Genomic DNA, 56,271 nt, shown 5'->3' with positions numbered 1-56,271 from the left:
CATGAAAAGGTATAGGTATTATAAGGGTAAATTTGGAAAAGTAAGAAAAATTGAATTCAAAAGTACAATTGAAATTTTTTGCGTTTAAATCAAATTCGTCCTTGTACACGTGTACAAGACAACAAGCCATGCAAGACGACAACTCAGCACCACTAACAGAGCATTTGAACGGAAGGACTAATTTGATTGGCGTTTGTTAAATTCAGGGACTAAGCGTGCATTTCGACTAATTGGGGGATATTTTTGGCCGATTCGTAATCAATTTAGGACGAATTTGGATATTCACTCTAATTTTATACTTTGATGCAAAGTTGAAATGTTTATCTTTATAATTAAGTAATGTTTTACATCATGTATATAATAAATTTTATATAATTTTAAATAAATTCGTTTAAAAAAAATCAAGTAAATTCGTACAATTTAAGTTCACCTAGCTAAAAACAAGTTGAGGGAAAGTTCCAAAAACAAAAAAAAAAAAAGTTGAGGTAAAGTAAAACCTTGGCTGTTTTGTCCACCAAACACAAGTGGTTCCACAAGTGAGCGTGCAATAAGCCCATTTTTCATTTCTCCCTTACTCCAACAATTCGACTCTGTTTTCTTCAAACTTGACAATCCATAATTCTGCACCCAGTGCTTCACTTCCTCTATCAAATCAATGCTCACAAGAAGAAAATTCCTCACTATATTCTCATCACGCAATTGCAGGTCTCTTACGGTGGGAGGTGAGAAAAAACCTGCAATTGCAGGTTACCACTAGTTTTAATAGTTTTATATTATTTTTGCTATTTATACTTTTGACCCATTTAAGTTAATTATAAATATTCCACTCGAGTTTTTTTATTTACGAAATTGACATGTCCCTTTTTTTTTGTTATTATTATTTAAAAAACAAAATAAGTTACTACTTTTGATTATTCTTTTCTTTCTTCTTTATTCTCTCCTTGTTCTGATTTCCCTGCATCTCTTTCCAACACCATCATCACAACAATAGTGCTCATGGCACGGGTAAAAACTATTTTTTTCTGATATTCATCCTTGTTACTACATGACCAACATCACCATCCCACAAGTTACTACCACCACCATCATCGGTATCATCAATATTCATTAACCAACAACAACCATCACAACAAGTCAATTTTTTTATTTAAATAACCATTTATAAATTAAAAGAGCTTTATTTTCCATGACTGAGGTTGGGTATTCTGTTGGAAAACAAAAATATTTCAGTTTTGAGTGTTTAAAGATACATAAAATTGCTTGAAATCACAAGGAATTGTTATTTGATTCATGATTTTAGGTTAAAATTGAGTTTTCTAAAATGGCATGTTATAGTTTTTCTATTCCGGATCGCGAGGATTTTCGACTGGGTCGTTTTGACCCGTCTGGAGGTTGAAGATGCAGTAGTAAAAACAAATAAAAAAAAAAAACTCATACAACGCAGGCGATGGGTATTGAACTAGCGACAATTTTTTCATCAAAAGACACTAATCAAACCAACTGTACCACCAATTCTATTGTATATGTACGGAATTTGATTATTATTAACTGTAAAAGGTTAAGCAATAAAAGATTCATATGATTAATTCAATATATTAATTAAGCAATAAAAGAGTTCTATGATTAATGCAATATATTACATCAAATGCTCGCAGTTATATACACCCTCCGATAACTATTATAAGCAAAAATTCATATTTTAGGTTCATTTAATAATTGTTGTATGTGGTATTTAATAAAGACCATATACATTATTTATTAAATTAAATAAATTTAAAATGTAAAATTTTGCTTATAATAGTGACCTAAGGGTGTGTGTGATATTAAAAATTTATATAAAAGATTTCGACCAAGTTGACTACTTTTCTGAAGGAATAATTTGTCGGATTAACTTATATGAAATATTTCAATTGTCGAAATTTTAATTCTTACTTCGTTCTTAATTCATTTAGATCATATCAAACTGATCTTTAGTCAATTAAGTCTGTCTTGGTCGTCGGAGGAATGTTATTTTTGACTAGGTTTCTAAATTGAAAGTTTGTTAGATTGACTTATGCCAAAAGGAAAAAAATTACAAAAATAAGCTTTTTATCAAACTTGAACGTGTGACATTTTTTCCTCACATAAACACCGACTTTATCTTGCAAATACGCAATAATATACAAATATTGCAAAGGCTTTTTTTTTTTTTTTTACAAACTAATATTGCAAATGCTAACATCTATAGTGCACATGCTGGTTTAGTATTTTTTTTTTTTATGATAATTTAATCAACATTCAATTCATGGTTATTATATTATATATTATATACAGTATTACATTATAATGTTATAAAATATTTTTTATTCTTTTTAAGGAAAATGCTTATAGCATTTCATTTAAAAAAAACTATTAATACAATTTGCAAATTTTTATTTAGTACAAAAAAAAAATGTAGTTTCTACACTTAGTGATCCACATAAGTTTGTTCAAGACCAAAAATGTGAAAATAACCGAAAATCGTGACAGAGAATTTTTTATGGACCAAAAATTGATGAAAAACTTTACAATGACTAAAAGTTGAAATTTGAAAATTTTATAAGGATCAAAAACTTATTTAACCCCAGTAAATCCCCTGTCATAGGATATAATCTAATTGTGCTAAGGACGAAGTAGGAACTGGAATTTCGGCGATCAGGATTTTCGGTATAAGTCAATCTGACAAACTATCCCTTTAGAAACCTAGCCAAAATGGAAGGATATTTATACGACGATCAAATTGGACCCAACCAACAAACGATATCAAGTAAAACAATTTCGACCATTGTATGCGACCTAATTGAGCTGAGGAAGAAGTAAGAACTAGAATTTCAGCAATCGTAATTTTTGTTATAAGTCAATATTGTAACACCCCAACTTCCCAACAATTATATTAATAATAAAATCAGAGTTAAATCATCAACGGAGTGTTACACTGCCTTTCAAAATTTCTTAAATAGAATATAAAACTATTTAATAAAACATCCTTCATAAACGACAATAATTCGCAGCGGAAAATATCTTTCAATGTTAAAACAACTCCCAATAACACCTTGGCACATAGCCTCAACAAAATATCTTTAAAGATTAAATCAACATCGACAGGTTCATAATGATACATAAGGAATGAAAACATGACAACAATTTCCCATCCCGTACGTATCAGAGCCCTAAGACACTTGAGCCACCACGTCTAAAATACTTCAATACCTGCAAGTTACTCATACGAAGGGCAACAATTCCAAGCTGAAGGGGTGAGATTCACAAACAATAATAATAGATATATAAGTCATCAACTTAATTAAATAACATAATTAAACAACATATATCTAATAATAATATTCATGCTTCTTCAATTTTAACAACTCTTACTAAATCAACCAACGACGACAACAACGACTCAATATCTCCATCAACAACAACGACAACAACACGATCAACAACAACATCAACGACTACATCAACGACAACAACATCAACACGATCCACAAGAACATCAACGACAACATCATCAACACGATCCACAGCAACATCAACGACAACTACGACGTGGTACTATTTCCAACACGTTGAATGACTAAGCATTCCGGGGCATAAGCCCCCAACAATTTGAATGACAAGGCATTCCAGGGCATGAGCCCTCAACGGTTGAATGACAAAGCATTCCAGGGCATGAGCCCTCAACAGTTTGAATGATTAACATTCCCACATAATCTAAGTAATGCGTATGCAATTATATCATATTAAAAATAACCTCAATTCATCACAGTCAGCTTCACACGTCATCCTTAATATCCTATACAACTTTCATTGCTATCCCAAAGTTCAACTCACAACATGGATTAAATACTCGTAAACACCTTAATTGAACTCATAGTACTTCTAGTTTTGAGCCTTGGAATTATCCCATAAGTTTTGGATTAACTTAGAAACGGTTATGCTGAATTTTCATGAGATTTCACTAAGACCTCCTTGGAGTATTTTCATCATATCTCAAAAATTAAAAATCATTTTCAAGTCAAACCAACGCCATTGGAAAGCTAACAAAATTATCTACAACTTTCATGTTTACACCAAGATCCAGTTCAAAACGGAAAGGGGTGAAAATAGTGAAATAAGAAGGATCTGATTCACATAAATCGTGTCACGATTTTAGAAACTCGTGCCACGTTTTTGTGCCCAGATTCATTGAATTTTCGGCCAACAAAATCGTGCCACGCTTGCTAAATTGTGACACGTTTTAACAGCATCAGGTCCATAAATCTGCTTCTCAAAAAGTGCGATTTTCACCATTTCGCGCGTAAAATTTCAATCGTTAATCGGATTTTGGTGCTGTTTTCGCCTCCACGCTCCTGACACTTGGCTCTATCTTAATCTACAGCAATTTCAAGTCTCAACCATCCCAAGAATCATTTTCCCCAAACCTCACATAGTCTCTTATTTGCAAAACGTTTAGACACCGACTTTTCAAGGGAAAATCCCAATTTTCATTAACCTAATCCCAAAACTGATTACAACAATGTTATATGACCAACCTATGATCAGAACACCAAAAGACTATAACCACAAGGGTTTTCTTACTCAATTCTAAATAATTTCAACAATTCAACCCTAATTCCCAAATTCCCAAATCAAGAACAACTACCTGTTACATCCAATTTCAGAATTATAAACTTAAGATTACTGAATGATAGTCCCACCCTTACCTTAGATTGATGAACAAAGCTCTACACGATCTCTTGGCTCCCTCTTGGTTTTTCTCCCAAAAACTGCTTCCACGTGAAAATGTTTATGACTGACAGTTTCCAACTTCCCCCTATTCTTAACTTCCCTCAATTATAACACTTAACTCCTACTTAATTCCTTTAATTAAAATATAACCCCCAAAACTCCAATTATTATAAATTCCCACTTATTCTATTAAATAGTAACATAACTTATTTAATAAAATATAACACACCACATAATAATATAAAATCATATAATTACATAAAATTGGGGCATTACAAATATGACCGACTATCCATTCAGAAACCAAGTCAATATCGAAGGATATTCCTCTGACGAAGACACCATATGAAGACATAGAGCGTCCGAGGAACTATCATAAGCAGACGCCATAAAGCGTACAAAGAACTGTCAAAAGCTGGAGTTAATCAGAGTCTGAATATCATTCCATTTTGACTAGGTTTATAAAGGGATATTATATCAGATTGAATTATAACAAAAATCTTCGTCGAAATTTGCCATATAAGTAAATCTGACAAAATATCAAATAAAACCATTTCGACTGTTGGATATGATATGACCTAATTGAACTAAGAACGAAGTAAGAACCGGAATTTCGACGATCGAAATTTGCCATATAAGTAAATTCGACAAACTATCAACATGATGTAAATTTCGGTTTAAATTTTTAATTTCACATATATAATTACAAACATTTAATCATAATATAATGTATAAATCAATTGAACTTTTATTGCTTAGTAGCATACACCCTCCGATCACTATTATAAGCAAAACTTTGAATTTTAGATTCATTCAATTAATGGTGTATATAACTTCAATGTCTTTTTATTAATTTTTTTTACCTGCATCTTCAACCTCCAGACGGGTCGAAACGACCTGGTTTATGACCCGAAAGAGAAAACCATAACTTCCATTTTAACACCAAAAACTCAATTTTAACCTAGACTCACGAACCAAATACTATTTCTTTGTGATTTCAAGCAATTTTCTGCATCTTTAAACACTCAAAATTGAAATAATTTTGATTAGTTTCAACAAAACCCAACTTCAGTTATGGATAAAAACCCTCTTGATTTAAAAATGGTTCTGAAAATAAAAAATTGATTTATTGACAATGTTGTTGTTGTTGTTCAATGAATACTAGATATCAGAAAAATGTTTTTTAAGTTGTTGTTGTTCTTCAATGAATACTAGATATCAACAAAATATTTTTTAATGGTGCCATGAACATTGGTGTTGGGTGTAGAACTCATGATGCTGGACATGTTGGTAGTAAGGATGGATGGTAGTGGGAAGGAAACCAGAAAAAGGAGAGGATAAAGAAGAAAGAAAAGAGTGGTCAAGAGAAATTGTGTGTGAAAAGATTACCATGACCATTGATCATGTCTACGTTATATTTTGTTAAGTCTGATTTTTTTTTTTTTGAAGTTGTTAAATAAATTTATCTGTAAAATAAAGGTTATAAATAATAAAAAAAAAGAGTTATATCATGTTTACTATAAATATTTAAGACCGGAGGTATTTATAAATATTCTATCAATTAGGGCAAGTTGTGTAATTCTCAAATTTTAATTATGGATAAAATCACATGCAAAAGTACAATTTGCAATTCACCTACTAGGTACTGTAGCAACAGGTCCCTGGTAAGCAATCTGGACCGCATGTTGGTTTTGAGGCACATCCAACGGTTTAAACGCGGTCACTCACGGTGAGAGACCTGATTTGGTCTCCCACGCTAGAAGCCGCCATGTTTCTAAGCTAATTTCACACCAATTATATCCAAATGCACTTCCACATCCAATCCAAAACCCTTTTCCCCCGAATTTCAAACAATTTTAGGGTTTTATTCTTCAATCTCTATGGAACCCAAGATTCCAAATTTCCTGAATACGAGATGCCTACTGTTACATGGGGTGTGATTCAAGGTCGCAAAGAGAAACTCGTTTCGAGGGTCATCATCTTCGATTATCTCAAGGGTTTGGGAATTATTCCTGATGAATTGCAGGATTTGGAGCTTCCTTCAACCGTTGAAGTCATGAGGGAACGTGTTGAGTTTATTCAGAAATTAGGGTTAACGATTGATGATATAAATCAGTATCCTTTAATTTTGGGTTGTAGTGTGAGAAAAAACATGATTCGTATTTTAGGGTATTTATAAAAAATTGGATTTCTAGGTCTAAACTTGGTGAATTTATTAAGAATTATCCACAGGTTTTGCATGCTAGTGTTATTGTTGAGCTTGCTCCTGTTATTAAGTTCCTTAGAGGGCTTGATGTGGAGAAAGATGATATTGGATTTGTGTTACAAAAATATCCTGAACTTTTAGGGTTTAAGCTTGAAGGTACTATGAGTACTTCAGTAGCCTATCTTGTTAGTATTGGTGTTAATCCTAGGGATATTGGTCCAATGGTTGCACAATATCCTTATTTTTTAGGGATGAGAGTTGGTACTATGATAAAGCCTTTTGTTGATTACTTGGTTAATTTAGGGTTGCCTAAGAAGATTCTAGCTAGGATGTTGGAGAAAAGAGCTTATTTACTTGGCTATGTTCTTGAAGAGACTATGAAACCTAATGTTGATTGTTTGATTAGTTTTGGTTTGAGGAAGGAATGTTTGCCTTCGGTTATTGCTCAGTATCCACAGATTATTGGGTTGCCTCTTACGGCGAAATTGTCTTTGCAACAATATTTTTACAGTTTGAAGCTTAAGATTGATTCGGAAGGGTTTGCAAAGGTGGTGGAGAAGATGCCCCAGGTGGTTAGTCTTCATCAGAATGTGATCATGAAACCAGTTGAGTTCTTACTCGGTAGGGCAATACCGTTGCAGGATGTGGCTAGTATGGTGATCAAGTGTCCTCAATTGATTGCGCTGCGAGTTGAGCTCATGAAGAACAATTATTACTTCTTCAAACGTGAGATGGGGAGGCCCGTAAAAGAGCTTGTGGAGTTTCCAGAATACTTCACTTATAGTTTGGAATTGAGGATTAAACCTGGATACTAGAGGCTTAAGAGCAAGGGGAGAAAGTGTTCATTGAATTGGATGCTGAATTGTAGTGGCCAGAGATTCGAAGAGAGATTGCAGGGCAATTATATCAAAACCGAAAGTATATGTCCTTCGTTTTGTATTGGTGGGAAATTAAAGCTACCCGGGAATGACATTGTTTTAAATGAGGAAGAGGAGAGTGATGATGAAATGCTATACAGAAGAACTGTTTCTCTTTAGCACAACAATGTATTTTTATATTTTTTTTTTATTTTGCTTGATGAAACAACTATAGAGCATAACTGTCATGTTATCAAATGAAGGACAAAGATTCATCTCTATTTCCATTTTATGTTATTATTATTACTGCATCTGAGATTTCAAGTTGTCTATCTATTAATGATCCATGTAACCAAAAATATATTCATATCTTTTAGGTGAAGGGAGGTATGAAACCAATGATAGCATGTGGTACAGTACAGTTAGTTATATTCTCCTTAACTTCCATGCATTTTGTGTCTGTTTGGATTTAGTGTCTCGGTCGTCTGAGCATTCACAATTAAAATTGGATTAGTATCATCAAGAAAGAAACAAGTGGGTGATGTTTGAAACCCCTTGCGAGTTGAGCTCATGAAGAACAGTTATTACTTCTTCAAAAGTGAGATTGGGAGGCCCGTAAAAGAGCTTGTGGAGTTTCCAGAATACTTCACTTATAGTTTGGAATCAAGGATTAAAACCAAAGGCTTAAGAAGCAAAGGGATGAAGTGTTCGTTGAATTGGATGCTGAGTTGTAGTGACCAAAGATTTGAAGAGAGGTTGCATGGCAATTATATCAAAATGGAAAGTACATGTCCTTCATTCCGTATTGGTGGGAAACTAGAGCTACCAGGGAACGACATAGTTTCAGATGAGGAAGAGGAGAGTGATGATGAAATGCTATATAGAAGAACTGTTTCTCTTAGCACAGCAATGTATCTTCATTTTTGTTTTTATATTTGCTTGATGGAAAAACAAGAGTATAACTATCATGTCATCAAATGAAGGACAGAGATTCATCTATATTATAATTATTACTGCATTTGTCAACTATCTTTTAGGTGAAGTGAGGTATTAAACCAATGATAACATGTGGCACAGTACATGTTAGTTATCTTGCCCTAAGCTTCCATGCATTTTGTGTCTGTTTGTATTTGGTGTCTTGGTTGTCTTAGCTTTCACAATTGAAGTTGGACTAGTAGTATCTGTATCATCAAGAAAGAAAGAAAAAAAAAAATCATATTCACTACGATTTTAGTGCCTTATTATAATCCGTTTTATGCAAAATAATTCTCACGATTTTATAGCAGTTTTCGGGAGTTGAGATCCTCTCCATTTCCTCCATTTGGATATAGACACAAAAAATCTTGAAAAGTGTATACAATAATTAATGATTGTGGAACCCATTTTTTGAAAACATTACTACATTTTTTGTGTGCCTATCTCTTTCCAAATTATATACTCCATTTATTTTGATAAATGGAGGAGATCCTTACTCGTTTTTAGGAGCTTGTAACGTTTCTTATAAACCAAAATTTATTCGAGTTTATGGTTATATTACTTCTTTGGTTCTTATTCCTTGGGTTTTTTAGATTTTTTTAATTTGTCTCAAAACGTTGTGTCTTTTAAGAAACAAAAATACAATTAATTAATGATTTTTCATTTTGTACCCTTACAAAAACCAAAATCATACATATGAATTTTACTTTCATTATTCCCTACGTTCTAAAAATGTGGGTCGTGTGAGGTTGTTCACATATTAAGAAAAACAATATATGAATGTATACATGTAACAATTTTACAAAACTATTTTTTCAGTCTCAAATTATGAGTTTTGGATAAGTTTTATAGTGCCATTCCCTAATTATTTTTTAATCATTTAACTTACATGACTTTAGGAATATTTCTCAATATGTCTGTCCAAATTTAAAAGAACTAAAGATTAGAGATCGATGGAGTAAATGAAAGGATAAGAGTCTAAATTATTTGCAATGTATTGGATTTTATTTGTTTATATATGCGTAGAGGTTTTTTTTTTTGTCACTCCTACATAGTAATTCTATAAAATATATTTGTTTATCATATATGCAAAATTCCGTTAAATCATTGTTCCGTCCTCTTTGCGTATTTTGATTTCCCTAGAAGTGGAACCACAAATACACTTAATGACCCGATACAAACATTCCTTGTCACAAAGTATAATGAAAAGTGACTTAGGACTTGATATTGGAATCACATGTTTATTCATTCAAGTTGCTTACAAGACATTCTACCCAAAAAAATAAAATAAAACAAAACATATATGCTTACATCTAAGTTATACTAACAAATTCCAGTTTAATTTTTTAAATTGAATAACTTGGTATCAGTATATCACATGCCAAACAAAAGGCATTACATTAGTCTAATAACATTTTTGTAATAGGTACACGTAAGTAAAATAGTGGCAAGAGCTTGGTATTAGTATATCCCATGCCAAACAAAAAGCATTACACTAGTCTAATAGTGGAAAGAGATTAGTAGACCACCAAATTGGTGTTACAAGCATATACATGCTTCAGAAACAGAGTGTGTCCAGATCAATGATCGGAACCCATATCTCAGATTCTATTCCAAAACAGTTTTGACCACGCACTATCTTTATATGACCACCATCACCAAAATTAGTGCCCCAGGTGTTTCTCACAATCCAGTACCGAGTTTTGTTATGCACTCCACATCCTACTAGAAGCACAGTGTGATTTGTAAGGTGGAATGGGACTGGAGGTCCCCAGTACACCTGCAAAAGGTAAAAAACAGAAAAATATCAATCACAATCTTTATTTTTTTTTTGAAGAGCAAAGACAAATTTTATTGAATTGAAACACAACACAAGTACAAGTGTACAAGGTATACTTTGTGTGTGAAAATAGATACAGGAAGTGCCACACAAGTAAAACAATACAAGTAGCAACAGGAACCAACAGCATACCAAACACCCGATAACAAAAGCACTGACCAAAAGATAACTAAACAATCAAAGCCACTCCCTATGCAAACAGCAAACCAAAAATAAACCACCACCACAAATATGACAGACAAACAAAAAAATATATCACAATGGCTCCATAAGCGATGCTCCGACCTGTACTCAAACCCAATCTGACAAAAAAATGAATAGCTGAACTGCAAATTAAAACTTAGGAACCACAGTTTAAATCACAACCAACAACAAAGGTGCCTCATGAAAACAAAATCCGAAGATCCCCCAAAATAAAGTAAACACAAACAAGAGACAGACGCCTATAATTCTGCTCAAACAGAAACGGATCAGAATCACTAAGACAACATCACTGAAAATTCAAGTCTTCATATCACCTAGACAACCCTCGGATTCAGACACCAATTAAAGACATAAATTAAAAGTTATATTTAATGGTTTACCTTGTCTTCCACTCATTTGCATAAGAAACCACAGGTAGTCCAGTATATTTGAAGGCCTTTTCAGTCGGAATGCCACTATCTCTTATAGTACGAAGTACTTCCTCGCAAGTAAAGCCACCAACCACATCCTCAATGCACTCAATGTGTATATTACCTTCACTCATTTTACACATTCCCTCCAACCGTTGACGTGCAAAACGGTTTACTACGTATTGTGTAGAAAGCTCAATTGGATCTTCAGGCCTAAGGGCGCAATTGATCACGCTTTCAACACAAGAAACAACACCAAAAATAGAACAGACCCCTGTTAAAAAAAATGGTCATAAGCAACAATAGCAAGCTAGAACAGGTTTAATTCAACTAAACACCAAGTCTAGTAAATAACATACATGCATCATTCTATAATAATAACAACAATAATAATAAGAATTAATCCTATCAAAATTATTTATAGAGATAGTAATGTGGGGTGTTACATCCCCGGTCCCCCCCCCCTTAAATAATTTTGTCCTCAAAATTGACCTAATCTTAAATTAAATATATTTTCCAAACAACTACATTAAGAACAATGGGTCCCAAATACTCATACCCTTAGATTAAATACAGAATGTAACTAGGTTCAAGGAATATATGATAATAATTTTTTTTACACCTATTAAAACAATTGAGAATACTCTGGTATTCTTTAAAGGACACTTAGCCAGCAAATTTTTATATACTTCAGAATCATAAAAAGAATACAAATTAGCGTTATGCATATATCAGTCATTTCCATTAGTAGAAGATGATGTGCAATGGCATAGACAACAAAGTCACATAATCACATAACTCATCTAAGGAAAGACAGACATGAAAGTTCAAAGGGTCTTTGATTTCTACTTACTAAGCATTCATATATTAAAATGAGATTTTGAAATATTGGACGAAATTGAAAAAGAACTTGGACATGTATGTGCTACACTTTCCTTCAAAAAAAAAAATGTATGTGCTACACTCAAAATTCAAGGATACGGTCCCAAAAACTTCAGGTTTGGTATTTAGATAAGAGTTTAATACCTATTATTCATTTATAGCGTAAAATTTTACATCGTCAACTATCAAAACCAATCAAAGGAATTATGAATAAAGTCGGTTTTTTTTTTTTACAAGGGCACATTAACAACCAACAAGTATTCATTTTAAAATTTGCATACACATTTACTCAACAATCATTCATACAAATAAAGCATGCATGGGTATGGTCATGTTTAAAAGATCACACAACACAAGATGTACCTTAGTTACCATTAAAATTTCTTAGTTTTGCAAAAAGAATTATCTAAAAGTAATTTCATCATCGCTGCACACTTTGATCTCAACCACATCTCTTAATTTTTTGAAACAACATAATATATACTCATACCCGACACAAGATGTGCTAAACGGGAAGGCAAAGATACAAAAAAAAACAGGCTGAAACAGAACTGCAATAACAGCACACAACTGCTGTCACATAGCCTGCTGCCACGCCCAAAACAGCCCTAAAACAGACACTTAAAAAGGCCCTAAAACCATCCCAGCCGAGGCAGAAACAAAACAAGTAGAAAGCAGTCTAGAAGGACTAATCTCAGCTGCTGTATTGAAATTACATCTATTAATTTATATGTATTGAAATTATAGTTGAAGATAATGTAATTTATAACAGCCATTTGTTTCAACGGAAGTAAATATACTTTATAAGGCAAGAAATATTTTATTTTTAAATAAAAAAATAAATACATCAGAATATCACTCCAAAGCTAGACATATTGTAAAACCATTCATGTTTTCATATAAGAACTTAAACTCTTAAAAGACTTCATTATGGCATGAGAACAGACCCTAAAGAATGAATAGTCAAGATCAGTTCAATGAATGTCACCCCATTCTTCAACAAGTGTTAATAACGAGGCTAAGAACAACGGCACTTATAAAAATATAACTTCAATGGAAAGGAAAAGTAACCTGACAGACAAAACAATTATCACATAATGATGTGGCACACAGATTAAAAGTACCAAAGATAGTTGAATACAATTTGGTTTCTCTATGTCGTGCTTTCGTGTTGAAGTATCAAGTTTAGATCAAACAAGTAATTTCAACTACCAACGATATTATGATAGAAAATCGTGTATTCATTTGAAGATTATCATACATGTATAAGAATTAGATTTCAATTTCTTATATCTTCAATTACTTGACAATCAGAAAAGTCTAAAGTTCTAATAAGATTATCATACATGTATAAGAATTAGATTTCAATTTCAATTGTGTCAAAGGCACTACAAACCATCTTTCTTCAAACAAAAAAAAAAAAAAACTTTTTTGTTTCCAATTCAAAACAACCATTCATAAATGAAATTTAACATAAACAACAACCATTGCTTAATTCACAAACACAACTTCACACATGTCACATATTTCTAAAAGATACTGCTATCAACCAATTTAGAATTTTTCATACTTTTAACATTTTCTAATTCAATTAAGGGACTAAATTAGAATTTTTGAACTCATCCAATTACAATTTACAACAAAAATTTAGACCATATAGTTTGTTTCCAAACCAAATACAGAATTTTCATCCAAGAAATAGGACCCTTTGTTGACCGTCTAATCAATAAACTCGTTATAGAATCAATTTTTGATTGTTGGCTAAAAATGATAAATACGAATGAAAGGAAAGAAATTTTATTCGATAAATGATTTAAGATATGAGAGACTTCTACTCCAGTTGTTTTCTATCTCTGCAAAGGATTACTCCATTACTAAAAATTTGAACAATTATATTTCAAAACAAAAGCAAAGAGCATAACTATTCATGAACTTTTCAGGATATTTGTTTAAAGAATCATCCAATAATTCTAAAATAGAATTGAAATTAATCACAAACAAAAGAGTAGATAACTCTAATATATACTCAATCATCATTCTTTAATGAATTTAAAGCGGTCATAGCCATATATTTCTTTTTCTTTTCTGATTCTTCATATAGTTGTATGATAAGGCAAGCCACATCACTGTTAAACATTAATCTGATAGAGTCCACCTTTTTATAAGAATGATAATTATAAAGCTTCCCACAATCAAAAGAGATTTAAAAATTTAAATATGTGACTCCATTAAGGACATTTCCTATAAACAAAACAATTTGAGAAATGTGCCACGAATGTTGTTTCATTTAATAGAAGTCTAACAACATGATAATCTAATGAGTAAAAGTAACTAGCTAAGTAACGGAAATAGTTTTAAAATATTGAAGTAGAATGTAATCATTAGTAGATTAGTATGTTCACTCTAATCTACAAACCTAAGAAAATTGTAACCCTTTGTCCAACTAGTAAAGGTAGATAACATCATATAGATAAAATATATTCAACAAGTCATCACAAAAGTTTTGGAGTAGAAAACAGAGTTCAATACGATCTTCATTGAAGTTGATACTGTTGAAAGGAAATTCACATTATGACTTATTAACAAGGAAATCAAACATACAAAGACATTTGAAATAGTATTCCATAGTTCTCTATTCTTTAAGAATGGACTATCATTACAAAATAACTAAAAAGGTGAACAATCCTTCATATGATTTAAAACTAGAATAGTGCACTAGTAATAATAAGAAAGTGGCTAGATCCACCATTTTGAAGAGTTAAGAAAAAGTTTCAAATCAGAATTTTCAGTATAACATCCGCCAATTAAAATCATGAATGGCATCTGAAATGAATTCAAATAATTTTGTAGATTTTTCTAGGAATAGCCAGTTCATAATCAAAGACAATGCAATTGGTCCCAAATCAAAATTCAAAGTAATCAATTCACGAAAAATCCGACAGTCAGACTGATCAACGTAGGACTATTGCAGAACTACAGTCAATACAAACTATAAAAGGACAGTCATATAACGTCTGAAATTTTTGTATATTTTACTGAAGGAAGTCAACTTAAATATGAACATGATGCAATTGGTCCCATGTTAAAATTCAAAGCTAATAAATTTTAAAAATTCACGCATCAGAACTGTTTTAAAGAGTAGCTTTCAGCATCTCTAGTTCTTCTTCAAAAATTTCCTTCTCTCAATTAAAACATATAAAAACTTCATACCTTCAACTAATTCCAGGTTTAATTTAATGAATTATGAAATTGAGGAAATAACTCATACCTATCAATATCAAACCCAAAATATACATGCAATTTTGAAATACTCTTTTTATATGCAACAAATGACAACCAACAATCAATCAATTCAAAATCACTATCTAAAACTTAAATCTTTCAATCATCACGATCCAATCAATTCTAAGCACACCCTAGAGAGGTTTTTAAGTGGGGAAATTCTATGTTACCTCAACAATTATGAGTTCCATGAAATTCTTACTAATATAACACAATTCTACGATAAAGCTCTTATTGTTTCACATGTTTAAGGAACCAAATTCATAAAAACTCATTTTGAAAGGAATTTAAATAAAAATAGAATTTGAAACCCCTTTAGCATTAGGGTAAAACCCACCTCATATATATAATACTTTATAATTTAATTTTTTTTCTAGCAATAAGCTTATCAGGCTTCCTCAATTATGCATACGCATACAGTCAATTCTTGTTTTGGCAAGGTGGAGGATTATTATTATTAACTCCTATAAGTGGCTGTTCTCACTTACCCTTCTTGCACGTCCCGCTAATGAACAGAGCGGAGAGTCCGACTAGCTAGCAAGGACCCTAATATTCTCAATTAAAATCATATTCTACTTATAAGTATAATATAAGTAGTATCTACTAATAATTCGTAAACAACAATATTATGGTTTGAATTCTTTAGACTTACAATAACCATCAAATGATAACTAAATCTTAACTTCACACTAAATAACTCCCCATTAAGTATAATTCCACTTAGTTTTACCTCCATACAAAGATCATTCATCTATGCTGAATAGTATATTTTCTTAACATTCAAATCAGATGCTACAAGAAACAATACATAAATCATGACAGAAATCACAAAATAATTCATTGGAACAAAATAAAGTAAGCACTACGGCTACAGCCGTGGTGAGCTTAGGGGCAGAGATAACATCAATTTCCTATTCTTAACATGATCAATTGCACTCAAATCTCAACATTCAGTCCATTACATGTTCATTTATCATTTTAATTTGGAATTAAACTTTCAATTTAAGAACTTATTTATCAGTAATAAATCATCCACCCAATTGAAGATCAACACAAGAGATTTCCCTTCAAAATCATATAACACAGTAGAATCAAAAGAGGTATATATGTTCATATAATTTTACTCTCACTGATCTTATTACTCAATCTCATTAAAAACCTAACATTCCTTTTTCCCAAATAAAACCCTAAATGTCAATTCATGAAATTTCTAGATGCATGAAGGAAAGGGATAGGGAAACCACCTCTAGTTTGATGATTTTCTGAATTTGAAGTAGTGAGGATAATGATGATGATTAATGGTGATGATTTTCCCGTACTCCTCTTTTCTTTCTATTTCTTTACTTTCTTCTTTCTTAATTGTGATATCCTCCTAATTGATCTTTTCTTTTTCCTCACTCCACCGTATTCCATCTCTCTCTCTCTTTTTCGTTTTCTCTCCCTCTCTCTCTAACTTTCTTTTCTTTTTTTGAAAATTGCTTCTACGATGAAAACTTCATATTGACACAAATAAAATACGTAAATGCTTCCGGCGGTGGTTAACAACCGTTCACACGAAGATTTAATTATAAAAAAACAATTTTCTCTTTTATTTTCTTCTTCTAGTAAGATAATGAAATGGGTGTTTTCTGATTTTTGTATCTAAATGTGAAGATGAGTTATGGCGGGCTTGAGTCTAATGAACCTGATTACTAGATGTACTCTCCAGCCTCTCATACACCCCCATTCTTATTTCTATAATTCAACTAAACACCAAGTCTAGTAAATAACATATATGTATCATTCTATAATAATAACAACAATAATAATAAGAATTAATCCTATCAAAGTTATTTATAGAGATAGTAATGTGGGATATTACAAAGGCTGTAAGGATTGTTTATAAAAATTGCCACGTACCTAATTTTCCTTGATTTTTTTATTGGAGTTAGGACATTTTGTCCTCTCCAATCTATATGCTGTGGAGTGAAAATTGAACCTCCTTTTTTTGTATGTTGAGAAAGCTTGAGATAGGACCTTTTGCTGTCCAGAGTGATGAGGAAGTAAAATTGACCATTTTTGGTGTGTTGAGAAAGCTTGAGTAGAGTTACATATGTTTTAAGAAATATTGATTAATTAGGAGTTATAGACATTATTATTGATTATATTATGTTTAACTTTTTTATAGTAGATATAACCTTTTCTAATGAAATAAATTGCTCGTTAAATGTTTATGGGCGGTGTTAACTTGTACCTTTAAGGTACATGTTAAGAAATTAAAAAAAAAAAAAAATCCCTTAAACTTAAAGATTAAATCTAATGTACGAATTCCAATACATTATTTCTACATTTGACTTCTAAACTCGTGTCTTAAAGCACAAGTTACTCCCTCCGTTTCAAAGGGAGAAGTTATTATGCATAAGTCAGTTCCATATGCACCCTGTAGAAACACTTCACAAAACCATTAGACAATTATTTTGATTTCTCATAGAAGACTATCAAAACCATTAAACCATAATTATGGTTTCAATAATAATTTCAGTGTATAACATCTTAATCATTATTTATAACTAAAAGGTGAAAATCACACCTTGAGGTATGAGTTGCTAAAAGACACCTTCATGGGTGGCTTCCAGCAAATGTCTTTTATATGTGAAAATGGTAGGATTAGTTATCGACCGTTAGATCAAAAATCAAGGACTCCAATATAAAACATCATTTAAACACACCACCTCACACTATCATTCTCTCTCCTTTCTCACCTTCTTGTTTCCTTCACTATGTCTTTTATATGTGAAAATGGTAGGATTAGTTATCGACCGTTAGATCAAAAATCAAGGACTCCAATATAAAACATCATTTAAACACACCACATCACACTATCATTCTCTCTCCTTTCTCACCTTCTTGTTTCCTTCACTTTCTTTTAATAAATTAATATTTATGACACTTTCTATATATATATATATATATATATATATATATATATATATATATATATATACATGCATGTGTTTGTATGAATCTTCACTTTCTTTCAATAAATTAACATTTATGTAGCGGTGTCTGTGTCCTATATTTTTTAGATTAACGGTGTCGACATATCTGTGTCAGATGTCTTTGTGAGAGTACATGCTTCATAGCTAAAGACAGGGAAAAATGCGTTAAAAAATTTCATAATTTCATTTCAAATATATCAACTTTCAGTCCTTTAAATATAACAGTTCTTATCCTCTAAAAATTTCTTTCAATTTTCTGTCTTTACAAAAAATTTCATATTTGACTTTGACTTTTCAACATTGATGTTCAAAAACATATTGTTTGTGAGTTACATGCGTTAGCGCAGTAGAAAGAGCGGACAGACGGGTACGGAAGTGTCCGCCGTGCCCGTCTAGACGCTAGTCTTTTTAATTAGAAAATAAACAATTTCATATTATTAATTTGAAGTTACAGATATATTAGTAATGTAATAAAGATTAAAAATTAAATATCAAGATTGAATCTTTATGTATGAGAAAAATATACGAACATTAGCGACTTGCAACTGGAAATGATTTGCCTGAACTGGAATCTTCCTTCCTTCTTGACCGAAACCAGGTCGGTCAGGGAACCTTATCACCTTCTTCTGAGACGATGGAGCAGAAGCCTCGGGAACCATCTCCGGCGTAAGCTTCGAACTAAGTGCTTCCATTGAAACCGTCGTCGGAGGCGGAGACAGAGACGGAACGGTTGAAACCGAACTCGAACCAGCAACAACCGGTGCTACGACGGATGGATGATAACTAGCCTGCGCTGATGTTGACGAAGAAGCGGTGACTGCAACCGGAGTTGGAGTGGAAGATGGAACGGTGTGTCCACCGCGTGAAATCTGCGGAGAGGGTTCGCTACGGCAAGAATCGGGATGGTTTGCACCACGGCCACGGCCTGATGGTGGAGCATTGACGACGGACGATTGTTGAGAAAACGTCGGAAAAAGTTGGTTACGGCGAGGATAAAGATGGTTTGTGCAAATGCAACGAAACATTGTGAGGAAAAACAGTTACGGAGAAGATTTTAGAATGATTTTTATTTTTGTGAAGAAGATTGTGAGAGTGGGTTTTATAAGCAGTTTGAAAAGTTTGAACGATTTTCTTTAAACTAATAAAAAATGAAAAAGAGAGTGTGAAATGAGAATGAAAGTATTTTCATTGGTTACTACTTAGAGAGAGAGAGAGAGAGTAGAAAGAAGAAAACTGTATCGTTTAAGAGGAATGAGAAAAAAGAATGACTACACACACACAACTAAATATTCTGCATGCGGTTGTATGGTACTGTGTGCAATTCGTCGATAGAGTAATGATACATAGACACCCTTAGGTGGTAATACACTCTTTAACACCCACACAAAAATCTGACACGTAGTCACGTGGACCCCGTACAAGCATACTTTCTCTTTTCTCTCATCTTCTCTCTTCCTAATGCATGGGGTGTACAAGGGTGTATGAGAATAAATATGTCTATGTATCATTACTCAATCAATATAGGACATGTGGAAATTAATACATTCAAATTAATTATCTCTTTTTATTCTCATTGGACAATTTTGGTTTCTATTGATCAGTTTCTAGTATATGATGCCATGATTTACAAAATTGTGCTTATAAGCATAGCTGATCATCCTTAACCAAAAAAGTAACAATAAGTGCAACACATAGCCAATGGAAAAGACTCTCTTTTGCTCATCCTTAACTATTTCTAAAGCATAACTAAATTATTTTCCATCCAAAAGTCCTTCTTCCTTTGCACTTTTTAATATTGCAACACATGTTGGAATAGAATATTTTCCATTGACATGAGATGTTGCTTCAATTTCAGCCTTTTCAACTTCATTATGATTTTCTGCTACTTGGACTAATCGTTCTAATGTTTTTCTCATAGCTGGTGCAGTCCCAACCTTTGCCTTACTCTTTGTTGCTTTCTCATCCTTGGTGAAACCTTTCTTTTATTTTTTGATTGAGTGTTTTCCATAGGGCTTAACTCATCAATGTTGAGTTCATCATCAGATTCAATAATTTCACGAGCCACATCTGCAGTAGTATTTTTTCCAGTAGACTCTAATGGCACACCCATAGCTGGTGCACATGCACATTGACTAGTTGCCACAATCTCTCCAAATATGAATTCCAATTCATCACAAAATTCCAAACCTTGAAATCGAAATTTCGCATATTTCACATTCTCATGTGTAACCAATAAAAATAGATAAAATTTAGGCTATCTAAATTCTCCTATTTACTTTCAATGAATAAAAATTAAAGTTCATAGTACTAACCCTTATCTTAGCATCCCACCAAGCAGAATCAGCATCAATATTTCCTATATGATGATTCCATCCTAAACCAGTTTCTTTTCCTAGTAATTGTTTCCATATAGTCCACTCACCTCTTAAAGTGTCCATCCTATTCTTCAGCTGCTTTTGAGTATAGTTTTTATTAGCACGCTTGTTGTACTCGTCACGTATTTCTTCCCATTTTTTATTTCTAAAAGCAATTCCTAGTTTTCCGCATTTATGAATCTCAACCATACAAATGTCAAGTAACATTTTGGTACTAAATGTATCCCACTTTGCTTTTCCTAAATTTTCAGAACTATTTGGGAGGCTTTCTTTAGAAGCCATGAACTGCAACAATACATATATTAGAAACTTGTGTATATTTATGAATCATAAATATGTAAGCAAACATTTTTTTTTAATAAAGGCAGAGAAAATTAAATTGCAGAAAAAAAAAAGTGGTAAATAGAACAGTTGGGGGGACTCAAAGCCTTAAGCCAATGAAACAAAAAGAGCGGCTAAAAGAACCCAAACAAAGGCTAAGCCAAAACAAACACAATGGTAGTTCTGCAAGCTAACTAAATCCCTTAGGATAACTCAGACACTGCTACAACTACCATACGCAGAAAGCAAAGTCAAGTCTCTAACCACAAACCAGGAGACAAATTCTAACCAAAATTCTGTCCAGATGAGAGCCACAACTATCCATATAGCAAACATGTTAATATATATACACACACACATAAGGAAGAATAAGGTTTTTATTTCTTTAAAACCATTTTTTCTCTAACGAAAAATTTCTTAGCAATTTTGATGTTGGTGCTATTGTATATAGGAAAATGCTAATGTTAAGAAATAAAGTTTAGTAATATTTTATTGAGATGTGCTTAACCAACTCTTTAAAAGTGTAAAAAAAAAATATATATTTTTATTATAAAACTTTCTTTTTTAAATCCTTTAACAAGAACAATTGTTAACAAACATACATAAACATAGACACCGAACACATACGTCGAAATTGATAATAATTTTACAAAATAATATAATTTAATGTAATTATAAGTGTCGGTGTTGAACACCGATGTATCAAATACCAACGTATATCTAACATCAAAACACATCTAGTTCAAAAAATATTCGTATTTGTTAATATAACTCTTGTACACTTCTGGTTGACGTGTTGAATATATTCATATATATTGCATTTAGTAGTATTAAATATTCTTAATATACATACTTACGTTGACATGTTGTTTTACTTTGACTTTGATTTAGTTGATTTTGAGTCATATATCATATATAGCAAACATATGTCAGACATGAATAAAGGAACATGCAACTTGCAATCACAAAAGCATAAAAAAGTATGGTTTTAATTGAATAACAAACAAAAAAAGAAAACCGAAGTGCATAGAATACCGATTTGATAACATGATTCAACAAAATCGAAAAGAAAAAACAAACAAAATAATATAGATGCAGTGAAAAATAGTAGATCTGAAAAGTCTGACAACAGCAGCAGCTAAGTTGAAGAGATGTGGGAACGGTTAAGAAGAATAACTTATATATATAGGCAAATAAAAAATGCGGGAACAGTTGAGATAAACATGTAGAAAATGCGGGAACACGTAAATATATATATATATATATATATATAGGCAAATAAAAAATGAAAAAAATATTAAAAATAGTGCCAAGCGGGTTTCGAAGTGTGTTCCATTGCACAAAAGCTCCGAATTTTTTCCAAAAGTTCATTTCTATAGCTTCTCGTAGAAGCTCAATCTATTCAATTTTGTACATTGAACAAAAGCTACTTCTTGGGGTAAATAGCTTTATTAGAAATGTGTTTGGCCCTACTTTCTCCTTATAAGGAGAAGAGAAGCCCAAAAAAGCTTAGCCAAACAAGCTCTTAGTTCACCTTCAAATTGTTCAATTAACCAATCTTATATCTCTATCAACCTAATTAAAACCTGATCTTTTACTTTAACTATTAAATTAATTAAGTTGTTCAAATTTGTTTTAAATAAAAGTGTTTTTTTTTTTATTTCGTTAAACTTAAATTCTCAGTTCTCTAAAGTATAGAATCTATAAGGGAATTCCATCACGTTCTTAATTTAATTAGGAAATATTAGATAATACATTTATCAAGATTTTACTTAGACCATCTACAATGGCTTATTGAATGCCATTTTCATCAGGTTGAAATCATTGGAGAGGGTTATTGAAAATGAGAGAAGAGGAGAGAGGTGATGAAAGGTTTAAACATATTGAAAGTCTGACCGCAGGGGCCATGTGTCCGTTTTTCATTTGCCAAGCTGGGCGTGTGTGAGACACGTGCCGACAACGCGCGTCACTAGCAGGAAAATGCGGAGAGAGAATGAGTTGTGGGTAAAGCAGTGACACGTGTTGCTTCACGATTGGCTGCTTGGATTTTTATCTTCTTAATAATTTGGACTCAATTATTTCATTGCAAATAATTTTTATTTTATTTTTTTTACCAAAATTCATGATTTTTTTTTCTCTACAAATAGAGAATTGGATTATTTGATTTGGACACAGAAAAGAAAAAAAAACCAAGTTTTTCACTCTCTTAATCTTATTAAAAGCATTTCTTTTGAAGTTTTAATATTTGTTTAGTGAAATGGATCTCAATAATAATCAATTCAACACCCAAAATTCTTCTGATTATTTGTGTGTTGTGTGCTTGTTTGTTGTCTTGCATTTTAAGCTATTTGTGTGTTGCGTGCTTAGTTTGTTGTATTGCATTTTAAGTTAAGAAAATAAAAATAAATTATTTAAATAAATTTTGTTTCTACAAAAAAAAATGTTAAGTGTATCTTTATTTTAATTTAATTATAATTGATAATTGTAATTTTATATAATTATAAAAACAAAATGATAAAATTAAATAAGAATAAGGAATAAAAGGTGGTGGGGTAGGGTGTTGAATGAAAAAACCATTGAAGAGATAAAAATTGAATGGGTGTTCAATTAAGAGAGAGAAAATGACGTGGAGTGTTGGGAATTGAAAAAGTGTGTGTACATGGTCTTAGTCACATTGTATTAAGAGAGAGAAAATGACGTGGAGTGTTGAATTAAGGTGATTTTGAGGGTTATTGAAAATTTTCAACCATTGTACATGGTCTTAATCACATTGTATTAGTACATGTTTGATATTAAAGTGAATTAGTCAAAAGTCAAAATCAATCTAAGTTACTTTGTTGATGTTTGTAGTTATATGTGAATTTACAAAAAGAAAAAAAAAAAGTTGTCTTATACCTAAAAAATACTTCCCCGTCCCTAATTATAAGACCCTTTTGCTAAAATCACGGGAATTAAGAAAGTGGATATTTGTATTAAAGTTGTTTGTAATCACTGTTGTTTTTACAATTTTATCCTTAAGAGAGAGAGAGAGTTAGTTTATGTTTTCCATATGCTATTTATTGCTGATTGAAGAAAAATATGTATAATAAATAGGGGCATGTATGTAAATAAATAATTAATGTAGTTGGAAATAACAAAGGGGTCTTATAAAAAGGGACAAAAAAAATTCTCAAAAGGATCTTATAATTAGGGACGGAGGGAGTAATATATTGTGACGCAATATGATTTTATAATACTCCTATATTTTCTTTAAAAAAAAAAGAAAATACTCCTATATTTAACAAAACACGATGACTAATTATGATTTTGATTAATCCATAGTAAATATTATTAAAGTGTGAATTTTGTAAAATATTACATATGTTTTGAGAAATGTTGATTGATTAGGGGTTATAGACATTATAGTTGATTATATTATTTTTAACTTTTTTGATAGCAGATGAATAAATAAAGGTCAAATAGTATGATATCTTGTTGTAGAACTTTTTATGATGAAATAAATTGCTCAAGTTAAATGTTTATATATGTATTCTATTTTTCGTTTTAGACTTTCTTTAAATAAATTAAAATATATGTAACAGTGTCGGTGTCCTATATTTTTTACATTAGCAATGTCGACGCGTCTGTATCAGTGTCGTGTTAGGTGTCCGTATCGGAATCCATGCTTCATAAAAGGTAACTGTTTTTTTTTTTTTTTTTAAAGAAGTAACTTATTCAATCTCAATTACGGTTCTAAATTACAATCATGATTCATGAACTTTGGCATATAACTTATAGATTTATGAAATAGGTGTACTAGTACACCTTAATTGAAGGGTGTACCGTAGAAACTCCATATATATATATATATATATGGGGTTTTGCTAAAAGACACTTTCATGGTGGCTTCTAGCAAAACTCATATACAGTAGAAACTCTATAAATTAATAATGTCGGGACCGGAGAAATTTATTAATTTAGAGAGTTATTAATTTATCGATAAATTAATAATTATTAATTTAAAGAGTTTTTAAGTAATTATACTGTACATACCAAACAAAAAGACAAATTAGTCTATGTCTTAAGACCTCCAGACTATGATCAATCAATGTGGCTATCGTAATAAGATGGATATCGACAATCTAATGAACTACCTAGGTGAAAATGAAGCATGTTCGGAGGTTCAGAGTTTAGAAGATATTGTGCGTACTATCATTGAGAACAATGCAAAGGATGACGACGAAGATGATACGGTGTCTTTGGAGCCTGTTACGCGAAAGGAAGCATTTATGGCGTCGAACACTCTTCACAACTTTATGATACAATACAAAAATACAACACCTCAGCTATTGGATGCAATAAGAAAAGTTAGAGATGAGCTCCAAACAGACTTGAACTTTAAAGGAAAACAAACAACTATTGAATCATATTTCAACAAAGTGTAATAATATTTTTTTTCTTCAGTTTCTATGAATTATTAATTTATGATTTTCTTGGGACCGAAAATTATAAAGGGATCTCCTAAAAAATTATTATCTTATTATTTTATCGAATTATTCAATTTTTTACACTGGCCCAAATCGGGACCGGACAAATTTATTATTTTAGAGAGTTTATTAATTTACCGAGTATTAATTTAAAGAGTTTCTGTTGTACATACATACATACATACATACATACATACATAGAGGGGAATGCTAATGCATACCCATTCAAAAAATAGAAGGTGTGTATTAGCAATGTACACCTATTGTATTTAGACCAAAAACCCCCCACCTTTATTTTTAAAAGCCACGATAAGGATTTGGTTTTATGGTAGTTTAAATTTTTTCTCTTTCCCTGCGGTTAATGAATAGTCTTTTCTCTCTCTCTACAATTATTACTTTTTTTGTTCACGATGACTGCTTAAAAACCATATCTTTATCCATCAGTCTTCTTATTTACATCCAAAACACCATCTTGTTAACTTTCACCGTATGGCAATGGAAATTTTATAAATCGGAGGTGAAAAAAATTTCATTAGTAAAAATGCTTTGTTGAATCGTGAACAAGATCCAAGTAAAATAATGCTTTAAAAAACATCTTCATGCATGTTTTTTGTTTTATTCCAGTTGAAGGAAACAAAGGCGGATTACATCATAATCATTTGAATTTGATGTTGCCTTACAGCAGTAATTAGACTAAAGAGGATAACGAAGTTTTTGCACAGAACTACTCGTGGGAGAGAGAGAAGAACAGAGTGATTAGATCCAACTGTAAATTAATTCCTCTCACCCTCTTATTATACCTCTATTAAATTAATATATGAGTTTTGCTACAATAGATCCACCTTAATTTGTGAAGGTCCATCTGCACCTTTTCAGTTGGACCAAAAATCCAACTGTTGCTTTTTGAAAAAAAAAAAGAAAAAAAAAACAGGGATAAAGTTGTAATTGACCAGTCTATTAATTATGTTGGGGTCATCTTTCTTTGTCTTCCCCCATTAACTGCATCTTGTTCCTTTGTTGTCTTCCCCAACGGCTGAACAAGGTAGAGAGCGTTGGTGGCTCTGGTAACGCTCAAGATGCCGGCCGACAGCTTTGACTTTGGAAAGTCGAACACGAAGCTTCAAATTTAAACCGGCCATTTTCCTAAATGTCAAACCTCAAAATCAGATTTGTTCATTTTCTAATAGATGTTGTTGACCCAAAATTAAGTTTAAATCTTTTCAATTGGTTTTTCTTCTTATGGAATAATTAAGTGAGATAAAGTGATAGTGGAGACTGGAGAGAGAAATGGTGAATGACTCCTAATTCTTTGGCTGAAGAGGGTGTTGTTGTACCCATGGCAGAGATAACAAATTCAATCATAAATGGATTTTTTTTTTCTTTATACAATTTATTATTATTGATATAAATCTGTGTTTGGGTTAATTTGATTTTTCCATAACAAGAGCAAGAATTGACCATAGAACAAAATATTGTTTTTTTTCTTAAGGAAACAAAATATTGTTATAAGCTTTAATCTTGTTGATGTTGCAAAAATATTAGCTTCGGTTTATTGCTGTTGTTGATAGGAAATATTCAAGCATGCTTTCTCCTTTTGTTGTCCTCCAGCAAAATCGTTTTTTCATTTACATGTAAACACATAGCTGCTGCTCTTGATTTGATTTGAAGAAAAGAAGATGAAAGAAAAATGGAACAAGGGAACCAAGAGAGAGAGAACACGTGAGAGAGAAAATAAGAAATAAAAAACATTAATCACTAATCATGAATTACAATTTTATCCTTGAGTTTTAATTTTTTTTCAAAAAGTAATAGTTGGGTTTTTGGTCCAACTGAAAAGGTGCAGCATGCTAAAATGGACCTTCACAAATTAAGGTGGATCTATTGTAGCAAAACCATATATATATATATATATATATATATATATATTAGACTCTTGATCCGTGCTGTTGCACGGGTCCTATCGACCGTAATTGATACCGATAACTGACCTTTGACTCATGAGATGCATGAGTCTATCAATAAACATCAATAAAATTATTAGAAATACAATATCATAATAAAATTTGTCTTGACATGTTTTTCCATGGCAAATGCCAATCATGTCTTGATTCAAGATTATGGTCAACTTAATTGATCGTTCATCATGCTGAAAGTTTATGAGAATAACCATAGCAAATTACCGTCATATATATAAAATTAAGATGAAATTGATTTTCATATCATTTACTTATGTGAAAAATTGTTTCCTTTTTTTAAAGACTCTACATTTTTTTATTTTATTTTTACGTTCGCTGACTGAATACAATTATGTATTCATGATGGACCACAATTTATACGATAAAAAATGAGTTGATAGTGAGAAACAGCAAACATGAATTGATATAGAAAACTCAAAAGTGGATGTCACCGCTATTCATAAAAAGATAAAAATGGCATCAGAGATTCACATGGTTTACTCTAAAGTAATATTAAATCCAAGATTCAAGCTTAAAAACAAAACATACTTAATTAAAGCCAATCCAGCAAAAGGTGCAAATACAAATTTGTATCCAAAATAGTTAACCCAGCCCTTACATAATTCACACAAAATATGACAACTCCATAAATGGAAAATTTTAACTAAGAAAGGGACAACAAACAATTAGATAGCCAAAATGGTTTCACTAAAGAGATGTCGACATAACTAATATTACCAAATAATGCTCCTTGATTACTTTGAATCTTCAATCATGATCCATGGCATTTTAGGAATCTTTGCGGTGGATGCATTTCAGATCTTTTTTTCCACTAATTTTCTATCAGCAGGAATCCAAGTGCTTCTGAAGTTCTGATATGTGTATGGCAGTTAAAATCTTTGTTTTTGCAGCAACTTCTGCACCTTGAGTATGCACAATCCTTCTTTGCTTGGTTCCCACAGTCTTAACATTTTAGACCCTTTAACACTTCTCCCCCTAGTTGGGTTGAATACATTTTTTTCCATCTCTTTAGCTTTTAAACTAAAGATCATCCTTTTATGAGTTTCCTTTTGGTCGTAGGGTGGTACTACCTCCGGTCCTATTTATAAGAGAAATTTAGGTCAACAAAAGTGAATGTATTTGGACTGAATTTTTAACTAGATACATCAACTTTTATTGACCCAAAATTCTCTTATAAATAGGACCGGAGGGAGTATTATACTATATCCTCTATGTGATGGGCATAAAAGAAAGCAATAATTTTCTATTACAAATATGTAAGTACTTCAGTACATGAGAATTAGAAAAGAAATTATTAATTTACAGCATGGCAAAGCTGCCATTATAAGGGAAACTAAATCAAGGTAGAAGTATAACACTCAACAGTATGAAAGCAACAGCAAAGCTGCCGTACAATAACTGTGTAATTAGCTTATTCCATAAATTTCCTAACCGCTTAAATTGACATGACTAAAAAGTGAGATGCATATATAACATTGGTTTGTAACTCTAATGATCTAAATGAGACGACAAAGAAACAAATCAAAAAGAAAATAATATTTTCTTTAATGTAATTTAAAAGAATTACCAAGAGGGGATATTTGAGTCAATTGAGCATAGAGAAACAAAGGAGGATACTTTAACATTTAACTTGATATGGAATGAACCTTATATGATCCAACCGAAGTTAGTTTAAATCATTGTTATATAATCTATGATAAATCAAGGAAGCTTGACAGAAAACAATATTATAACTTTTATAACAAAGAAAAAGTTAGAAGAAAGTTATGTAGCTGAAATAGAATAATTAACTCAGAAAACACTATGTAAAACCAATCCAAATCCAAATTTTCTACATTTGACACCTTCTGCACAAAATGGTAAAACAAAATTGGAAAGTGACAGCATAAAAGGCATGGAAAATATAATTCATTGACATATTATTCCAATACTAAAGATGATGAACTGACATCTTTTCCAAATCTCTCTCCAAAGTTCTAATACTTACCAGTCAGCAAACTAACCTCTCTTTTTCAAATCTTTCTCCAAAATACTCAAGTGTCAATCTTTAAATAAAAACCAAATTTTTTCCTACAAAACATTATAGCCAACCTAAAAGGAATGATAAATTGTACTTAGACACAAACAGAGTACAAAAGGTACCACACAACTACATCAAAGGTACCTTATTATATAAAAGAGTAGCAGATACGAAACTGACAAAATTAGAATGTAAAAAAATACAACAATGACACAACGTACTGATATTGATCTTCAATAACTGAGTCCTCCCTAAATCCTGCATAATTTCTAAGTCAGAAGGTCAAGTAAATAAGTCCTAATCTAAAAAAGAACTCGTTAGCACTTTTTTAAGTTTATATAAGTGGAGGAGTTGGAACTCAACAGCGAGAGCTACCTAAGAATTCAAAAAAGAACTCATTTTTAACAGAGTATGAATAAACGTATACTGTGATCAATAATCTCAGCTTAGTAAACAATTCATTGAACAAAACTGTTACACATTCTCAACAGTTATTCAACCATTACAATAAAAAAAATGATTTAATATCATTGATCACCAATAGCTATTTGACATTCTTGCTTCAAATATAAGATTTAAATCACAGAGTTAAACAAATTTACATAACATTGTTTTCAAGTTTCAAGAATCACTTTAGCAGCCACATTTGAAATAGTATATTGAGCACAACCAAAAGCAAAATTAAAGATAAAAGAAGAATATATGAAGTGATGTAAAGAAAAAAAACAACCAAAAGCATAAATAACCTAAATCATGTAAGAAAATGGCAGAACACCGATGTGGTGAGAAGAATGACTCAAACAGATAAGAAGTAGCTTCACAGTGATATGGCAGAACACCTAGAAGAAGTAGCTTAACAGTAGCATACACAGACGAAAGATGACATTTATATATAATCCATTGAAATACACATTGGATGTTTGAAAAGAAAAAAAAATTCAAGGAAAACAATCCATAAATTGAAATGAATTAATTGACATGGCTCTTGCATACTAACAATGCCCTTCACAGTACATATACCTTAATCGTTACACAACCGAGGAAATTGAGTTTTGTAAACATAAAAAAGAAAAAAAAAGGTGCGCATGAAGTTGCAAAGTCCAAATTTTGTTGAAGGGTAATCAAATTAGGTTAGTAAGACTCATAAAATGTGAAGGAAAGCAAAGAATAAAACACATATGATTAAATCAAACCATCATTGGTTACCTAGATATCAACTTAGAGCTTAGATATCAACAACAAAGAGGAGTCAGTCAAGAATAGAGATAAGTATAAACCAACAAAAAATAACAAAATCTCCAAACAAAAAGGTAAGATCGATAAATTGAACTTATTCATTAAATTTCTAAATTAGTATGACCCGTCATAGAGCTGATCAAAATAAAAAAATTCAATATTTTCATTTTCAAGCTGCAAAACATTTTCATTTTCAAGCTACAAAACAAAACCAAATGGAAGAAATAAGCTATAAATAAAAGAAGGAACAATAACGGAAAAAGCTTAGTAGCCATAACTGTAATAGGGGCGGAGGGGTCGGATCCAGGAGGGAAACCGACGGCAGGGGTAAGGGTTAGGGTGAAGAGGTGGGAAATTGGAAATGCCATGGAAAGACTCGTACTAAGGAGGTTGAAAGGATTGCGACGACGGCGGAGGAGGGTGGCCGGAATAGGATTTGAGTTTGCCGTGTTCGGTCATGATTGTTTGTTTGGTGGAAGTTGGGGGTTAGGAGGGAAGAACGAAGCCACTCACCGATCTGGAGTGAATTCATGGATGAGTTTAACTGATTGTTTGTTCATGGGTATGAATGGAGTGTGAGAGAAGAAGAACCGGATTGGAATGATGTTAGAGAGAAAGTAAGGAATATGGAGCAGTGTGCAACACTGTTTTTTAAGATGGATAGACATTTGAAGAGATATACAGTGTTAGCGATGGATGTTGATTGGTTAGTTTGAAAATTGTTTGTAGTTAAAGAGGTAATTGAAAGGATATGATATTGATGGAAGTATATGAAATGTGAGGTAACAACCGCTGAGATTTGTTGGGGTGGTTGGCAGATTAACATAGCAATTAAGATGGGTTTAGGAGGGAAATTAGGGAGTGATTAGGGCTAAGGTGACAGCTCATCAAGTCTAGCTTTAATAGTAAAGGATAGGCATTTCAAATGAGAGGAGGAGTTTTTTTTTTTTTTTTGATACAAATGAGAGGAGTTTTTAAATGAGAGGGTGAGAGGAATTAATTTAGACCGTTGGATCTAAATCAACGCTTCAAATTTAATTGGTCAAAAGGGTCATTTACGGTAACCTCCACACTCTGCTCTTCTCTCTCTCACACTCCGGTAGTTCTGTGCTGCGATCTTCTTCATGGTTTTAATTAGATTTGGTTCATTTTATTTTTAAAGGCTGATTCATTATATTTACTTTTTGGGTTTTAAATATCAATCGACAATCCAAAAGGCTTTGGGTGTTAGTGTTGCATAAGGAACCATAACAATGTGAATCCCGTTGATGAGTAGATCTGACGAGTGTTCGTCGTCGTTGTTCCTGCAACACCCCGTTTCCCAAAAATCAATTAATTAATAAAAATGCATCAGAGTAATTCCCAAACGGGCATGTCACACTACATTTTCAAATTTTCTTAAATAGAATATAAAATCTATTTAATAAACATCCTTCAAAATCATCATTGATTTTGCAGCGGAAAATTTGCATCAAAACAACAACGGCAACTGTTTAAATCTCCATAATTAAATATTGGCATAAAAGCCTTATCAACATAAATTCAACAACCATAGGGCCACGTCAGCAATATTCAAATATTGATACATAGGAATGAAAAACAATAAGAAAATCTCATCCCATACGTATCAGAGCTCTAGACACTTTGATCCACCACTCCTACTAATCTTCAAATACCTGCAAGTTACCCATACGAAGGACAACATTTCCAAGCAGAAGGGGTGAGATTTCTCAAACAATAATAATAAGCATAAAATTCATCAATTACAATTAACAACATAGACATCATCATATACACTCAATAATAATTATTCTTAACATCCCCTTAGTGCTCATGAATAGAAGACAACTTAACATAACCATCATCAAGTACATTTAACAATTCATAGGTAACATCATGTAATATCATAACAACCTCACATTCAACACTATAGAAGATCATCATAACCTCGTCATACTCATCAACATAAACAACGTAAGAGTACACCACCTCTTATAGACAACAACAAAGTAAGAGCACACCACCTCTTAGAAAAACGATAAAGTAAGAGTACACGACCTCTTATAAAAACGACAAGTAAGAGTACACCACCTCTTATAAAGACGACACGTAAGAGTACACCACCTCTTATAAAAACGACAAGTAAGAGTACACCACCTCTTATAAAGACGACACGTAAGAGTACACCACCTCTTACAAAAACATCTGACATGATCAATCACCAACAACGGACACAACTACGACTTCAACAACAACACCAACGATGATAACAACATCGACAATTTGCATAACTTACTTATGACTCATTCGGCAACGTACAACCCAACACGCTTACAATTTAGACCAACATTCACATCTTAATTAAGATCCAACAGCAACACTAGTAGCACATGGACATCCCAAAATATGACAATACCAAATGGTAATCGAAACTACTTAAACATCATACATAATCCATATAATGCACTTGGCAAATTTATCATAATATTAACACCCTCAACCATCTTATGTCAGACCCACTGAACATCAACAATATTTTAATAAATCTTTATCTTAACCCAAGGATCATCTCATGGCATCACGTGCGACAAAGATAGCAAAACCCTAAACAAGGTTGTCTGACATTCAAAGGCTCGCGAGGCGAGCGCCTCTACTCGCTATGGCGAGTTCACAAAAGTTGGTTGTTCGCCTTGGCGAATAAAATCATGGTGCTCTCAGGAACTTCACCTTTTCCACACAAAAATCCCATTTTTAACTTCTCCATAATGAATTTCATTCTAAAAACCTGCCTAATCATTCTTATACACATTCTGGCACTCAAAACCATCTAAGACTTGACCAACAACGTTAATTTACAAAATCATGATGACCTCACTGGTCAACTCGCTATGGCAAGTGCCTTGCTCGCTGTAACGCCCTCCTTGAATTATTTGATTATTTAATTATTTTTATTGAGTTAGGATATATTTATATAATTTATGTGATTTTAAATAATATTGGTTGATTAAGTGGTGTGTATTATTTCATTATATAGTTTATTTTAATATAAATTAGAATAATGTGAGAATTAATATTATTTTGGAGGTTGGGGAGTTAATTAGGAATTAATAGAATTAAGGGAGTTTAATGAAATAAAGGAGGAGTTATATTTTGGGAGTTAGGAAAAGAAAAGGTTAGAAACTGTTTAACGTGAAAACAAGTTGGGGAGGAGAAAAGCTAAGGCAAGGAGAGAAGACCAAGAGAGAAGAACTAGAGAATCGATTGCTGTGTTTTCTTTGTCTTCGCAATTCTAAGGTAAGGGTGAGACTATCTCTCAATAATCATAATCTATAATTTCTGAAAATTGACCTAATTGCATAGTTTTGGAAAATAAATTGAGGGTTAGGGTTTGATGATGATTTTGAGGGGAATGGGTATTGATCATGTTAATTCTGTTGTAACGTAATGTTTAGAATGAAAACTTAATCTATACTGTTGTTGTGATCATAAATTGATTGAAATTATGATTGATTGGATGAATTGATGAAGATTTGTATGATGGTGGAATGATCTGTATTTGTTGTTGTTGATGCATGTTTTATGTTCCTTTAGATGTCTAATTGTATAATGAACCTATAAACAATATTTGGAAACATGTTTGGGCATTGGGAGATCAAAATTGGGGGTTTTGGGGTGAAAAATGGTTTAAACCCGTGAAAAATTATGCAGGAACGATGACTGTTCGCTTAAGCGAGCCGGAAGCGAGCTGTAAGCGAACAGCTACTGTAAGTAGTTCGCTTAAGCGAAGAACCGTTCGCTTAAGCGAAATGCCTTTTTACAGCATTTCTTATTTTGCGTTCTTGTGTCTTTTTCACACGTTTCTGTTTTGAATTGGCCTTTGGTGTAAACATGAAAGTTGTAGATAATTTTGTTAGCTTTCCAATGGCTTTGGTTTGACTTTAAAATGATTTTTGGTTTAGAAGTTATGATGGAAATACTCCAAGTAGGTCTTAGTGAAATCTTATGAAAATTCAGCATAACCGTTTCTAAGTTAATCCAAAACTTAGGGAATAATTTCAAACCTCGAAAACTAGAAGTATTATGAATTCAATTAAGGTGTTTAAGAGTATTTAACCTAATGTTGGGTAATGTTGGTTAATGTGAAATATGTTCGTTATGTGGATTATATAAGATGTTTAAGTTGATGTTGATTACCATTTGATATTGTTATATCTTAAGAATGTTTGAGTGCTGCGATGTTTCCGTTTATTATTGATTATATGTGACTGCATTGTTTACCAAGAACATGATTGCTTATTGAATTGATGTATTATGATATGGTGGGTGAATATATATGTTGTTGTGAATGTGTTGATGGATCTTGCTATTAAGATTCGTTGGATCAATTATGATGGATTATTGTTGACTATGATGTATATTTATATTTAAATAAATTATACATGTTGCTGAATTCTTTTCAAAGGTTGAAGTATTATTAATTGGATTGTCGTGGTGAGTCATATAAGTACATATGCATTTGTTGTGGAGTTGTATGTAGAGATACACAGGTTGGGTAGTTGCATAAACATCAAAGTGGGAGAGCTTCGGCTCTGGAACGCCTTGTCGTTCAAAGCGGTGGAACACTAGTTGTTCAAAACGGTGTGGAGCGGTGAGGACTTAGGTCCTGTTGAGAATGCTTTAACCATTCGACAGCGGTGTGGGTCACGGCCCTGAATTATGGTACCACATGCATAGTTGCATTTATTGAGGAGTATTAGGGGGAAGGTCATGTCTTGCATGAGTCGTTGTTGTTGGTTTTAATTACCATTTGTTGTTGATGTTGTTAATGATAATATACTTATATATTGATGAATTATTATTATGACAGGGTGTTAGATTTAATTGATGAATTGGATATCTATTATTGATGATATTGTTGATCATGAAATATATACATATATTGGATAATTGTAGTTGCCGTTGTTCTTGAGAGATTTGTTGTCGTTGTCGTTGAATCTTGTTGTTGTCATCGTTGTTGGTTGAATTAGCAAGTGTTACTAAAGTTAAAGAAGTAAGAACATTATTGTTGAATATATGTTGTTGTTTATATTATTATGATATTGATTATGATGTTATGATGACTGTTTATGGTGTTGAATATGAGGTTGTTATGATGTTACATGATGATGATTATGAATGTTGTGATGATGATTATGTGATGTTATCTATGAGTTGTTAATAAGGTGCTAGGTGGAGAATGTTAACATGAATTAATGATGTTGTTATGTTGTATATGAACTATGAATATGATGTTGTTACGTTGTTTAGGGCATTCATTATGAAGTTGTCATGTTGTATACGAATTATGAGTATGATGTTATATGATTATGATTAAGATGTTAATTATGAAGTTGAATGACTGCTGTTGATGATAAATAATTATGCTTATTGAATAATCTTTAATATTGTAAGGTGTTAGATTTTCAATTGATGAATTATACATTATTATTATTGATTGTGAATCTCACCCCTTCTGCTTGAAAATGTTGTCCTTCGTATGGGTAACTTGCAGGTATTAAAGTGTAGTAGGAGTGGTGGCTCAAGTGTCTTAGGGCTCTGATACGTAACGGGAGGGGTCTTTAGTGGCTATTTCTCTTTCCTTTACGTACATGCTATGTTTTGATGTTGATTTACTGAACTTATAATGCGTTTGATGGGGCCTGCGTGCCAAAACTTATTTATGATGATGAACTTAATCTGCTGCGAAGTATTTGAATTAATTATGTTGAAAGATAATTTGTTAATTATCTGTTTTATGATTTTTAGAAGTGTAGCATTCCGTTATTTGATGATTACTCTGATTAATTAAATGAAATTTCTAAGTCGGGAAAACGGGGTGTTACAATTGGTATCAGAGCAGGTTGGTCCGTCCGGCCAAGTAGTTGGGTCGTGTCTTGTTGAGTAACAGTTGTAATACTGTTTTACGTTGTCTTGATTGTCGTTGTGATTACTGATTAATGGTTATATTTATTATGTGATCATGTTTGATTGATTGACTTTAATGTGGTTTGTATGTTTTGATTGAAGGTTATATCTGGCTATATATAGTTTAAGGGTATTTATGCACTAACTTAATTCATTTTCTTTTGCTTTGAATTTCGAGGACGAAATTCTTTTAAGAGGGGTAGAGTTGTAACGCCCTCCTTGAATTATTTGATTATTTAATTATTTTTATTGAGTTAGGATATATTTATATAATTTATGTGATTTTAAATAATATTGGTTGATTAAGTGGTGTGTATTATTTCATTATATAGTTTATTTTAATATAAATTAGAATAATGTGAGAATTAATATTATTTTGGAGGTTGGGGAGTTAATTAGGAATTAATAGAATTAAGGGAGTTTAATGAAATAAAGGAGGAGTTATATTTTGGGAGTTAGGAAAAGAAAAGGTTAGAAACTGTTTAACGTGAAAACAAGTTGGGGAGGAGAAAAGCTAAGGCAAGGAGAGAAGACCAAGAGAGAAGAACTAGAGAATCGATTGCTGTGTTTTCTTTGTCTTCACAATTCTAAGGTAAGGGTGAGACTATCTCTCAATAATCATAATCTATAATTTCTGAAAATTGACCTAATTGCATAGTTTTGGAAAATAAATTGAGGGTTAGGGTTTGATGATGATTTTGAGGGGAATGGGTATTGATCATGTTAATTCTGTTGTAACGTAATGTTTAGAATGAAAACTTAATCTATACTGTTGTTGTGATCATAAATTGATTGAAATTATGATTGATTGGATGAATTGATGAAGATTTGTATGATGGTGGAATGATCTGTATTTGTTGTTGTTGATGCATGTTTTATGTTCCTTTAGATGTCTAATTGTATAATGAACCTATAAACAATATTTGGAAACATGTTTGGGCATTGGGAGATCAAAATTGGGGGTTTTGGGGTGAAAAATGGTTTAAACCCGTGAAAAATTATGCAGGAACGATGACTGTGTTGGAACAAAATGTGTTTCACAATGAACCTTATTAAGTTTTGATGATAACAAGGTATTAAAAATTGTCAATTGGTTATTACTAATAATTGTTCAAGTGTACAGGACCAAAAGCTACTCAAGTTATTTTGATAGGTCTTGGAAGAACAATGGAAAGAAAAAGAAATTCTGAGCATCTGAAGAAAACTGCTCCTGAAGCTCAACTGCTCCTGAAGCTAAACTGCTCCTGAAGAGATGACGTCATCAGAAGCAGAAAGTCATCAGAAGCAAAAGTTTTCATCAGAAGCAATATTTTCACCAGAAGCTAAATTTGATCCTTTAATCAAACTGAAGAGAAAGTTGCTGATTCTCAATTCAGTCTTATCAAAGAACGAAGAATTGAAAGGGAGGTATCAACGGATATATGGAAAGCACTCTGCACTTGTCTCTCATTAATAGAGTTGACAAAGTACAAGTGTACAACCACTACCTCCACTACTCTGTTTTCTGTCTACGCTACAAGACAAAACAACAGCCATGCCTGCAGAATTTGTACACTCAAGATGGGAATGAATTTGAAGTTTATCCTTCAAAGGACTACACCCAAATCAGGCAAAGGATCACTGGTGGATAATCAAAGGATTTCAAACGACTCTTTAGACGTGCTGATTATCTCAACGTCTCTTTCACACCTCTATATAAAGGAGTGAAGACTTGAAGATTGTAGATAGAGATACATAAGTTCAAAAGCGCCAAAACTCTGTCAATTTGATTCTACAAAGCACACTGAATTTCTGCACTGATTTGATACATCTTAGAAATTCAAAGTCTAGAGTCTTTTCTGTATTGTATTGTGAACACCACTGATTGTATATCAAGTGTTCAATTCAAACTCAATTCTCTGTATTTTTGTTTGATTAGAAGTCTCTTGCCTGCGTGCTTGAGCATTAGAAGTCTCTTGCTTAGTGCTTGAGCATTGGAAGACTCTTGCGTGTGTGCTTGAGCATTGTTTTGTGAAGTCTCATACTTTGAAAGTATTGAGCAGTTGTAATCTTGTGATTATAGTGAAATCTCCTTGGAAGTGCAAGGGGGACTGGACTACTTCCGTGTTGTGGAAGGAACCAGGATAACTGCCTGTGTCTTTGTCTTTCTTTTCTCTGCTCTGTTCTTTTCCGCTGCAATCTGACTCTGATCATTTCATCAGAAGCAATCAAACTGCTTCTGAAGTTTTATCAGAAGAAGAATCCTTTTTTAAGAGAAAAAGAAAACACAATTCAACCCCCCCTTCTTGTGTTTTTCACCTTCAATTGGTATCAGAGCTTGCTCTGTTATCACAGCACTTAACCGTGTTACAGTTCAAGATCTATTAGAAAAACATGTCTGGAGATGAGGAATCAGTTACTCCAAAATACACAAGTGTCAAGCATGACTATGATACTGCTGACAAGAAAACAGACTCTGGAAAAGCTCCAAGGTTTAATGGAGATCCAGAAGAGTTTTCTTGGTGGAAAACTAATATGTACAGCTTTATCATGGGATTAGATGAAGAGTTATGGGACATACTGGAAGATGGAGTTGATGACCTGGATTTAGATGAAGAAGGAGCTGCTATAGATAGAAAAATACATACTCCTGCTCAGAAGAAGCTTTACAAGAAGCACCACAAAATCAGAGGGATTATTGTGGCTTCTATACCTCGCACTGAATACATGAAGATGAGTGACAAATCTACTGCGAAGGCTATGTTTGCGTCACTATGTGCCAACTTTGAAGGCAGCAAGAAGGTGAAAGAGGCTAAAGCTTTGATGCTAGTTCATCAGTATGAACTTTTCAGAATGAAGGATGATGAGAGTATAGAAGAAATGTACTCAAGATTTCAAACTTTAGTTTCTGGATTGCAGATACTGAAGAAAAGCTATGTTGCTTCTGATCATGTTAGTAAGATTTTGAGAAGCTTACCTTCAAGATGGAGACCCAAAGTAACTGCTATTGAGGAAGCTAAGGATCTAAATACTTTAAGTGTTGAAGATCTTGTTAGCTCACTCAAAGTGCATGAAATGAGTTTAAATGAGCATGAAACCTCTAAGAAGAGTAAATCCATTGCTTTACCATCTAAAGGAAAGACCTCAAAGTCTTCCAAAGCCTACAAAGCCAGTGAATCTGAAGAAGAATCACCTGATGGAGATTCTGATGAAGATCAATCTGTAAAGATGGCTATGCTGTCCAACAAGCTTGAGTATCTGGCAAGGAAGCAGAAGAAATTTTTGAGCAAGAGAGGTAGCTACAAGAACTTCAAGAAAGAAGATCAGAAGGGATGCTTCAATTGTAAGAAGCCTGGTCATTTCATTGCTGATTGCCCTGATCTTCAGAAGGAGAAGTTTAAAGGCAAATCCAAGAAATCAAGCTTCAACTCCAGTAAATTCAGAAAGCAAATCAAAAAGAGCTTGATGGCGACCTGGGAAGATTTGGATAGTGAATCTGGTTCTGATAAAGAAGAAGCTGATGATGATGCTAAGGCAGCCGTTGGGTTAGTGGCAACAGTATCATCAGAAGCAGTATCAGAAGCTGAATCAGATTCAGAAGATGAAAATGAGGTATATTCCAAAATCCCTAGACAAGAACTTGTTGATTCTCTAAAAGAACTTTTATCACTGTTTGAACACAGAACCAATGAGTTGACAGATTTAAAAGAAAAATATGTTGATTTGATGAAACAACAAAAATCAACTCTATTGGAACTGAAAGCTTCTGAAGAAGAACTCAAAGGGTTTAACCTCATATTAACAACATATGAAGATAGACTCAAGAGTCTTTGTCAGAAGCTACAAGAAAAATGTGATAAAGGTTCAGGCAATAAACATGAGATTGCCTTGGATGATTTTATTATGGCTGGAATAGACAGAAGCAAAGTTGCTTCTATGATCTACAGCACATACAAGAACAAAGGCAAAGGGATTGGATATTCTGAGGAGAAATCCAAAGAATACAGTCTCAAGAGCTACTGTGATTGTATCAAGGATGGATTGAAATCCACCTTTGTGCCTGAAGGTACAAATGCTATAACTGCTGTTCAGTCAAAACCTGAAGCTTCAGGTTCACAGGCTAAGATCACATCAAAGCCAGAGAATCTTAAGATCAAGGTAATGACAAAATCTGATCCTAAGAGTCAAAAGATTAAAATTCTGAAAAGATCAGAACCTGTTCATCAGAATCTGATTAAACCAGAATCTAAAATTCCAAAACAAAAGGATCAGAAGAACAAAGCAGCTACTGCTTCTGAGAAAACAATACCAAAAGGTGTCAAACCTAAAGTATTGAATGATCAGAAGCCACTCAGCATTCACCCTAAGGTACAAGGGAGGAAAAGTAAAACCTCCAAAACTAACCCAAAAGGACCCATGAAGATATGGGTACCTAAATCTGAATTGACCAAAAATGCAGGTGTGCTTAAGGGCAAGAGAGAAACAAAGGTCATGGTACCTAGACAGCGGATGTTCAAGGCACATGACTGGAGAGAAAGCTTTGTTCCTTACCCTTACAATGAAAGATGGAGGAGAAGTGAAGTTTGGTGGCAACCAAACTGGAAAGATCATTGGTACAGGTACTATTGGTAATTCCTCCATCTCAATTAATAATGTGTGGCTAGTAGATGGTCTGAAGCATAACCTATTGAGCATTAGTCAATTTTGTGACAATGGGTATGATGTAACGTTCAGTAAGACCAACTGCACACTAGTCAACAAGGATGACAAATCCATTACATTCAAGGGAAAGAGAGTTGAGAATGTCTATAAAATAAATTTCTCTGATCTGGCTGATCAGAAGGTAGTTTGCCTTCTGTCAATGAATGATAAAAAATGGGTATGGCATAAAAGGTTGGGACATGCTAATTGGAGATTAATTTCTAAAATTAGCAAGTTACAACTGGTCAAAGGATTGCCTAACATTGATTATCATTCAGATGCACTTTGTGGTGCATGTCAGAAAGGGAAAATTGTGAAAAGTTCTTTCAAATCTAAAGACATTGTATCAACCTCCAGACCCTTAGAATTACTCCATATTGATCTTTTTGGTCCAGTTAACACTGCATCTTTATATGAAAGTAAATACGGATTAGTCATTGTTGATGATTACAGCAGATGGACTTGGGTAAAATTCATTAAAAGTAAAGACTATGCATGTGAAGTGTTTAGCAGCTTCTGCACTCAAATACAATCTGAAAAAGAATTGAAAATTTTGAAAGTCAGAAGTGATCATGGTGGAGAATTTGAAAATGAGCCATTTGAACTTTTTTATGAAAAACATGGGATTCTCCATGAGTTTTCTTCTCCTAGAACTCCACAACAAAATGGGGTTGTAGAAAGGAAGAACAGAACCTTACAAGAAATGGCCAGAACCATGATCCATGAAAACAACTTAGCTAAACATTTTTGGGCAGAAACAGTCAATACTTCATGTTATATTCAAAATAGGATCTATATCAGACCTATGTTGGAGAAAACAGCATATGAACTCTTTAAAGGAAGAAGACCCAATATCTCTTACTTTCATCAGTTTGGATGTACTTGTTACATCTTAAACACTAAAGACTATCTGAAGAAATTTGATGCCAAGGCTCAAAGAGGAATCTTTTTAGGTTACTCTGAAAGGTCAAAGGCATACAGAGTGTATAATTCAGAAACACAATGTGTTGAAGAATCTATGCATGTAAAATTTGATGATAGAGAGCCTGGAAGTAAAACTTCAGAGCAAAGTGAAAGTAATGCAGGTACAACTGATTCTGAAGATGCATCAGAATCTGATCAACCTTCTGATTCTGAAAAGTATACAGAAGTTGAATCTTGTCCAGAAGCTGAAATCACTCCAGAAGCTGAGTCTAATTCAGAAGCAGAACCTAGCCCAAAAGTACAGAATGAAAGTGCTTCTGAGGACTTTCAAGATAACACTCAGCAGGTTATCCAACCTAAATTCAAGCACAAATCTTCACATCCTGAGGAGTTAATCATTGGAAGCAAAGATAGTCCTAGAAGAACAAGATCACATTTTAGACAAGAAGAGTCTTTAATAGGACTGCTTTCAATAATTGAGCCTAAAACTGTTGAAGAAGCTCTCTCAGATGATGGATGGATATTAGCTATGCAAGAAGAGCTAAATCAATTCCAAAGGAATGATGTGTGGGATCTGGTACCCAAACCTTCTCAGAAGAACATTATTGGAACAAAATGGGTATTCAGAAACAAGCTGAATGAACAAGGAGAAGTAACCAGAAACAAAGCCAGACTTGTTGCTCAAGGCTACAGTCAACAAGAAGGCATTGATTACACTGAAACATTTGCTCCAGTTGCAAGATTGGAAGCAATCAGGTTACTTCTATCCTACGCAATTAATCATGGCATAATATTATATCAAATGGATGTCAAAAGTGCTTTTCTTAATGGTGTCATTGAAGAAGAAGTGTATGTTAAACAACCTCCTGGGTTTGAGGATCTTAAGCATCCTGACCATGTTTATAAACTTAAGAAATCACTATATGGCTTGAAACAAGCTCCCAGAGCTTGGTATGATAGACTAAGTAATTTCTTAATTAAAAATGATTTTGAAAAAGGACAAGTTGACACAACACTCTTCAGAAGGACTCTTAAGAAAGATATTTTGATTGTGCAAATATATGTTGATGATATAATATTTGGTTCTACTAATGCATCTCTTTGCAAAGAATTTTCTAAGTTAATGCAGGATGAATTTGAAATGAGTATGATGGGAGAATTGAAATTCTTTCTGGGAATTCAAATCAACCAAAGTAAAGAAGGAGTATATGTTCATCAAACAAAATATACAAAGGAGCTTCTGAAGAAGTTCAAGCTAGAAGACTGTAAAATAATGAACACTCCAATGCATCCAACCTGCACCTTAAGCAAAGAAGATACTGGAACAGTAGTAGACCAGAAGCTTTACAGAGGTATGATTGGTTCTCTGTTATACCTCACTGCATCTAGACCTGATATTTTATTCAGTGTATGCTTGTGTGCAAGATTTCAATCAGATCCTAGAGAATCTCATTTAACTGCAGTTAAGAGAATCTTCAGGTATCTGAAAGGAACAACTAATCTTGGACTCCTGTATAGGAAATCCCTAGATTATAAGTTGATTGGATTCTGTGATGCTGATTATGCTGGTGATAGGATTGAAAGAAAATCAACCAGTGGAAATTGTCAATTCCTGGGAGAGAATCTGATATCCTGGGCAAGCAAAAGACAAGCAACTATTGCTATGTCTACAGCAGAAGCAGAATACATTTCAGCTGCAAGTTGTTGCACACAACTACTTTGGATGAAACATCAGTTGGAAGACTATCAGATCAATGCTAACAGTATTCCCATTTATTGTGATAATACTGCTGCTATTTGTTTGTCAAAGAATCCAATTCTACATTCAAGAGCCAAGCATATTGAAATCAAACACCATTTTATCAGAGACTATGTTCAAAAAGGAATTTTAGATATACAATTCATTGATACTGAACATCAATGGGCTGATATATTTACAAAACCTTTGTCTGTTGAAAGATTTGATTTTATTAAAAAAAATTTGAACATGCATTTTGTGTCTGATTGAAAAATTGCTTGCCTCTGAATAAGAAGTTTGGTTCTGAAGTTTATTCAGGAGCATTTTGGTTCATCAGAAGCTCTTAACTGAGGTTCTGAGGAAAATGTGCTTCTGAAGATGACGTCAGCACTAAAACTTCAGAAGTGTTATTCTTTGCTTCTGAATAGCTTGGTTAGTGGGAACGTTGGAAGTTACTTTATGTAACAGCTGTCTCATTACCCAAAAGGTAGTTTTCTGAAGAGTCTCTGACGTGGTTTATTTGTACTGGAGTATAACAAAAAGGGCAATGATGTTTTATTCGCTTTTTAACATACTTACACGCGCCCCCAATTTGTCATTAATGCTATGTTTGTTTGTCTCTATTGAATTGCAAACGGTTTAATAAAAACACTAAGTCAATTCACACACTACTCACTTCACAACAAACACTTTCTATTTTTCGTCTTAACCCTCTGCGAAAGTAAACGCATTCTCTCATCCTCTCAAAAACTCTTTAGAACCCTAAAACCACTTCATATCAATGGCTTCTTCAAGTTCTGCCGGTGGTTCTTCATCGAATATGGATATAGATACTCCTGCTTATGAAATCAAAGGAAGAACTATGTCGATTAAGGAATGGGATCTAATCATTCAAGCGGAAAATCCAGTGGATTTCACTTCTCTAACTCATCATGGATGCGACTTGGTAAGATTCTACAAAAAGCAGAAGCTGATGAGTTACTTCAGTCTTCTCAACGGTCCTACTTATGAAGTGCTTGTCAGACAATTCTGGGTAAGAGCTTCAGTGTTTGACAAAGTTGCTGCTAAACAGGAAGAAGCTCAGATGATTCTGGTTGATCCTACTTTGGAGGGAAAAACCAGAGAAGAAATGGGTCTACTCGCCTTCACTGGGACTGAGATTAGATCAAACGTCATGGGGATTCCTGTAACAATCAATGAGCATGTGATTGCTCAAGCCATGAGAAGGGATGCTTCTGGGACATACGATGGAGAAGAGATTCCTAACCCCAGAACAAGCCCATGGAAGGAGATAGTAAACAACACTATCTACGGATCAAAGGATGCTAAGCCTTACAGCACCTTAAGCATGGAAAAGAAAATGCTGCTGAAGATCCAAAATGAAAACATTTTTCCCAAAGGTGGAGGAAATGATCAACCTTCACTTGGTCACAAAGTCTTTCTGCATCACACCATCTCTCAGGAAACAACAATGAACGTTCCCAAGTATATGTTTAAATACATGATCAAGGAACTCAAGAAGAGCCAGATGGAGAACAGGAAGTTTGTTCCCTATGGAAGGCTGCTCTCCATAATCTTTCAAGAAGGAGGACTCCTAAGTGCCCTGAAAGACGTGGGTATTTATGATAATCAGAAGCTGGGAGCAGTCACAGGAAAAATAATCAATGGGGCAACTCTAGTCAAGATGAGGCTGATTTCAACTTGCAAGAAACTAGATACAGATATGCATGAATCTGATGTCATATCTGATCTAGTCACTCATCACATCCCTATCTGCAAGAAAGATCCCCTGGATGTGCAGAGGGCCTACATCTTGGACTACTACAAGAGCTACAACAAGAAAATCAGCCTGAAAGATATCCCAGAAGAAATGTATGGTGGTGATCTGCCTGTGGCCAAAGGCAGAAAATCTAAAAAGAAGCAGATCACCAAGGAAGAATACCTTGCTGAAGATGCTACTGAGGTGGGTGCTCAGAAGCATAAGAAAGCTAAGAAGGAAAAATCTGCTATGTCCACCATTCTTGAGGAAGTGGAGGATTTGGATGATGTCCCTCTTATCAGAAAAAGGACAAGGAGTACTCAAGAAACAGCAGAACAGCCTGCTTCTGAACAAGCTGGTTCTGAACAAGCTGCTTCTGATCAAGCTGCTTCTGAAAAGCCTTCAAGTCCCAAAAATAAAAGAGAAGCTGCTCTTCAGACCATCAAAAGGAAGAGGTCTAATTCAACAAGAAATCTGAAGACAGCTGAAGGAAGAAGGGAAGAAATGTTGAAAGAACTGGAAGAGAACTGGGATGAAGACTCTAGCCCCAAGAAGGCAAAAAGGACTGCAACTTCTGAGCCCATAGTCATGCCCAGTTTTGAAATGACTGAAGAAATGAGGCAGTACGCTAGAGAGGTTTCTGCATCCAAGATAGCAGAAAAGAAAAGGTTGAAGGAAGTGTTTGAGAAAGAAAGGGATGAGCGTCTCAAGGCTGCAGGGTATGTGCCTACTCCTGACATTGCTGCTTTAGCGTCTGAGTTAGAAACAGTTCAGTATGGAGCAACTCTGCTTTCTCAAGCCTTGAAGAATAAGCAAGCTTCAGGAGCAACTTCATCAGATCCAGTTTCAACAGCTCCAGAAGCAATTCATCCAGAAGCTCAGTCCTCAGGTAATCCATCTAAAGCTCCAACTAATACTCAGTCTCTATCTCTACCCTCTTCACCCTCTTCATCATCCACAGAATCAGATGACCAACCCCTTAGCCAACACATAGACAAGCTTCTAAAAACCAAACCTACCAAACTAACAGAATTTGGAACACTTGACTGGGAGCAAACTCAAATAGAATTTTCTAAGAATAGAATTAAACTTTGTGAGAAATTCAACTTGCCTCCTACTCATCCACTCTATCCAGATAATCCTGAACCTGTTAGTGTACAACAACCTCAACCCAACCCTGAACCTACAACAAACACACCACATAACTCAACCACACAAAAAGCCTCTGAAGTAGCCTCAGATGCAACTACTTCAGAAACCCCCCAACACCAAGAAACCTCAACCCTTCACAACTTAGAAAAACATCTAGGTGGTGAAATGCAACCAACACCCACTAAGGCCTCTAAGACAGTTCCTGAAAAGACTGTCTTGGAAACCCAAACAGAAACCCAAACCATTCCTGAGCAAACTGTTCAGGAGCAAACTGCCTCTGAACAAGTTACTCCTGACCAAACAACAGAACAACAACAACAACTAGATTCACCTACTATAATAGACTTAACCTCTGACCAACCAACCACATCAAATACAACTCAAACTGAACCTTCACCCATCCCTGATCATATCCTAGAGTCTGAGTATATAGAGGAACAACTGATCAGTCTTAGTGATGAGATTCAGGCACTGATTCTTCGCAGAACAGTTCCTGTACCTCCTATTCACTATTATGATCAGTGGATGGATCTACAAAAGAGCTTCAATGATCTTCTGAGTCAGCTAAGAACCAAGTGTGTATCATCCCACTATGTAATGCTTCAAAAGCTCTTGGATGATATGCATGAAGCAGCTAAGGAGAAAGAGCTGAACTTTGTGCCTCTACTGGACATCACTCCTTTCTATCCAGAGGCAGAATACATCACAAGAGCTGCAAGAATTTATGCTGGGCATAAGAGGAAGTTAAGAGAGAAGGAAGAACTACTTCAGAAGAAGGATGAGCTACTTCAGAAGAAGGATGAACAGATTAGACTTCTCTTAGAACAGCTGAAGAAGCAAGCCCAACCTTAGTTGCACACCCAACTCTAGCTTGTTCTTACTTTTGTTCTGTGTAGTTTTATCCTTGTACCTTAACCTTTCTTTATAAATATTATCATTGTTTCTGAAATATTATGCTCTTTTCTTTTAAACTCTAATGATATTTATTGATTTTAATGTCATATGCTCTGATACTTCTTGCTCTGATACTTCTTATGTTTTTATTTGGTTATATGCTCTGCTACTCTGTCTTTTGTTCTTATTCTTTTTGTTGATGACAAAAGGGGGAGTAAATGTATAGTATTTGTTAAGGCACTGAGCCCTACTATAACCACTTCTAAATTTCTTTTTAATACCTCTGATTTGATTTTTATGAGTATTTTATTGAAATTTAATTAATAAGAATAGAACTTAGGGGGAGCTTACAAACCTCACCTTAAAGATCTATTGGACTCAGGGGGAGCTTACAAACCTCTGTCCCAAGAAGTCAACTTATTAATTAGATCAACAACAATTGAACATTTTAAATACTAGTGTTTGTCATCATCAAAAAGGGGGAGATTGTTGGAACAAAATGTGTTTCACAATGAACCTTATTAAGTTTTGATGATAACAAGGTATTAAAAATTGTCAATTGGTTATTACTAATAATTGTTCAAGTGTACAGGACCAAAAGCTACTCAAGTTATTTTGATAGGTCTTGGAAGAACAATGGAAAGAAAAAGAAATTCTGAGCATCTGAAGAAAACTGCTCCTGAAGCTCAACTGCTCCTGAAGCTAAACTGCTCCTGAAGAGATGACGTCATCAGAAGCAGAAAGTCATCAGAAGCAAAAGTTTTCATCAGAAGCAATATTTTCACCAGAAGCTAAATTTGATCCTTTAATCAAACTGAAGAGAAAGTTGCTGATTCTCAATTCAGTCTTATCAAAGAACGAAGAATTGAAAGGGAGGTATCAACGGATATATGGAAAGCACTCTGCACTTGTCTCTCATTAATAGAGTTGACAAAGTACAAGTGTACAACCACTACCTCCACTACTCTGTTTTCTGTCTACGCTACAAGACAAAACAACAGCCATGCCTGCAGAATTTGTACACTCAAGATGGGAATGAATTTGAAGTTTATCCTTCAAAGGACTACACCCAAATCAGGCAAAGGATCACTGGTGGATAATCAAAGGATTTCAAACGACTCTTTAGACGTGCTGATTATCTCAACGTCTCTTTCACACCTCTATATAAAGGAGTGAAGACTTGAAGATTGTAGATAGAGATACATAAGTTCAAAAGCGCCAAAACTCTGTCAATTTGATTCTACAAAGCACACTGAATTTCTGCACTGATTTGATACATCTTAGAAATTCAAAGTCTAGAGTCTTTTCTGTATTGTATTGTGAACACCACTGATTGTATATCAAGTGTTCAATTCAAACTCAATTCTCTGTATTTTTGTTTGATTAGAAGTCTCTTGCCTGCGTGCTTGAGCATTAGAAGTCTCTTGCTTAGTGCTTGAGCATTGGAAGACTCTTGCGTGTGTGCTTGAGCATTGTTTTGTGAAGTCTCATACTTTGAAAGTATTGAGCAGTTGTAATCTTGTGATTATAGTGAAATCTCCTTGGAAGTGCAAGGGGGACTGGACTACTTCCGTGTTGTGGAAGGAACCAGGATAACTGCCTGTGTCTTTGTCTTTCTTTTCTCTGCTCTGTTCTTTTCCGCTGCAATCTGACTCTGATCATTTCATCAGAAGCAATCAAACTGCTTCTGAAGTTTTATCAGAAGAAGAATCCTTTTTTAAGAGAAAAAGAAAACACAATTCAACCCCCCCCTTCTTGTGTTTTTCACCTTCAGACTGTTCGCTTAAGCGAGCTGTAAGCGAACAGCTACTGTAAGTAGTTCGCTTAAGCGAAGAACCGTTCGCTTAAGCGAAATGCCTTTTTACAGCATTTCTTATTTTGCGTTCTTGTGTCTTTTTCACACGTTTCTGTTTTGAATTGGCCTTTGGTGTAAACATGAAAGTTGTAGATAATTTTGTTAGCTTTCCAATGGCTTTGGTTTGACTTTAAAATGATTTTTGGTTTAGAAGTTATGATGGAAATACTCCAAGTAGGTCTTAGTGAAATCTTATGAAAATTCAGCATAACCGTTTCTAAGTTAATCCAAAACTTAGGGAATAATTTCAAACCTCGAAAACTAGAAGTATTATGAATTCAATTAAGGTGTTTAAGAGTATTTAACCTAATGTTGGGTAATGTTGGTTAATGTGAAATATGTTCGTTATGTGGATTATATAAGATGTTTAAGTTGATGTTGATTACCATTTGATATTGTTATATCTTAAGAATGTTTGAGTGCTGCGATGTTTCCGTTTATTATTGATTATATGTGACTGCATTGTTTACCAAGAACATGATTGCTTATTGAATTGATGTATTATGATATGGTGGGTGAATATATATGTTGTTGTGAATGTGTTGATGGATCTTGCTATTAAGATTCGTTGGATCAATTATGATGGATTATTGTTGACTATGATGTATATTTATATTTAAATAAATTATACATGTTGCTGAATTCTTTTCAAAGGTTGAAGTATTATTAATTGGATTGTCGTGGTGAGTCATATAAGTACATATGCATTTGTTGTGGAGTTGTATGTAGAGATACACAGGTTGGGTAGTTGCATAAACATCAAAGTGGGAGAGCTTCGGCTCTGGAACGCCTTGTCGTTCAAAGCGGTGGAACACTAGTTGTTCAAAACGGTGTGGAGCGGTGAGGACTTAGGTCCTGTTGAGAATGCTTTAACCATTCGACAGCGGTGTGGGTCACGGCCCTGAATTATGGTACCACATGCATAGTTGCATTTATTGAGGAGTATTAGGGGGAAGGTCATGTCTTGCATGAGTCGTTGTTGTTGGTTTTAATTACCATTTGTTGTTGATGTTGTTAATGATAATATACTTATATATTGATGAATTATTATTATGACAGGGTGTTAGATTTAATTGATGAATTGGATATCTATTATTGATGATATTGTTGATCATGAAATATATACATATATTGGATAATTGTAGTTGCCGTTGTTCTTGAGAGATTTGTTGTCGTTGTCGTTGAATCTTGTTGTTGTCATCGTTGTTGGTTGAATTAGCAAGTGTTACTAAAGTTAAAGAAGTAAGAACATTATTGTTGAATATATGTTGTTGTTTATATTATTATGATATTGATTATGATGTTATGATGACTGTTTATGGTGTTGAATATGAGGTTGTTATGATGTTACATGATGATGATTATGAATGTTGTGATGATGATTATGTGATGTTATCTATGAGTTGTTAATAAGGTGCTAGGTGGAGAATGTTAACATGAATTAATGATGTTGTTATGTTGTATATGAACTATGAATATGATGTTGTTACGTTGTTTAGGGCATTCATTATGAAGTTGTCATGTTGTATACGAATTATGAGTATGATGTTATATGATTATGATTAAGATGTTAATTATGAAGTTGAATGACTGCTGTTGATGATAAATAATTATGCTTATTGAATAATCTTTAATATTGTAAGGTGTTAGATTTTCAATTGATGAATTATACATTATTATTATTGATTGTGAATCTCACCCCTTCTGCTTGAAAATGTTGTCCTTCGTATGGGTAACTTGCAGGTATTAAAGTGTAGTAGGAGTGGTGGCTCAAGTGTCTTAGGGCTCTGATACGTAACGGGAGGGGTCTTTAGTGGCTATTTCTCTTTCCTTTACGTACATGCTATGTTTTGATGTTGATTTACTGAACTTATAATGCGTTTGATGGGGCCTGCGTGCCAAAACTTATTTATGATGATGAACTTAATCCGCTGCGAAGTATTTGAATTAATTATGTTGAAAGATAATTTGTTAATTATCTGTTTTATGATTTTTAGAAGTGTAGCATTCCGTTATTTGATGATTACTCTGATTAATTAAATGAAATTTCTAAGTCGGGAAAACGGGGTGTTACACTCGCAGTGGCGAGCAACATCTGGGTTCACTCGCGAGGCGAGAGAAAATGGCTCGCAAAGCAAGCGGTGAAGATCATCACTCGCGAGGCGAGGCTTGCTGCTCGCGAGGGCGAGCAATGAATCTCAGCTCGGGCAGAAACGCATATTTTCATAAAAATCACCCAATCCCATGGTTCTATCCTTAAAACTGATTCTAATCATCATCCTATGCATTATCTAAGATCTGTATACAGTTTCTACATTAATTCAACACATTTTCACCATCTAATCACCAATTTATCACCTTTTACCCTAATTCCCAAATTAAGAACAACTCACATGATAAATCCAATTTCAGAATTATAGACTTAAGATCACTGAATGATAGTCTCACCCTTACCTTAATTTTGCAGAAAGAAATGCACAGCAAAATCAGTTCTTGGCTCTACTTGCTCTTTTCTCCCTTTTCTCCCAAAAGTTTGTTTTCACGTAAACTGCTTCTGACTTCTCTTTTCCTAACTTCCCATTACTTAACTCCCCTTATTTTCATTTAACTCCCCCTTAATTCTATTAAATCCTAATTAATTCCCCAAACTCCAAAATAATACTAATTTCTCACTTAATCTAATTATTATTAAAATAAACTATATAATAAAATATAACACACCACATAATAATACAAAATCATATATAAAAAGACTTTAAATCGACCAATAATAATTAAATAAAATTGGGGCGTTACAGTTCCTATTTGTCGGCAACGTTCCTGTTCACCGGAGTTCGTTGATGTTGTTCTTCGTCTGGAAAAAAGTGGTTGTTTTTGTTATCTGAGTTTAGATGTTATTGATTTCATATTATTGTTAAATTGGATTTTTCATGGAAATAGGACACCAACAAAATTAGGGATAACAAGGTTGAGGTATGAATTGGTGAAGAGTTTAAAAAACCTTTAAAAAAAATACAGAAATGGAACAAGTGGAATGGATTTCGATAGAGAAGAAGGAAGAAGGATGGGGAAGGGGAAGAGGTAGCTAGTAAAAATATGAAGGAAGGAGACGCCAGAAAAAACAAAAAAATAAATCATGGCTATTAATTTAATATAGAGCATGTATCAAGTGAGAGGAATATCTTATGGTGAGAGATGAGCGGACTCATCAATAGCCATTGGATCAAATTGTGTGGGTTAGATTATATATATATATATATATATATATATATATATATATGTGTGTGTGTGTGTGTGTGTGTGTGTTTTGCTAGAAGATATCTTTATAAAAATTAGTTGGTGTCTTTTAACAAATACTCATACAATAACTTGCTAAAAGACACCTTCATGAAAGATGTCTTCTAACAAAACTATATATATAACTTCATTTGTAATTAATTAATTCACAATGATAGCAGAGTAAAATACTATTATCCTTGTAACTCGAATTTCCAACTGAATCGTTTATTTTTAAGCTAAAATACCTCTAATTATTTTACCTTTCTTAGATAACCTTCTTAAGCTTTGTTAGAAGACATCTTGTGAATTAGCCACTAATTCACACGCAATGTACTATTTTATTTCCTCTCCATTTCCAAGGCTAGATAAAATTGAAATGTCAATTCCATTAGCCACTACTACAACTACTCTGTTTGCTGTTACCTTGGCACGACCCAACTCCCGATCGAGAGCTTTTCTTTCTTTCCTACAATGTAAAACAGCCCATGCAAAGCAAAACTCTTAAATATAAGCATAAAAAAAGAATCAAGAGTAAAGCAACTGGAAAAGAAAACTGTGCAATTTTTTTATTTTTAACGCCGAAATGAATATTTATAATATAACAATGTTTTCAGAAAAGATTATCTTATTCCTTGCCTCCCAAATTTTCCAAAGAATAGTGTGCTATATAAGCGCTAGACCCTTCTGGTGTTTGTTTGGAGATGAGGAAGAGAACCAATCAAGGAGCGATACAATATTTCCGGCCAAAGTAACCCCTGATTGGAAAATTTATACCAGACAAATATAGCTAAATCACACCTACAGCACATAAATGCTCCTCAACCTCCACACTTCCCAGACACCACACACAAGCCGAATCTTCCAACATTCACAATTACTCTCTTGGCAAGATTCCCCCGGGTTGAAAGCCTACTAAGAAGAAGTTGCCGACCAAAGCGTTGGACCTTAGGAGGAGCGAAACTAGTCCAATTACCACAAAAGGCCCTACGCGTAGCCCCATTAAAGGATAAAAGGAACAAGAAGGAGGAAATCTCGAACAATGTGGCACATAAAGAGATTTTACTGAAAAATTACCGGATGGTTCAATATTTCAGTTCTATTTATCCCCATTCTCCCAACCATAATTCGGCCTATAGTTTCCCAAAGATCTTGGTGAATTTGATTTTCCCACTCAAAGAAATTCATCCGCCATTTAAGATTCCAATGCCACCGGCCATTCTCCCACAACATTTCTTCAAATTTTTGATGATAATCTCTCACAGCATTTGCAGCTGCACCCCCTGCAAGAACAGCCTCCTCTAGTTCCCTCGCAGTTTGGGTGAGCTTTTCAACCTCTGCCACCTTCAGTCTATGCCTTTTGTACAAAAAATTTGTTTTCTACCTAGGAGAGGTGATGGTGATACCAAGTACAAAAAATTTACATCGTTATGATGACAACTTACTATATATTTTGAAAGACAATAGCAAACAATATTTCAAAAACCTAGCAAATCCCAATCTGTTTCATTAGCTCTTGATTATTATTTTGGAGATCAACCACCATGGAGGCCTTGGCCAAGGCAACCTGAACAGTTCTAGATGATCCAAAGCTCTGTTATCATCTTGAAGTTTAGCAATTTGAAAGAAACAAACCAGATAAAATAATGACATGAATCACCTATGCTATGACAAGCCAGGCTAAGCCCCCCTTTAACCGGTATTTTAACACAGGAACTACCATTCAAAGTAAAAAAAACAAGGCAATACATGCCTCTTGCAGAGCAAGGAGCTAGAATGGACTCTATAGGAGGCATGTCATCATCCTTTTGAGCAGCATGGACCCTTCGAAGAGTAGCTTCAGCTGCAAATTGAGCTGCCATCAACACTTTCTTTTCATCATTGATTTTCTTTATTTCAAGATTCGGTGAGAAATACTCGGTTAAGTAAACGCATCACAACATTAAAGAGAAAAAAAATACTCATCCCTAAGGTTGATAGAGGCTCCAAGAAATACTTCGATTTCTAGAAGATTTTCTGTGAACTTCAGCTTTCCGTCCACTACAAAAAACATTGCCTTTTGCCAGGGGCAAAATCCCTGGGAAAAGGACAGAATCCCTGGGAAAAGGGACATTTGTGAGGGAATTTGCCAGGGGCGGAAGTACGCAAACATTTTGCCAGGGGTGTACCCCTGAGAAAAAAACGAGGGGCTCAACCGAATTTAAATAATTAAATATTTATAAAAAATGTTTTATTTATAAAATCGAATTTTTTATTAAATAATTAAATATTTTAAAAATAATTTTAATCAATAAAATGTATTTAAATTAATTAAAAAATTGATTTTTTTTAAAGTTGTTTTTGAAACAGATTTTAAAAAACAGTTTTATTACACAAATTTAAACAGATTTTAAAAACAGTTTTATTATACAAATTTTAAAATTTTAAATAACAGATTTTATTTTACAAAATTTCAGATTTTTTAATACACAAATTTAAAAACCAATTTTCCCTAATTTAAAAAAATATTTAACAATTAGTCAAAATATCAGATTTTTTACTATATAAGTTTAAAAAACGAATTTCCCTGAATTAATTAACAAAAACAATTTTAATTAGTAAATAAACAGTTTTCTACCTAAAAATACTGTTTTAATTAGTAAATAAACTGTTTTCTACCTAAATAACATTTATTTATTTAAATTTCGAAAAAAAATAACAGTGTTATTATACAATTTTTCTCTGGTTTTTAACATTTTTTTCTAATCTTATTTTCTTTAACAATTTTATTATAAAAAAATGGAATTATATCTCCACAATAAAAACATACCATGAAAAATTATAACATCATATATATATATATATATATCAAAAAGAACAAACATCATACACTTTAAACTACTAAAAAATTTGAAAATATCATATATATCAATAGTATTTAGAAGTAGAAAAATCACTAACTTGTTGAAGCTTGATAAGAGAACAAATCCAAAAACCAAGCTTAGCAACGAACCAAGCTTAATAAGTAGTGAAAAATAAAAACAAAAAAATATAAGAACTGATGAGAGTTTTACCAAAGTAGATAAATTTATTGATGTTGAAATAAGTAGAGTGTATGAAAAAAATTGAGTAGTAATTTTTTTTGTAAGTCTCAAACAATGTCGAGTGACACAATTTGGCATTGGAATTGCAATATATAGGAAAAACATTTGCTAGGGGTAAACTCACGGATTGCCCCACACAAAGTTTGTCAACATCCTAGGACTAGCTAGG

General features: G+C 33.4%; 2 long non-coding RNA genes and 1 pseudogene across 2 annotated transcripts; 1 reads left to right on the top strand and 2 right to left on the bottom strand.

Annotated features, from left to right (window-relative positions):
* Window positions 1-510: 510 nt before the first annotated feature.
* On the top strand, window positions 511-8,241 carry LOC11412390 (transcription termination factor MTERF4, chloroplastic-like; annotated as a pseudogene).
* A 1,771-nt stretch (window positions 8,242-10,012) lies between these two features.
* Window positions 10,013-16,948, bottom strand: LOC11410136 (uncharacterized). Its single transcript, XR_003007648.2, has 3 exons — window positions 16,650-16,948; window positions 11,212-11,515; window positions 10,013-10,567 (listed from the first exon to the last, which is right to left on the bottom strand). It is a non-coding gene; the product is annotated as an uncharacterized lncRNA (long non-coding RNA).
* Window positions 16,949-28,025: 11,077 nt separating this feature from the next.
* Window positions 28,026-31,547, bottom strand: LOC112417020 (uncharacterized). Its single transcript, XR_003007449.2, has 2 exons — window positions 29,763-31,547; window positions 28,026-28,599 (listed from the first exon to the last, which is right to left on the bottom strand). It is a non-coding gene; the product is annotated as an uncharacterized lncRNA (long non-coding RNA).
* Between the last annotated feature and the right edge of the window lie 24,724 nt (window positions 31,548-56,271).

This window comes from Medicago truncatula, chromosome 8 (assembly GCF_003473485.1).
Source record: "Medicago truncatula cultivar Jemalong A17 chromosome 8, MtrunA17r5.0-ANR, whole genome shotgun sequence".
Lineage (NCBI taxonomy): Eukaryota > Viridiplantae > Streptophyta > Magnoliopsida > Fabales > Fabaceae > Medicago > Medicago truncatula.
Note: the sequence above shows the minus strand (reverse complement) of the source record. Positions and strands in the feature narration are given on the sequence as shown.